We start from the raw sequence: 71,470 nt of genomic DNA, 5'->3' as shown, positions 1-71,470 counted from the left end.
AGGATGGAGCCTCTGGCTGCCAGCCCATCGGCTCTCAATAAACACTTGCTGAGGAAGGAATGGCCTGGATCTCCATTTACACTGTAGAGTGAATTTATCTCTAGAGCATTATTTCACCTCTACTTGTGAAGTGAAAGGCACATGTTCCACTTAAACTGCACAGTAAGAGACGCCTGTGAGGCTGGCTGGTCTCAGCCATACGAGTGTCTCCACCCGGGGCTGCAGAACACTCTGGTCTAATGCAGCACTGAGAACACAGAAGGTGTCAGTCTTGGGCAGATGAATCCACCTGCCTTGGACACTGTGACTGCACTTCAGGCTGGAGGGGAGCCAGCAGCTTCCTGGGGGCAGCCCCCCTCTTTGCAGACAAGGTGACTCCAGAGCTGGGGCCATTCACCCCTGCTTTATTTGCTGTCTTCTGGAATGCTTGGGAGGTATTGCTAGTCCATTTCTCACACAAGCCACCTGAGGACCCAGGAGCCGGGGAGGTCAGGGGAGGAGCCCTCAGCCCTCTGGACCTTCCCCTCAGCAGTACAGGCCATGGGGGCTTCTGCTGGTCAGTCCTAGGCCTGAACATGGCCCCACCCGTCATCCACTCTGTGAGCTGTGGGCCGCCTGTGTCCCTTCTCTCACTGTCCAGAGCCCTCAGCCCACACAGAGCAAGGACCCAAACCTCCATCCCAGGGAAATGGGCACCGGATGATTAACTCAGGTGTGCCAGGACAGGCATCTTAGAAAGAAGCTCTCAGGCTGGAAGCCCCAACCAGAAGACAGCACCTCCCATTCACTTGCTGGGAAACAGCGAGGGTGTCACTTAATACCTGCCACCTCTACTCATGACCAGGGAGAAATGTCTCTGTGAGGGCTTACATCCCATGAAGTTCTAGAGAATGTTGGCTATTATCATAATTACTGATATAAATTACTAATTTATTACTAACATGAAAGGTGTAATCCTCCTTATATGTGTGTCATGATGTGGAATCCAAAACGCTGGTGTTTAGTTCTTAGAGAACTCAAAGTCCACAGATTGTCGAGGACACAAGGCCCCCAGGAGGCTCTGGTCACCTCCCTGAGTGCCCACCCTCTGCTCGGGAGGCCAGGGTGGCCAGTGTAGGCACAAGGGCCTGCCATCCCTGTCTGACCACCCACTTCCTCCCCAAGCTCCTCGTCCCTCAGGAGAATCATAGTCACAGCTCAGAGCTGTGAGCCCCACAGACTCCAGCCCAGCCCTTCCCCGCTCACCACCCAAGCCTGGCTGCTGTTGGCTCCTGAAACATGGCTGCTTCGAGCCTCCAGACCCTTCCTTATGCTGTTCCCCATCCTGGTTGCCCTCCCCACCCGGCTGCACCTCATCCTTTAGATCTCCAGCCGGGGCGACTCTAGGCCGGGGAAGGGTATGTGGTTGACCTTTGATCATTCTGGTAACTTTCTGGAGGTCCTGTTTTCTAGGAGGCCCTTTGTAAAACCCTCCTCTCCACTTCCAGTTGGAGTCAGTGCCCTGTCACCCTAAGACATGAGCCCTCCAGTCCCCGCCCCACCCCACTCCCAGGTTCCTGAGAGCAGAGGCCCTGCCCAGGGCAGGCACGCAGCAGACGCTCAGCAAACATGCACGCACTGGGACCAAAACCTGCGAGATGGCTGAAAGCAAACACCAGGCTACGCCCAGAAGGCACGTGCCCCTGCAGGGCTCTGACCTTGCCCGAGGATCTCAGCTTCTCTCACCCCTCTGTCTCCTGAATCCACACAAAGAAGCCTGGCTCAGAGGGACCACGGGTTTGACATGGGCCTCATGACCTGCCTCTCACTGCACAAAAGTGGCCTGGGGTCTCTCTCCTCCCTGGTCTCCTCCACCCTCCTTGTCCCCTCTCTAGGAGGAGGTAGTGACCCAGAGGGTCTTTGGGGGCATCTTTGCATGGCCCGTAGTCCATGAGAAGTAGACCGAGGCACAGAGAAAAGGCACGTGTACAGGATTGTGGGCATGAGAACACACGGGGTCGCCGCTCCTCAGATCCAGCTGCAGAATTTCAGCAACATTAGGGCCAGATAACAGGGCTGAGGCCTTAAACGCCTGCATAAATGCGTCTGTTCAGGGTCACTGGAGGGAGAGACTGGGGAGCTGGGGCAGGTCAGGGATGCCACTGGAAGCTTCTGGAAACCTGGGCATATACCAGACAGGCAGAAGCAGATTAAAGGAACAGGCTGGTTTTTAACAGTGTAACCCTGTGACCCGACATCCTCACCCTCCCTCCCTCAGCTGCCCCTGGGAGCCGCCATCGTGGCTCAGCTCCTGCCCAGCGTGTGTCCCTCTCCAGCACAGGCCCGTCACCCAGGGCCCAGGAGGCTGTGGGATTTGGTGAACATAGCTGAGCAGAAAGGGGCAGGGAGGTGGGGATGGGCAGGAAGGGCATCAGACAGAAGCCAGTTCTCCCCCTTCCAGGCAAGCAGACCTTTCCCCATGGCTTGGGCCCAGCCATCACCCACCACAATGACAAGGGATGGACAGAGGGGACTTCCCTGCAATACCCACTCCCTTCCTTCAGCTCTGACCCAACATGCAAACTGTGTGAAGGCAGTCTGTCCCTGGGCCTCAGTTTCCCCATGTATGAGGCAGTGGGCAAACCTCTAAGGGCAGGGGGCACCTCTGTGCAGCAGGGGCAGCCTTCCCTGGTGAGATCTCCAAAGACTGTGCCTGGGTCAGGCCCCTGCCCCTTCTGACCACCTGGTACCACCAGGAAGGACAGCTCCTCTGGCATCAGAGTGGAGCCCACACGCCACCCAGTGGAGTACTTGGGTAACTGCACTGAGCTCTTTCAACCAGTTCCCTGCCTCAGGCTTCCGAATGATTTTCCCTTAAGAGTAGTCTTCGCTCTGAAAGGAGAAATAGTCCCATCATCTTAAGGGCAGTGAGGTTGTCTCCTATCACTGCTGAAGGAAGGGACATTACTCCGGGGGCGCCCTCGCGCGCTCCTGCCAGGTTGGATCATACAAGTCAGTGATGCTCACACCTCACAGGCTCCCACACCCACTGCTGACCCGGCTTCACATGGACCTCGCAGCCGCCCCGACCCTAACTGCACCCTGAGATGACCTGACGTAAATGCGGCTTAACGTAACTGCGTCCTGGTATAGCTGCCCCTTCACCTCTCAGCACCTTGACAGAGCTGCCCCTGATGTCTCTAAATCTTGCACAGCTGCGTCGTGACGTAAAGGCACCGTGACGTTGCTACACCTTGGCGGAATTACACCTGAACCTGACTGTGCCTGGACCTACAGGTGCCTCTGCCAACCTCACCCTGGCATAACCCCGCCTGACACATCTCCATCGTGATGTGCCTGCACCTGGTGTTACAGGGTGGGGACACCCACGCCTCCCAGGTCATGGATAAGACATGTGTCTTGAAGTAGTGACATCCCTGCCTGAGGTCACACGGCTGCAAGAGGCAGGAGCAGCCTCCTCTGCCCTCTGCTCGCTGCCCTCCACCATCGCCCCCTCGGGCCGGGCAGGGAGCTGGGGGGAGTTGCCCCAGGGAGGCGGACCTGCCCTCCCTTCTTCCTGGAGTGGGATGTGGGTCTCCACGTACAGAAACAAAGGCAGCAGGAAGGAGGGGCCTAAAAAGAGCTGCCACAGCTGCCTGCCTCCTCCACACGGAGAGTGACGAGGACCCTGCCCAGTTGCACTAGGAGGCCACCGTGGCCCCTCCTGGCCCCAAATCCACACGCCTCTCAGGTTGGGCCCTGACGTCGTGGAGGCCTGGTTTCAGCAGCTCCCTCAGGAGAGCTCCCTGACACGCGGGCCCTCGGGGCTCCCGGGACGCTTAGTGCCTGTTTATTAGCCCTGCTCCGTGCTGGCCCAGGGCCAGGGGCGGACTGGGGAGCGAGCGTCAGCCCAGGGAGCTCCAGCCATCCATGTGCTGCCCGCAGCAGGGCCCCGCAAGGCCCCCAGAGCTGCACTGGACCTGGGTGTGGCCGCTGGGCCCTTCCTCATCCTAGATGAGGTTCTGGGGTGACAGGGGCTGAACTGCTATGGGGAAGTCCAGGAAGAAAAGGAACGGGGCAGACAACAGCCCTGTGTCCCTGGGATGTCAGACCGTGGGATGGAGCTGAGGACCTGGAGGGCTCAGGAGTCACCTCTGCGATTTCCCTGCAGGCTGGCTGTGGCCTTTGCAAGTCCCCATCCCTGTCACCGGTGCTGGGACAGAGCACTCAGAGCTGAGGTTGGCGGGGCCCAGCCAGGGAGGGTGGGGAAGGGCAAAGACGATAAAAACATCCAAGAGCCAGACCCCTGCCCTTGACACCTCCTGGTCTAGCGGGGAGACCCCATAGCACACGGGGCAGCGCAGGGGACAGCGGCACATGCCCCAGGGGCAGAGGCCACCCGAGGAGGCAGGATTAACTCCAGGGGATGAGAGAGACATCCTGCGAGATAAAGCGGAGTTTTCATGTAGACAGGGTCAGGGCCTTCCTGTTCCTGGGAGGAGGGAGTGGAATGTCACCACATGCAGGGACACAGCAGCAGGCTGAGCTACCCCAGCAGCCTTCCTGACACACAGGGCTGGGGGAGGGCAGGGTGGGGCAGGGCAGGGTGGAGCTGGACAAGGGGCTGGGGTCAGACCTGCATTCAGGGCCTGGGGGCCACTTCCCAAGGGGATTGGACTTTGTCTGAGGGCAGGATTTGGGGCCAGGGAGGGACAGAATCTGATCCGTGGCTGGGGGACTGGGCAGGTCTTCCTGGAGGCGGTGCCTGACTCTGGGGACGCAGGTCCTGGGATTCCCAGTGATGGGGGCCTGGGAGGCAGTAGGGAGCAGACGGATTCCAGATCCTTCAGGAGGTAGAGTCTCTGGGGTCAGGCCTGAGGGAGGCCAGGCTTTGGAGGGGGAGGGGAAGGTGGGAGAGAGTCCACTTCTCAGGAAGCAGTGTCTTCAGCTGCTGCGTCAGCGAGTTGACCATGAGGGATTGCACAGACAGTCGTCTTTCTCACATAAGGAGAAGTCCGAGGAGAGAGGGGGCTGGTGTTGGTCCAACAGGCATCGGTGTCCGGCCGGCCTTGCCATCTCCTTGGCAGTAGCCCCGGCCATGACGTCCTTGTTCAAGGCAGCAAGAGGAGGTGGCAGTGTAGCGTGTGTGGTGGGGCCTGCCCAGGTCACCTCTTCAGGCTGTTGGGCCCCCAGCTGCTGGGGAGAGCAGTCAGCACTGACACATTATGCCCCCACCCTGGAATCAATGACGGCTGCTGTGGGGGACACAGGCTCTGCCCTCTTGACTCAGGCAGGGACACTCTGCAGGGGCGGTCAGCTCATAGGCCAGGGCCTCTGCTGCCACCTCACCGTGGGCCAGCTCCCCCCTCTGCCCAGTCCTGCCTCCTCGTCTGTCCCAGGTGCATCTTCCACGAGCCCTCCCCAGTAAGCCTGCACACACAGCCTCAGTCTCAGAGTCCGTGTCCAGGAAACGCCATCTAAGACAGCCAGTTCTGTCTGAGCCCTTTATCAGGAAAGCAACAGGTTTCCCAGACCCCCCACCCCGCCCTCCCCTGGAGCAGGTCTCTGCTCCTCTCTCAGTGGCCAGAATTGAGCCTGAGCTGGGAGGAAGCCTGGATACATTGCTGCTCTCGGGAGCAGCAGGATCCTGTTAGCAAAGGAGAAGCCAGAAATGGGTGTCAGGGCCGTGACTGTGACACTCGCTTAATTCATCAACCTGCAGCTGATGTGAAAGTGGGAAAAGAGCCTGGCTCAGGGCTAGTTAACGTTCCTGGGACACATTCTGTGTGTTGCGATAATCTGGGCCACATTTTTCTGTTTCCTATCCTTTGAAAACTCCTTATGGCTAAGGGTCAAGACAAGGAAGAAAATGTGGAGAAACACCAGGGTTGACAGTTAAGAGGCCTTGATCTGTGACTTGAATGTGCAGCGTTCTGGATGTGAAATCGGGGATGTTTTCCTCTTCTGTAGGGTGAGGATGAGGTGCCTCTGAGTGGGCTGAGACAGGGAGCAGGGCCTGGTGGAGAGGCCTGGGGAGCAGGGATGGAGCTCCATGGGGACGTGGCAGGGTGGGGTAAGAGGAGTCAGAGATGCCCCTCCTGCTCCAATCCCCTGTGAGATGCGGCCACAGGCTCTGGAGCAAAGGTGGAAGGTCGGGGGACTTGGGTCAATGTGACACTGTGTGTGGGCAGAAACCAGTGTGCTTCCTGGACGCCCCTGGCAGGTGCGTTAGAATAAAAGAAGCATCAAGGTGGGACTTGACTCACCCCAGGGGCTTAATCGCTAAACCCAACGTTCCTTGTCTGAGCACAGGCACACACGTGGGAGATGGAGGGGCTTACAGTCCGGTTCCAGACTCGCACACAGAGATAAACCTCAATGCAGTGAGGCCCTGGTCCATTGAGTCAGTAAAAGTTCCTGGGAGTTAACCCTCTGGGTGGTCCAGCGTCACCATGGAAACCTCACCCCACCCCCAGCTGTGCACTGCTGAGAGGTGATAGGCCAGCTGCTGTGTGATGCTCAGGCTTGGAGAGAGGGTTGACACGCAGCCTTGGAGATGGGTGACAGAGGGACAGGTGTGTGGGGAGCACGGGGACTTGTCATCCTCTGGGGTCCCAGGAAGGACCAGATGCAGCAGAGGGAGAATCCAGCAGCAGAACACGGGACTTGAGCTCTGCAGATCTGGGGGAGTCGGCGCTGCTCCCTCACCGCCCATCACGTTGATCTCGAGCCTGCACGTGGCCTCCACGGTCAGCGTCCAGTTCTCACTGAGACGCGCTCCCCTTCCAATTCCTCACTCGAGGGGCAGGGGCAGATTCGGGGCAGGAGGAGGGGACCAACACCCCGTCAGCTGAGGGATTTTCCAGTCCCGCTGTGGCCGACCCTAGAGGTGAGGACGGTGTTTGATTTTCAAATTTTAACATTTTATTATTTTTTCCTATTTTTTAAAAAGATCATAGCCTGGTTATTGGCCGAAGCAGAACATCTGGGTGTCCTGGACAAAGCCACAGACCAAACCTGCCACCGGCTTGCTCAGCGTGGGGCACGGAGTGTGGCTTGTGGTCCATGTGTCCCAACTCCCTGGGACCCCAGGGCCCAGCACATGCTCGGTGCTCAGGATATGACTGTGAGATGTCTTAGTCTGAGTCCCCCGAAGGCCGACTCTGAGACAAGGACTTGGGTGCAGGGGCCCAGGAGCCCATGGGGAGTGGGGTGCAGATGAGGTAAAGGAGAAGAGCCGGTAAAGCCTGAGCCCCGGCCCAGGGGGGTGCACCCCTGCTGGGGCCTCTGAGGACCATGTGGCCCCTCGGGTCTCCCTGCAGAAGACGGGAGCCTGGGGAGGCCCTGGACAGAGAGGGGAGCCGCCCCCAAGCGGGAAGGGGGCGGTGAGCTGGAAACTGCAGCAGCTGCAGGTGAACTGGGGGCCCGGGCTCAGGGCTTGTCCACAGTGTCCTACAGTGGGTGGGGGTTTGCAGTGTGGGGAGAGCAGGACAGCGCCCCATGCAGAGGAGCAGGAACAGGAGGCAGAGGCCGGCAAGGAGCCCAGTCCCCGCCTACTGAGGCCTCCTCACCTCCCAGGCCTGGGCAGTGCATCCCCAACTTTTCCTAAGCTGCGTGGGTTTGCTTTCTGGAACTTTCACCCAAATGGTCCTTACTGAGTGACACCACAAGCCCTGAGCCCTGGGGACACACTAGGCCTCCCTGTGCGGCTGTCCCACAAGCAAGGCAGGTGGGCTGGGCCTTCCAATCCTCCACGGGGGGCTGTGGTGGAGTTGCTGTCAGGACCTATGACCTGGTGGCCAGTTCCAGCTGTGCCGTCACAAAAGCACCAACTCAATACTTTCTACTGTCTAAATACCTTTCTTTGGATGTGGCTACTCAGTAAATCTTGAACAGGGATCCTCCCAGATGGCTGCCAGGCAATAAGGTGAAAGATAAACGGTGGCTTTTCAAGATCTCGGGGCGATTAGACGGTGAGCCATCAAGGACAGAGGCTAGAGTTTCTCTTCGGTGACGCCTGTGCCCCTCCCCCGCCAGGAGCAGGAAACAGCTGTCACACAACTGTAAGCCCCAGAGCCGGTGAGACAATTCCCTTCCACGTAACAATTCATTTCATTTCAATACGACAGCAGGCACGTGCGGTCACGGGGCTGTGCCCGACTCGCCTGGGCAGGAGCCCCAGCACAGACACCGGGGACAAGAGGCTGGAGCCCCCGCAGGTGGAGAAACGCCAGAGCACAGCTTTCTGTTGAAAAACATTTACTTTGAAACCAAGCGCCTCGATGCTGCGTTTCCCTGTGCGCAACGCCAGCCTTTTCCCTGAGAATGGCCCCACAGTGCAGACGCCTTTGCGTGTCCAGGTCCGTGTGAGCCCTTCAGGCATGAGGCCCCTGAGTGGTCCAGGCCCCCAGCCGACACCACTCAGGGGATGGAGGGGAGTGGGTACACACACAAGAGCACGGACCCTGGGGCGGGGTCCTTTCCGGCCTCCTGAGATGTCCCACTGGTGTGACAGGAGCCCAGAGGAGAATCCTTGCACGTAACGTGCTGCCGCCTTCCCTGATGGTCTTTTCTGAGGGACAAGGAGCCTCCACTCCTTACGGGGTGGGGACTTGGAGGCCTGACACAGGCGTCCAGCAGCCCCGCAGTTTTCTGAGAGGCCTGACTTGTGGAGAAGCGGGTTACACCCTCCCTCCCTGGACCCTCCTCCCTCCCCAGGTCTTCCTGTCTGACAATTTTGTAGAGTCAATCACTTATTTTCCCCACAAATCTACACTCAAAGTTGATTTTACGCAGATTTACTTTGGATCCCACAGCCGGGGAGGGAAGGGAAGGAAGTGGAACGGGGGGCGGGCAGTGTGCTCGTCCCTGTCAGCCTCCCCGGGAGGGGGAGCGGGTCTGGACCACTCTCCAGAGCAGAGGCGGAACCGCGGAGCAGGAACAAGGTCTGTGGATCTTTTTTGGATCTGGAGGCGTTGACGGCACCATTTTGATTTAAGAAAACGAGACTGAATGTTCCCATAAACCTGCTATAGGGAATCTCACTGCTGAGGAGGAATCCCCAGAGAGGCCAGATGGTGGGAGGTCTGGGATTCTCAACGGTGAGGGCTTCGGATATTAGTTTTCTAGAAGATAGAGTTTCATTGTCAGATAATTCCAACAGACAGTTACTTTTCCAGGCAAAAAACAAACAAACCCCAAACCCAACAAACCCCAAAACACAAGTTTTTCATGTTCATCATAATGAATTAAAATGTCCAAACAGACATGCCAGAGTGTGACTTCATCGCTCAGTCTGAAAAGATGGTCTGATAATCCCGTTGGTATTTTTGTTGATCTTCTGTTTACCATCCAGATGGCGAATGTTGATCACTGCTTTTGGGAGCCAATAATCCGGGTTTTATGGAGCCTCTCTCGCGTCGGCGCGGCTCCCCGCCTCTTCAGTGGTAGTAGTTGCTGAAGGCGTGGAGGATGTACAGCAGGGTGGTGATAAAGGCGAGGAACTGGGAGAGGACGGGAGAAGGACCGTGTTAGAGACGCCGCCACCTGCGCCCCCCCCCCCCGGGCCCTCAGCACCCCCCCCACCTCCTCCTCCCCACCCGCCACGGCCAGAGCCCCCCAGAGTCGCCTGATCGTCCTGCCTGACCGTCTCCCGGTGTGTCCACCTCTCCCTCGTCTCAGCCGCCCTCGTCCCTCGCCAGGACTCCTCGTGGCCTCGGCCTGTCCTCTTCTGCCCTCCGCCCCCTCAATCCACCGCAGAGGACACGTGCGCTCGTGGCCGCATCATGCAGTAAAACCCTGTGATGCCTCCCGCCTCTCAGGGCAGAGGCCATCGCCCCAACACGCCTTCCGGCCCGGCTGCCCGCTCGAGCCTCACTCTGCCCCGCTGCCCACTCACACTGTGATCTCATTCATTCATTCACTCATTCATTCAACAAATAAATATCTTTTAGGTCAGGGATGGGCTCACACCCATCCTGCACATGAGAGTGCTTCCTGGGAAGTTTTCAAGGTGGGATTAAGGAGGAGGGTTAGGCTGCTCCAGAGGAGGAATCTTCTGGCTCTGAGCTCCCTGCCACGTGAGGGTGCCGTTCCACAAACAGAAAAGAGGCTGCTGGGCAGAGCCTGGAAAGGGGAGGCAGAGCTGGCCTTGAGTCTCCGGTCCCAGGGGGCCTGAGGTCTCGGCGTCCTGCTCCTCCCACGATTCGTCTGGACCACCTGCCTTGGGTCCATCAGCCACCACCGTCCTCCTGTGGACTTCTGTCAACACAGGACATGCAGTTCACCACGCTGAGGACTTTGGGCTCCATGCCACAAGCAGTGGGAGCCATCGAAGATCTTCAGTAGGAGAGAGAGACTGTTCCGATTTGTGTTTTGGAAAAAAATATCCTGAGGGCAGTGTAGTGGATGGAAGAGGGCGCAAAGCTGAGGTGGGAAAACAGAAGATGAGAGTGTCCCCTGAACTTGGGCTTGGTGCTCCGTGAGCTGGGCACACCTGTTTACACACGCACAGACACACTCACACACACATCCCTCCTCTGTCCTCCAGGCTCCCTCAGCCTGAGGGTCAGGCTGTCTGTTCACATGAGACAGAATTCAGCCTCAGGCGATGCCCTCCCTCCATGGTGGTTGTGTTGTCCAGCGCTCACGGAGGCTGTGGTGTTGATGTAGTAATTGCTTAGGTTCTGGGTCTCAGAGACGATCGTGGCGTGCACCTGTAAGACGGCCGCACTCATGTACAGGATGGCAGTGGTCCCGTGGCACAGGCTGTCCTGGAATGGCAGAGCAGAGGCCTCGTCACGTGGTGCATAGACAGGTGAGCACTTCCCACTCTGACTATATAGCCGAGAAGACTGAGAAAAAGAGACAAGCCAGCTCCCGAAACTCCTGCTTTTTTTTCTGGGCAATGTTTCTAATGAAATATCTATGTAGCAAACAATAGTAGATTAATATTTAGCAATAATAATATTAACACCTGCCAACACTGATTGGATGCTTACTCCGTGCCAGGCTCTATGCTAAGCCCTTCTCTCATTTATCTCATTTAACCTTATCAATTTTGAGGAAATGGAAGCTCAGGGTTAAGGTCTATGAATAAATGGGTGAGCCAGCATTTGAACCCAGGCCACATTAACTGCAATGCTCTTAACCATGAGCCTTGTGAAGACCTACCGTGTGCTGGCACTGTCCTCACAGTGTACACATGTTGTCTCATTTCATTTCCACAGCTAGTTTCGTAAGGCTGCTACTATCATTACCTCCAATTCACAGATGAGGAAACTGAGGCTTAGCTAACACGTGGAAGAGCTGACTCAGTCAGGTTCATCTAACCCTAGATTTCCATTTCTGAGTTTCTGTGTTAACTCTCAGCAGTGTTCTTCATTCAACAAGAATGTCATGTGGTCATTAAAATGGTTATTAGGGTGCTGGTCCGGTAGCGTAGCAGTTAAGTTCCCGCGCTCCGCTGCGGCGGCCCAGGGTTCGCAGGTTCAGATCCCAAACACACACCAGACACTGCTTGTCAAGCCATGCTGTGGTGGCATCCCATATAAAGTGGAGGAAGATGGGCTCAGATGTTAGCCCAGGGCCAGTCTTGCCCGGGCTTGGCCCCCATAGAACCAAGACTTTTTATTTTAATGTGTTTACTATTAAACTGGAATGAAAGCATTCCTCTCCAGAGTAAATCTTCCGTTGTAGTCCCCTCCATTGCCTTCCTTTTCAGGAATACACATACTCTGTATGTTTCTGTTTCAGTCCCTGGTCTCTGTTTCTCCCTCCCCTCCCAGAAGGTCCTCACATCACCCAGGACATCAGTCTGGGAGGATCCCGAGGGCCTGGGCCACCCTCGCTGATTTGTACCAGGACTTTCCAGGACTCGTATCTTTTGTAAAATCCAAGCAAGTAAGACAACAGGAACATGAAGGAGATGAGGAACGAGGTGAGTGAGACGTACATCACCCATCCTTGCAGCAACGGGTTTGCTACCTGGGTGGCGGCCACCAGTAGCCAGACCCAGCACCCAAACACCTGTAAGAGAAAACCATGAACAAGGGGCTTCATTTGCTTGTGCCCGACACTTTTCCCTGTGCAGGGCATCTGTCTTCTCCTCTCTCTCTGGTTAAAAGCTCTTCGGATGAAGTTAGGTGGGAATTGAGAGAATAGGGAGGGAAGGCTGGCCCCCTGAATCACAGTAATCTCAGGTCCTATCGGTAGAAAATTCAAGGGGCTTCGCAGAGGTTGCCAAGGGAAGGACTTGGCCAAATTTGGCCTATGGACCTGTCTTCTTGGCCCAAATGGTGTTGGCATACACAGTTGTTTAAACATTTCTGAATAAGTTGTCAAGATTTAAAACAGGATATTTCACATGAAAAATCAAGATTTCGGATATTTCTTGAAAAATCCATAGTTGTGGCCACAGTGAACCTGTTTCCCAGGCCAGAGTAGCCTGAAATGAGTTGAGACTGTCTCTTTAAAAAGGATCTGGAGTCCTCAGTGGACCACATCGCCCTCTCCTCCAATCCTATGCCATTGTATGGCATGTTCCCTGTTGCTCACTGTCACTGTGGAATATTTCTCTCCTTCTCCTGGCTCCTTTCACCCACTGACAGTGCCTGCCTGGCCCAGTGGGCATTTGGTTTGGGGCATCCAGGGTTATAGTATCTGACACCCTAGGGTCAGTTACCAGCTGGGTGATTCAGTTCCAGTTTAATCACCTCTCAGTTCTGTCCAGACATTGATTACCCCCTTGGTGGAGAAGCCACACCTTTGTCCTGTCTTCTTGGGCTCTGCCTGTGTTTGCTTTGGGGCTGGGCTTGCACCCACATTGGTGAGCCCAAGGGAGGAAGTAAATGTCCACCCTATGGCGTGTTTAGTTAGAGGCCTGGAGAGAAGATGGACACAAGCACCAAGTGTTTTGTTGTTAGTTTGTCTCAGATGTTCTGAGCTCCTCTCCCTCTTGGGCCTCCTTAGGATGTCACTGGAGCCTCCTCAGTTCTCCTCTCCTCACTTCTGTTACATCTGTGTGTTTAGGCACCACAAAGGCTGGCAATCCCGGGAACCCCCCTCAGCCCATTTCTCTCTGTGGCCTTCAGCTCCACACGTCCACTTGCCCACAGGACGTCTCCACTTGGACGTCCCTCTATAGGGTCAACTCTGCACTTGCATGACCCTGAGAGAGGGTGCCTCAGTACATTGTGAACCCAGGAACCTCATGTGCCTCCCCCCAGTCCTGGTCTTGCCCCTCAAGCTCCACAAATCCAAAAGGTAGAAAATCTGAGCTCACTGGCACTCCCAAATTCCACCAAACCCATCCACCTCAGCACCTGCTAGGAGAGAATATGGGATTGGGAATGAGGGTACAGAGGCCTCCAAAGATCATGATGATGATGTTCTAATTCTTACACCACATAGGGGGTATAGTGGGTACACAGGAGTTTGTTTATCTCTTATAAAGTAATAAAATAATTTTGAAAAAGGAAAAGAACTTGTTGGACTATGAGACCACTGGAGATTTGTGGTGATGGGAAGGGGAGCCAAGGCTGGCTCCTGTGTTTGTGGTTTGGAGGAATCACACTACCAGATGTCAACACTTTCTATAAAGTTACAGTAATCAAAAGTTGCCAGTGCAGGGGACTCACATTTCTGCCCATCTCAGGAGATACCTCATCCCCTTCCCTAGTTCTGTTGCCTTTTCACATAAATTTTAGAATCAGCTTGTAAATGTCAACACTATCTGTCTGGGATTTTGCTGGGATTTTGATTGGGTTAAATCTATAGATCAATTTGGGGAGAATTGACATCTTTACTATGATGAATCCTCTAATCCATGAACATGGTATATCTCTGCAATGACTAAGATGTTCTTTGACTTTTATCAATGTTTTGTAGTTTTCAGCACACAGAGGCTGTACACATTTTCTTATATTTATGCCTAGCTATTTTATTTTGGGGAAGCTATTGTGAATAGTATTGCTTTTTTAAATTTCATTTCTCAATTGTTCATTGTTAATAAATAGAAACATGATTGATTTTCTGTGTGTTGACATTGTGTCCTGCAACTTGCTAAACTCATTTAGTTCAAGAAGAGTTTTTTTGATTGTTGTTTGGTATATTCCTTGGGATTTTCTATGTATCTCATTAGATTTTAATTTTTATCGTTACTTATGAAATTGAGGCTTATTTTAATATGTTTCTTATTTCCTCTTCTGTGAAATTTTTTTATTGTTTTTTATTGGTTACAAATTTGTTGTAGGTTTGTCTTTTTCCTGTTGACTCTTTGGAATTCTTTCTGATAGTGTGGATCCCATTGACTATTATAAATATTGCAGATGTATTCTGCCAGCTCATGTCTCACACATATTATGGTGTCTTTTAATGAACTGAGTTCTTAATTTTAATGTAACTGAATATGTTAATATTTTCCTTTATAGATTGTGCTTTTTGAGTCAATTTTAAGAAATCTTTCCCTACCTTGAGTCATAAAGATATCCTTCCATCTCAGATATTCCTTTTGGGAGTATGTTTTTTATTCCTGAAGTACAACTCTTAGTAGTTTCATTAGGAAAGGTCAGTAGTAGTCAGTTTGATTTGTCAGAAAATGTCTTTATTTTTCCCCTAACAATTATTTCCTCTCAGCACTTCTAAGATATCTTCCCCCTTTATTCTACACCTTTCCACATTGTTCCACCGTAGTCTGACTCCCATTGTTGCTGCTGAGGGGTCAGCTGTCAATTGAACTGCTGCTCCTTTGTTGGACTCTGTCTTTTATCTGGCTTCTTTTAGATTCTTCTCTTCGTCTTTGGTGTTCTGCAGTTTATGTGATAGTGATATAATGTGTTGAGTTGTGGTATCTTTTTTATTAATTTTGCTTGGTATTCATTTTATATTCAATATCTGATAATTCCATTATTTCACTCTTGATAGCATGATTGTGCAGTTTGTGGTTTCTGTTAACTTTCATTCCTGTTCATTTTTTCCCTCCTACACTTAAGTGAATTTTGATTGTGAGCTCATGACTGTGGGGGTAGCTCAGTTCTGAATGATGCTGTTAGAGACCTTCTGGAGTAAACAACTCCACTCACTCCTGTCTAGCTCAGATGAAAGATATGCAAGTTTTAGGTTCTGCTTTTCATAACACCTCCCGGGCTTTCTGGGTCAGGCGTGTCTCATCCCACAAAGAAATAATACGTAGACATAGACATGTCACCCCATCCCTGATGAGGCTGCCACTGCTGCCGTCCTGGGGAGGAAAAGCACTTTTGAATTTATGGAGAACTCATGGGCTCTTAAGGAGAGAAAGGGAATGGGAGGTGAGAAGCCAGAATAGACCAAGAAGTGACCACAAGGCAGAGACTCCTGGCTGTTGTAGGGCTGGGCAACACCTCCAGGATCCTGGCCCTCTCTTAAACATCAGCTCTGAGAGCACATCTCCCCAGACCTTAACAATCAAGCTCCAGGTGAATTTTGAGAGTCCTGGGGGGGTCTGGGACCACTTGTGTGTGAGTCGGGGCTGCCTTGTCCTGAGGAGGGGGTGTTGACGGAAAGAAGCTGCTGTTCAGCCTGAACTGGGCATTTAAAAAGCCAGAGAGGTTTCATTGTTTAAAAAAAAAGATTCCACTGACTGAAGAGGAAACCTGAGTCTCTCAATGGCCGTCACCCTCACCCTGTGGAACTGTCCCCTCCATTTAGACTAACTGCCTTTGTGCGTCATTTTTTGGCCCCAGCATTATTCAAACTGTCTTCTCTCATGTCCCCATATGTTTTTCATTTGTCAGAAACCATAAAGTTGTCCACATGCGTCAATCTTGGCACATTTCACATGAACACGGATGACAGTCTGTGAAAATGCACTCTAAAGAAAGCTCTCTTCCCTCATGCTGTACATTCATTGAAATGGATTCACCAGCAATATTTTCTTTCATTCAGAATGCCCCACCTCTGCTTAATGCTAAGAATAGGCTAAATGATTAAAAAAATAAAAAGGCGGAACTTAAGAACTAAAGAGTCTACAGAAAAATGACCTTTACATTGGGGAGTAACGTGGTTTCATTTCCTTCAAACAGGACTGCAGGGGCCTAAGAGGAGGCAACTCAGTGACAGAGTGGGGGAAAGTCCTGTACACACTCTTGCCATCTCCATTTGAAAAGGCAGAAGCCCTCTCCCTCTGACTAAGCAGGAGCTGGGGAGGCCAGGGTCCCAGAGAAAGGGGAGTGATCACCTGAGGAGGGGACGGGGCAGCCACATCGTGATGGGCAAATGAACGGTGTCTGGATGCTCAACTTCCCATGTCACTGAGGGCAGAGGGGAAGTAGAGGGACAGAATCTCTGGAAACCAGCTCTTGGAGATGGAGTGAAATGTCTTTTCCAAGGCCAAGTTCTCGTGTCACGTTTGTGGTGGGAACCCTTTCATACCACGTCATTTTCTGAGATGAAGGCCCAGGTTAAGTTTAGGAAGGGTTCAGGGTAAACTAACTAGGATGTAGCCCAGAAGTTTCCTAATATGATGGATCTCTAAAAATAAATGCCTCTTTTAAGGCAGCATGCTGTCAAAAAAAGTACCTCAAATGGTACTCTGATTATTTAGGTTAAACTCTTTCTAATTTGATCATGTTTTTCTTCAAACAGCCTTCTCATGTTTTATCTTCACATGTAGTTCTTAATGATTTGCACCACTGAGGGAATATCTTAGGTTGTAGGAAATGATCCATGGTATCTTACTTGGCATAGCAGCTGTTCTGCTTGCTAGCTCTGACCTTAAGCAAATTATCTAACCTGCCTGGCCTGTTTCTTCGGCAGCAACATAGAAAAACTCAATAACTACCTCCTACAGAAGTTGTGAGGATTAACCTAGTTAGTTGAGACTCAAGAAATGCCCGCTGTACTATTATTATGAGCAGTGAAGGCTTGGGACAATTTACCAGCAGTCACAAGTTCATTTGAAATGCAATAAAATCTTTGTTCTTTGACACAGGAGTGGGTTAACTCATTCCTCAAAGCCTGAAAGTTGTTTTTGTTTCTGTTTTTTTTAAAAGAGCATTTACTATAGATTTGAAAAGGCAAAATTAGATTTTGCTTTTATATATAATTAGGATGATTCACATTCAAATATTAGACTGAATTATGTAATTAATAACACAACTTTCTCAAACAGATTACTCTGATTTTCCCTTCATTTCACAACATAAATTTTATTAGCAATAACCATACATTTATATATTCTGGATACTCGACTCTTATCAGATATATGATTTGCACATATCTTCTTCCAACATGTGGATTGTATTTTCCCTTTCTTAAATAATCATAAATTTAGCTTTTGATAAAATCTTGCTTTTATACAAATCTATAGATACAGTCGACTTAAATTTGTTGCTTGGTTTCTGAAAAAAATTCTCTTTAAATTTAGATATATAGTATTCCTTATAAAAATTGTTTTATTATATTAAAACATGTTCAAATTATCAGCTAAATATTTCTTGCAGAATGTGGTCTGTACAAAAAAGAGTAAAGCCTAAGTTACAATGTGACAGATACTTTTGGTTCTGTCATTTTATTCAAGCCATGATGGAGGGTCTGTCAGGGCCACCACTGTCAGGCTGCAGTCTTCCTTATTTCACCCAAGAAGTCATAGGTCTGCTCTGAAATGTCAAAAGGTTCATGGACTCCATCTGGGGACAGCAGAGCTTGGAGGGTGCTCTCATTTTCTCAGTTGCTTAAGGAAGTCAGCGATCGCTTTCCACCGGGCAGCTTCAGTCTCTTCTGCCCTCCTCAATGGCGGCAGGAGAGCAGAATGGAGAAGAGGGACCACACAGTCATGGTGAACCAGAAAAAACATGGCCTTCAGGAACTCTTTGTCTCTCTGGGAAACACCAGCACCACAAATAACTATGAGTGGATCTGCATCATTATTTTTTCAGGGCTAAATTCTATGGACTCTGTTAACTAAAGCCATCTAAGGGGTAGGATGGAGGGGCCATTAGTGCCTGGCAGGTGATGGCTCTGAACCAGCTACTTAGTCAGGAAGCAGCTCTCTCTGAAGGGGAAGAAGCAAGAGTCACCATGGAGTACAGACAAGCACTCCTCCCCGAGAGTCTGGGAGCTGCTCCTTGAGACCAGGGGGTCTCCTAAGCTCCACTGAGGGTGTCCGACACATTCCATCAAGGAAAATGGGGGCTGGAATCTAATTCTGGGGACAAGGATGTGGCTCCAGGTAAACATAACTCAGACACAATGTGAAGTCAGCTGTATCCACTTAATTCGATTACAGCACATCCGAGATCATTGTCGAGTTGTTGTAAGAGAAGGGGAGCAAGCGCTCCGCATGAAATCCAGAGAAAGGAGACCCAGGGAGTAAGGATTTGTGGTGAGACCCTCCCCGGAAAACACGAGGACTGCAGTATCAGCACAGTCAGTCAGCCCCTGACACTGACAGGCGGGGCTGGATCTCAGAGAGCACAGCGGTCTGAGGGTGGAGGTGTCTGTACTCAGCAGAGTCTGCACACAGACATCACCTCTCCACGCACAGCACGTGTGTAGGGGCAATTTCTACAGGCCTGAGGCCCAGCCCCTCATCCACTACTGTACCAGAATAGCAATAAACCTGACAATTTCAGCAAAGGTCAAGTGCGGTCGGTACTGCTCAAATGGAAGCTCAAATAAGGATACAATGTGAATACATTTTCTTTCCAATTTTATCGATTTTAGTTTGTTTGTTCTCCCATGTTACTTGTAGATAATTAACATTTTAGATTAGAAGTCAAAAAACCATGGACCATGAGTCAAATGTGACCCACCGCCTCTTTTTATAAATAAAGTTTTATAGAAACACAGCTGTGCTCAGATGTTTACATTTTGTCAGTAGCTGCTTTTGTGTTACAATGGCAGAGTTGAGTGACAGAGACCACATGGCCCACAAAGCCAAAAATATTTACTGTCAGGTTCTTTACAGGGCAAGTTTGTTGAATTCTGGGTTAGAGCAGTCAAGCCACTACTCGCTGACTAATGCAAGTTCCGTGTGGTGATGAGCAGACCTCTATGGCACTGTAGGCATGATCCATGAACTTTTTCAATTTTTGATACAGCTTAGCCCAATTTTCTTTTTCCTTCTCCTTTCTGATACGGACTTTGAGAGCTGGAGGAATTTTTTAAAAACAAGAGAATTTTGATAACCAACTGGGAGACTTTGGTTTAGAAACCGTCCCTCAATTAAATAAAACTCAGTGATCTGAAACGACTGTCTTGCTCCAGTGTTTCTTTTCACATTGGGAGTCAATCACCCATACCCCTCTTGCAAAGTGTCTTTGCAACTGTAATGACACAGTGGAACTGAGTAAGAGGGATTATGACTCTGGCTACTTTAGCTAAAACAGAGGCATTATTAGAACGTGCAAGCAAACAGTGAGCACAGCAAATATCAAGTTCAGCCTGGAAAATCACATTACCTTCTCTGATCTCTTTAATGTGCTTTCTTTCTAGCCCATGAACTCTAAAAGGCAAATAGAAATACGATATTAATCTGAGTATTCACAAGTCTTTGTCACACTTCTGCAATCTAAGTGTAATTAAACTTATGGACAGGGTTAAAAACACTGTGGAGAACCTACACATGTAAGAATTGAATCTGTGGCATCTACTCTAATGATCCAGAACCAGGCTGACCAGGCAGTGAAAGACACCTCAGAGCCCATGATTCTTACAAGTCAAAACTAATTTAAGAACAGAATCAGTGAAAATCCAACACATCCATGCAAACACAGCATCTGAACAATAAGATACGAGTAAGTTTTCAGGTAAGACACTAATGAAAATAGAAAACTATGCCAAATAGCATACTTCTCTACAATTCTCTCTGCCATGATGATGACAATGGTCGGGGTGAGATAAATTGAAGGACAGCTTTGGAAATATTCTCAATCTATCCACAAGGCTTCGCAAAAGCTTCTTTAAGAAAAAAAGAACCAAGAGTTCAATTAAAACCACAGATGTGTGAATTGAAGACGTTCACAGTGCCAGTTCTGGGCAAACTATGAGCATGGGGGGAGTGTGCCCAGTCTCCCAGCTGCTCCTTCCAGGGCCTGGGTTTTGTGCCTGTTTGCAGGTGTCCTCCTGCTGGAGCCTGATTTCATGGGTTACATGAAAGCATCAGCCCTTTTTCAGGAGGGAGGCCCTGGGGTGAATATGACATATGGCACCAAGAAAGAGATTCTCCGTGAAATAAAGAAGTTTCCCACCAGGAGACCATAGGCTGTGCCCTCATGAGCTGCGTCTTGGAATGGTCGTAGTTATTACTGTGAAAGACTTGTCTTATGGGATTGTGGTCCTCTACCCTCTTGACTACTCTGCCTGTGGGTCCTGGAGAGTTTGAAGAGGACCCTTAGAGAGCCAGAGTGTTTTACTAAACAGGCCAGGTGCCATTATTATAATTAAAATACCAACAACAAACTGAACTTACCTAAGTTAACACAAGGAGGCTCACACACTTCATAATGTAAACTTTGAAATGCATCTGCTTAACGTGAGTATCACTACCCAACTTTAGACTTATTGTCTGGTAAAATTAACCTATTGTTTGTTAGTTAACCATCAAGGTCCAACCTCATTTGCACTGAGTCCCAGCAAGCAGTAGGATGTTTCACTTGCAGTAACTCAAGGGGGAACAGCAAACATGTGGGGGAGTCACTGCTATGCACCAAGATCCTCTTCTCCCTTCCTTCTGGAGCAAACAGAGGACTAGGCCTCCCGGCTCCCTGAAGTTAAGTGGGGCCACGTGACTGGTTCTGGCCAATGAACTCTGAGCAGAGGCGCCCATGCTGCCTGGGGGCAAAGGCAGAGGAGAGTCCAAGGACAGTTCTCCATTCCCTCTTCTCCTGGAGGGGCAGCTGGCAGCAGAGAAGCCTCTCCTTCAGATGATGCTGTAAGAAAGGGGAGCCTCCACCAGCCTGTGCCCTGGGGTGACCATGGAGCAGGGTCTTCCATTGACCCATTCTGGAAGATACCATGAGTGAGAAATAAAACTGTGTAGCTACCACCACACAGCCTGGCTTATCCTAAGTCACACAGGATGCCATGAAGAGAAGGCTCAAGAGGGCAGGAACAAACCACTCTTTTTTATTTCTGTCATTCATTATACAAATAATTCACTGTGGAAAAATTAAGAAAATACAGATCAACACAATAACCAATGATCCAGAGGTAATCATTGCTACCTTCCTGGGGTATGTTCTTCCAGACCTTTTCACAGTCAGATATATAAATATAAATACATATGTTTAAATATACTATTATAACTCAAATGTTTTTGTTTCATTTCACAATATCTGTGAACGACTTTACCCACAAGGCTTCTCTCGAGGAGCCTGTGGCGGATCTGGACACCCAGAGCTGACCTGCAGCGACAGCCCTGGCCTGGCCACTGCTGGGCTCCACAGCCGCCAGGTCTCTGCACTTCTCTGAGCCACCTGCTCATCAGGAAATGCAGAATTTAGAAATGATCAGCCTTAAGGTTCCTCCTGACACCAAAGTCCAGATTCTGTGACTGTTCCACTTCTAGAGAAATATTCCAGACCTGGCACAGGGCCTTAGCCATAGTGGGTTCTCCTGAAATATTTGGTGAGTGAATCAATTTGTATATTCTCTATACAATAGAACCCCATCCACTTCCCCCATATCTCTAACTCCTCTCTCAGGTCTTATCTTAAATATTACTTGCCCAGGAAAGGCTTCCCTCATCCTACACATTAATTCAGGTCTTCCTACTGTATGCTTTCATTGTGTATTTTCCTTCAGATCACTTATTTCAAAAGGTGAAAAGGATTACTCCTGTAATTTTATGTTTGAGGTCTGTTGCTCTGCTGGGGTAGGGATGACCATGCTTGTCTCATTCATCACTGGGGCCAGCGCAATGCCTGGCATACAGTAGGCACTCAGTACCTATCTGCTTACTGATTTATTGAATTCAAAGAATAGCTGATAAAGTTAAGTGTTTTTTATGGAGGCCATTCTTATAACACATGCATTCCTCTTTGCAAGTTCAGTCATATGTGAGAACTCATTGACTTTTTAAGATTATTTTTAACATTTTACTTGGAAAAAATTTCAAGCTCACAAAAAAGTTGCAAGAATAAAAATAGTACATAGAACTGAATATCTCACCTGGATTCACCAATTTTAACTAATGTACTGATCCTTAAAATTTGTGCATTAAGAACCAGTTATTTTGGGTGATTTCAGTCTCTTCCCAAAAAGATGATGTGCATACCAAACACATGACAAAAACAGATTATTCAGAGATACTAAGGGAAAATATGATTATATGTGAGTTTTAGGATCTCAAATCTCCAAAATTTGAAATAGGAAAGTATGAATATTGTAAAGAATTGAATATGTAATGAGCTCACACAGAATACACACTGCATATAATGTTTTGTATCTGAAGTAAGTTATTGATCTTGATACTATTCTGAATATTTTATTTCAAATGTCACCATCAGAAGCAGAAGATATGGTTGGCATAGGTTACATTTACTCAAAGTATGACGCATTATTGAACATAAGGAAATTGCAAAGACCCCTTACCAGCACTTTGCATGCTTTTCCTGCCTTTCAAAAGTACATCTCCAAGAATTTGGTGATAAAATATCAACAAATGAATGGAGCACATACTTCCAATTAATGTTTCTGGCAGTAGACTATTAAAGAAGAAAAAATACTATTCATTAAACAACCCCTACAATCCAACACGCAATGTTTTTAAATGTATGTTTTTACTTAAGGAACAGTTCCAAGTTTTGCTTCATTATTGGAAAATATGGCAACAATTTTAAGGAAAATTTCCACTATAAGTTGGCCACATTAAATCTCAGATAATTTCTATTTTTATGTGTACACTTTCAAGTCTCAACTCCGTGTTGCCTTTCCTGTGCTTCCATTTTAGCATACCCACCCATGTTAAATGTCAAATAAAAAAAAAGTCATCAATTACGTGTTTTGGATAGAAAGGGACTAGTCAGCTACAAGTTTTAACAAAGCCATGTGGCCACCCCTCTTGATGTGATGAATGTGGAGGAAACATGAGTTCAGACTGTTCATGATGCTGGGTGGAACATGGGAGGGTGTGGCAGACCTGGACTGAATTCTGACTTTGCTACTTCCTAGCTATGAGACTTTGGGTTAATTAATTATTTTCCTTGTATTTCGGTTTTCTCATTTGTAGGATGCAGATAGTAACACCTGCCTTTCAGAAGGTTACTAAAAGCATTAAAGTAAGGTAAATGTGGAGTGCTTAATGCAATGCCTGGGACACAGTAAGGGCTCAAAACAGAAAAGCATTTCAATATTGAAGTTAAGGTAGTATCAGTTTAAAATAGATTGTTATCAATTTAGACAGTTATATGTAATCCCCATGGTAACCACAAGGAAAAAATCTATAGAATATACACAAAAGGAAATGAAAAGTGAATCCAAATGTGTTACTACAAAAAAAATCAATTAAACACAAAGGAAGGCAGTAAGGGAGGAAATGAGAGACAAAAAATCTATAAGACATACAGAAAACAAACAAACAAAAATGGCAATAGAAGGTCCTTCCCTATCAGTAATTACTTTAAATGTAAATGGATTAAACTCCTCAGTCAAAAGAAATAGATGAGGGGGCCGGCCCCATGGCTTAGCAGTTAAGTGCATGCGCTCCGCTACTGGCAGCCAAGGTTCAGATCCCGGGCGCGCATCAACACACTGCTTGTCCAGCCATGCTGAGGTGACTTCTCACATACAGCAACTAGAAGGATGTGCAACCATGACATACAACTATGTACTGGGGCTTCGGGGAGAAAAAGGGAAAAAAAGGAGGAGGATTGGCAATAGATGTTAGCTCAGGGCCCGTCTTCCTCAGCAAAAAGAGGAGGATTGGCATGGATGTTAGCCTAGGGCTGATCTTCCTCACAACAAAAAAAAGAAACAGATGAGCATAATGGATGACAGGATCCAACTATGCTCTACCAACAAGAGACTCAATTTAGATCTAAGGACACTCACAGGTTGAAAATGAAAGGATGGACACAGATATTCCATGCAAACAGTAAAGAAAAGAGAGCAGAGGTGGCTATAATAATATCAGACAAAATAGACTTTAAGCCAAAAAAACTGTTACAAGAGACAAAGAAGGGTATTATATATTGATAAAAGAGTCAATTCACCAAGAAGATATAACAATTATAAATATATATATGCACCAAACATTAGAGCTCCTAAATACATGAAGCAAACATTGACAAAATTGAAGAAATACAGAGATCTACAATAATAGTAGGAGATTTCAATACTGCATGTTCAATAAGAGACAGAACATCCAGAAAGAAGATCAATAAGGAAATAGAGGATTTTAACAACACTGTAGATCAATTGTAATTAGCAGACATGTACAGAAGACTCTGCCCAACAATAACACAATACACATTTTTCTCAAGTGCACATGGAACATTCTCCAGGATAGACCATATGTTAGGCCAGAAAACAAGTCTTAGTAAAGTTGAAAGACAAATCATACAAAATATCTTTCCTGATCACAATGGAATGAAACTAGAAATCAATAGCAGAAGGAAAACTGGAAAATTCACAAATACATGGAGATAAACAACACACTCTTTAAAAACCAATGGATCAAAGAAGAAATCACAAGGTAAATTAGAAAATACTGAGATGAATGACAAAGAAAACACAGCATGCCAAAAATTATGGGACTAAGTGAAAGTGGTGTTAAGGGGGAAATGTACAGCTATAAAGGTTTACATTAAAAAATAAGAAAGATCTAAAATCAATAACCTAACTTTACAACTTAAGGAACTAGAAAAAGAAGAACAAACTAAACCCAAAGCCAGCAGAAGGAAGGAAATAATAAAGATTACAAAAGAGATTGAAAAAATAGAGGCTAGAAAAACAATAGAAAAGATGAATTAAACCAAAAGTTGCTCCTTGGAAAAGATCACCAAATTGACAAACCTTTACCTAGACGAACTAAAAGGATAGAAGACCCAAATTACTAAAATCAGAACCGAAAATGAGGATATTACTTCTGATTCTACAGAAATAAAAAGGATTATAAGAGAGTACTATGAACAACTGTAAACAAAAGATTGAATAATCTAGATAAAACAGACAAATTCCTACAAACACAAAACCAACCAAGAGTACATCATGAAGAAATAGAAAATCTGAATAGCCTGATAACTAGTAATGAGTATGAATCAGAAATAAAAAAAATCTACCAACAAAGAAAAGCCCTGGACTTGATGGCTTTACTGGGGGATTCTACTAAACATTTAAAGAAGAGGTAATATCAATCCTTCTCACACTTTTCCAAAAAGTTGAATAGGAGGGAACACTTCCTAAGTCATTCTAAGACACCAGCATTACCCTGATACCAAAGCCAGACAAAGACACTACAAAAAAAGAAAACTACAGGCCAATATCCCTGATGAATATTGATACAAAAATCTCCAACAAAATACTAGCAAACAGAATTCAACAGCACATTGAAAGGTTTATACACCAAGCGGTATTTATTCCTGGAATGGAAGAATGGTTCAACATGAGAAAATCAATCAGTATCACACACTACATTAACATAACAAAGGAAGAAAGCTACTTGATCTTCTCAGTTGATGCCAAAAAAGCATTTGACAAAATTCAACACCTTTTCATAATAGAAACACTCAACAAACTAGGAATAGAAGGAAACTACCTCAATATAATAAAGGTTATATATGAAAATCCCACAGCTAACATCATATTTGATGGTGAAAGATCAAAAGCTTTCCCTCTAAGATAAGGAACAAGAAAAGGATGCCTGCTTTCACCACTTTTATTCAACATGTTACTGGAAGTCCCAGCCAGAGCAATCAGGCAAGAAAAAATAAATAAGTCATCCACATTGGAAAGGAGGAAGTAAAATTTTCTCTGTTCACAGAATATTTGATCTTATATGTAGAAAACCTAAAGATTCCACAAAAAAACTGTTAGAACTATTAAATTTAGAAAACTTTCAGGATATAAAATCAACCTACAAAAATCAGTCATGTTTCTATACACTGACAATGAACAATTTGAAAAGGAAATTAAAACAATTCCATTTACAATACTGTTAAAAGAAGAAAATACTTGGGAATTAAAAAAATACAAACAAAATTTCAATATTGAGATTTCAAAATAACAAGCTTGAAATATGACAAGTGAGTACTTTAAAATCCTGACACATGACGCACGCTAAATGTTTACTAGGAATATATTGGCCACAAGAGTCAACTTTAGAAGACGCCCCTGTGTGGCATCTGCTGTGACAGTCCCTGCCCTGAAAGAGCTTATGATTCAGTGACAGAAGATGGAATAAATGGAGAGTTGGCAAACTTTCTCTGCAAAGGGCCAGAGAGTAAATATTTTCAGCTTTGTGAGCACATGGTCTCTGTTACAACTATTCAGCTCTGCCATTGGGGCACAAAAACAGTCATAGACGATACTCAATTGAATGGGCATAGCTGTGTTCCAATAAAACTTTATTTACAAAAACAAGTGGTGGGCTGGATTTGGCCCATGGCCTTTAGTTTGCCAACCCCTGAAACATATGATTGTTTATACATGTGTATTTTGAAGAATAAAAATATAGCGTACTTGAATCGACATTTTGTACTGTGGTTGCTAACAAATTATCTGTGATAGAACCAACCTTCCGGACATAAAGCCAACACCTCTCACTGCACTTCTAGCTGTTGTATGTTCCCTGGATGTTCTTCTCTAGGACTTACCTTGTGTCTTATTTTATTTTTTAACATTTTTTAAAATCATAACCATCATATATGTATTCCTTCTCAGTAAAATTTCAGACTATAGATGAACCTAAAAGCCCTCTTGATGCCCTTTCTCTCTCCTCCAATCCCAGGTGCCACCCTCAAGGAAACCACTGATCTTGTTTTGGTATCTTTCTTTATGACATTTTTTAATGCTTTTATATACATAAATACCCTAAAAGAAATATATAATTTCTTCTTTTTAGAAATAATTAAATTATATCACATAGTACATACTGTCCTATAATTTACTTTTTCACTCAATAATAGGTCTTGGAAACTGTTCCACATCAGAACCTATAGAGCTACCTCATTCTTTCAATTTGGTGCAGAATATTCCATAGGCGGATATGCCATATTTCATTTAACTATCCCAATACTGTTGGTCATTTAGATTGTTTTCATTTTTTGCTTTACAAATAATGCTTCAGTGGACATCCTTGTCCAAGCACACATGTGCCTTGCACCTGTATAGGAGTGTTTCTCTAGGTAATACCATGATGTGGAATTACCAGCTGTTAGGGTGGGTACTTTTACAATTGTAATAGACAGTGCCAAGTGGCCTGCCAAGTGACTTACATTAGGTTAAGCTCTCACCAGCACTATCATTATCTGTACACCCATTGCCTGGCATTTTAATATTTAAGATGTGAATATTTTTTAAAAATTCTTATTTACGTGTGTTTTTAAACCTTCAGGGCATCATGGCCTTCTATGGCCTGGTCTGGATATCTCTGTTATGAGTAATGGAGCTGTGCAGACCATTGCCCAGAGAAGCAAGGAAGAGCAGGAGAAGGTGGAGGCTGATATGGTCCAGCAGAGACAGGAGTGGGACCAGAAGAGGAAGATGAAGGTTAAATGGGAGCGAGGATGGAGTGGAAACACGTGGGGAGGTGTCAGTCTCAGTGCCCCAGACCCTGGTCCCAATGGAGGTAGCAGAGCCCTGGTGTTGCTTACCTTTGTGACAGAGAGATTACTTGTAATTCTAGAATTCCTTATTATGATTTTATTTACTTGTCTGGTTAGATCACGTTTTCCCAAAAGAGGATTTGAGCATCATTGCAATAACTTCACATTATTATCCAAACGTATTTTAGGAACACATGAGGCCCATAACCAAAAATATTCCACAAACAAGATGAAAAGCACTGGGTTCTGGCATCTTGATTGTGTAGCTTCTCAGAGCCTTAATGTGGTGGTGTGCATTGTGGATCTATACAAGCCACCTACAGGGTGCAGTTTCTAAACACAGTTGGTCAGGGGGTGTCTATGGAGCAGCATAGCTTGGGAGTGCTGTCTCCATAACAGAAGATAAACCAACTGGATAGTTGTCATTAAGCCCCATAAAAACACACATGAAATAAAAATTGATGATACTTATCAGGCCAAATTAGAAAACCAAGTCCTCCCCCCACTCCAAGTACATAAAGAAGTAAAAATCATCTGAATAAAATCTATTCTTGTCAATGAATAGGAGATGAGGAGATAGAGAAGAGTTTGGCTGCTGCCTTAAGTTTGGCTTAAAGAGGAGAGGAGACGCTGAGATGGAAAGACTTATGCAACATGGTTAGAACTGATCAAAATGCTTCCACTGGGAGGATAAAGATACAGGAGGGAGAGAAAAACCGGACAAACTCTGTCCCTAATGAGGGCTCTGATCTAGAGTGTAGATAAATGGATTAACTCCTGACAGAAGAAAGGGCAGGGTACAGACTCAGGTGAGCCTGTGTTGTTGGTAGTGGACGTGTGTGTGGGGGCGGGGCATGTGGGTGGTATCTATCTGGTGACCTCATTTAGTCCATAAGGAGGAGGTGGGGTCATCTGCTGAAAGTAGGATGACGGCATTGATGAACATGGACAACAGAATATTTTGACAAAAAGGTAGGGTATCTGGACTGGCTTCAAAATTATCCAGGGGAGTGGAAATTGGACAGAGTTTGGAGGAAAGAAGATTTATATGGGTTGATAATTGTCAAAGTTGGCTAAAGGGTACACGCTTTAATTTTGCTGTTCTCTCCATTTTTGTACATGATTGAAATTTTATATAGTAAACAGTTAATAAAAATAAAAGAACACAGAGAGTGTTTGAAATGGCTGCTGAGGTGAGTGGAGAGAGACCTGACTAAAGGACATGAAAGGCCAACACGCAGCAGGGAGGACTTGATTCAGTTGGAGACCATGGATTTTTAGTGGCCCAAGTGTGTACTCTGCTTTGACTTCTCTCCAGCAGCACCTAGCAGGCCAGGTGTGGCAGACAGCTGCATGGATTCAGGCCTGGACGGTGTGGTGGAGAGAGAAAAGGGGGAGGGCGTTGAGGACATTCACAAGATCTGGTGGAGGTGATGGACTGTGGTGTCCTGGCTGAGTGGGAGAGGCTGTGAAGAGCAGAGGGCGTGAGAGATAAGGGGAAAACAATGGTCAAGAGTCTGGAGGTGCTGGGGAGCTCCAAGAACCATTGTCTTGGGAGTCATTGAGTGAGAGAGCCGGGGGGTTGGGAGGATGCAGTGAGGGAGATGGTGGCTGAGCTGGTGAATTCAGTGGTGGAGCAGTCTCTGGTGATGGTGGAGGACCAGGGCGTGGCCTTGGGAGCAGCACCAAAAGATCTGAGATTCTTTCTCACTTAAAAGTCGGTGATGGAGCCTGTGTTGAAAAGTGCTTTCACACACTAACTGTACAGACACATTTACCTGTATGCCTGTTTCTTCTCTCCCTGCAGAAACATATGACGATTTTAATGCCAGGATTCTTGAGGTAGGCATGCTGCATTAAATACCCAGTTAAGCCTTGGAGAAGTTGGGGTGGGTGGAGTGGGGATAGGGCAAGAGGAACTATGAGGGAAAGCTTTGATGTCTGACTTTTTCTGAGACACAGAGCTGATTTGAGTAAGTAAATAATGGAACTTGAATGTCAGTGATTTGATATTGGCTTTCCTGACTGCCGCCCTTTGTGGGGGCTACCAGTTGAGGTCCCAGGATAAGGCAATTTCGGTGGTATTGTCAGTAACAGAATTTGGAGATTAAGTTTCCTCCTTCCTAAAGCTAAGGTAGCATTAGCAATCTGTCCTTGAATTATACACCAGCTGTATGTGGCACTCAATGCAGGGAGCAGAGCCTGAGAGGAGCCGTGGGGTGGGGGTGGGAAGCTTGGAGTTGCTGTGAATGTCCAGCTCTTGATGGGAAATGACCTGCTGGGCTGCTTGTAGGCACAGGAATGTGGTGAATTCAGTCACTCTCTCCAGAGCATTCCCTAAAAGAGTCGACTTCCCTTTGAGCTAGTGCTGCACACTGGGTGTTAAATACCATAAGGAATGACCATTTATTGAGTTCGTGATTGAGTATGTATATTGTTTCTTCAATGTCAGTTGCATCATAGAATTTAACATCCGGTCACCAGTGTTTTCTGTCTTTGGTCCCAGTTTGTACCTTTTGGAAGTTAATTCCTTTGAAGCATCCTGTGTGTGTGGTGGTTTCCTGTCAGGTCGTCCACAGGGTGGACGGGAGCTCCCGTTTCCTTGAACCCATTTTATGGGAAAGGGGCTGCCGGGTGAGCAGTTTAGTTCACAGTTTCATCATTCCTGCCTTTTTAAATATGCCCTAAAATTGCATATTTTCCTGTAGTTCATAATAAGCAGTTGTTTCCAGATTTTCTATTCTCAATTGAGCCTAGTCCTAAGCATAGGGATCCAGTCCTATGCTAATTCTTTCTGTAGGCTGCATTTTATCATTTCTAAGATGCACTTTTTTTTCATATTTTAACACCTCTGATATTGAGTATGTCTTATAGTCAATCAGTTATAAACCATGTCAAAGTATAATAAGCAACTATTTTTCTTTCTTGTGGTACATTCATTAAAATAGGGTATGTTGACTTGTACAGTTTCAGATCCCTTTAAAAGTTACCTCAGGGGCCGGCCCAGTGGCACAGCGGTTAAGCGCGTGCGCTCCGCTGCGGCGGCCCGGGGTTCGCCAGTTCTGATCCCAGGCGCACACCGACGCACCACTTGGCAAGCCATGCTGTGGCGCCGTCCCATATAAAGTGGAGGAAGATGGGCATGGATGTTAGCCCAGGGCCAGTCTTCCTCAGCAAAAAGAGGAGGATTGGCAGATGTTAGCTCAGGGCCGATCTTCCTTACAAACAAAAAAAAAAAAGAAAAGAAAAGTTACCTCAGTTAAATCTTCTAACAACCCTATGAAATAGGAGGAGAAAGTCTTAATTCCATTTTGCTCTTGAGGAAACAGTCCCGAGAGAGGTTTCCTTTGGAGAAAGTTTGCGTTTGTGCTCGTGGACTTGGAGGATGATGTACGATTCACCACGTGTGCGTTGTGTGTAAGGAGATCACCCCAGTTCCAACTCCAGAATGTTATTAAGGTGTAATATTTATGAAACATTTTGACTTTTAGGTCAGAAATGTTTCAATATGACAGCAAAAGAGGGAAGGAAGAAATTGGTCTGTGTCCTGGTTGCTGTGGGGAACGGCAGAGGAGCCGCAGGTGAATGGGGTATGATGGTACAGGTGGTGCTGGTGGTGGTGGCAGAGGACAGGCGTGGCCGGGCTCGGCTGTGGGGTCTGCGCGTTCACGCTGCAGCCAGCCGTTTCCTCCTAATTAAACCTGTTAGTGGTTTGGGCTCACAAGCCTTGTGGTAAACCCGGGAAATCCCTTAGAGGGGAAAGAAAGACTAGATCTTCCTACATCTGCCCTTTCCTATGAGGACAATGGATACTTAAAAAGACTTAAGACACTAAGGTATTACGTTTAATAGTGAAAAATTAGGGAGGAAAAACACCAAATATTCAACCATAGGGACATAGTTACAGAGGGAGTATAGACACACATTGTAATGTTTGGTGGCCATTAAAGAATTAAGGAAAAACACCTACAAAATACTGCTAATTAAAAAAGAAACTTCATATAAGACTGTATAATATAATCCCAATTTTTTTTAAAAGTATCTTTACATGCAAAGAAAAGACTGGAGAGATATGCAATGAAAAGATTAATAATGTTTAGTAGGTTTGCCAATTGTTTAAATTTTCTTCTTTCTACTTTTCTGTAAAGTTTTCATAGTGAACATCTGTTTTTGAAATGTATACATGAATGTGTAAGGGAGAGAAAACTGGGAAACTATGTATTCAAACCATACTGACACTTTGAAAACAAGTACTAGATCTAGATAGTATTTGCCAAAGGAAACGACTGTGGGTGGATTGTGGGGGAGGAAGGGTGGTCTGGGTGAAGGGAAAGCAAGATGAACAGAAGGCATATTTTGAGGCTGCCCGTCCCAGTAACATCCAAGACAGGACGCAAATCAAATGCCAAATGAAACTGCAAATTTCACAATGACTCGGGATGGGAGGAAGGAGAGTCACGTCAGAGCATCATCTGCAAAGCCTTGGACTATTAAGGGTTTATCCTTAGACCAATTTGCAACTGAAAAAGAGAAAATAGAGAATGACCATATCAAAACTCCTTTCAAGAGAATTATCAAATTTTTGAAACATGGAGAAACACTAGGGAAATCCAACTAACCCTTTCGTTTCTTTTCTTTTCTTTTTTTTTTTTTGGTGAGGAAGATTGGCCCTGAGCTAACAGCTATTGCCAATCTTCCTCTTTTTGCTGAGGAAGATTGGCTCTGAGCTAACATCTGTGCCCATCTTCCTCCATTTTGTATGTGGGACGCTGCCACAGCATGGCTTGATGAGCAGTGTGTCAGTCTACATCCAGGATCCGAACCTGCAAACCCCAGCCTGCGAAAATGGAGTGTGTAAACTTAACCACTACGCCACTCGGCCGGCGCCTGTTTTTTTTTTTTTTTTTCCGATGAGGGTCAACAATGTGCCTCTGATGGCATCATGGTGTGGCTTCTCAGATTGCAATCAGGCAGTTTTGTTGAAAAAAATGAGACTTCCCTCGATCAACGCTTGATTGCACATTTTGTTAAACATGTGACAAACTTCCTATCATTTCTTAATTTGTACTTTAATTTTTCAAGATAAAGCTCCAATTAAACCTTTGCTTCTAATTTACTACGAGGTTTTTTACTTAAATTATGTTTTAAGTAGACTCATTAAAAGTGGCCCTTTACTGGTATAATTATCCTGGGATAACAAAGGACTTCCTGGAGACACCACTGAGACCCAAGTTAGTCATGGGTCCCCAAGGTGGATGGGAAGGAAAATGTCACACAGTGAAAGCTCTGCCTGAGGCTTGAAGCTTTGTCCTCATGGTCACTCCCCAGAGGTCAGCCAGCCCCTGCCCGTCCGCCTGCACGCCTGGGGGCTGAAGGTTTCTGAGGCCCCTGTTCTAGTGTCCAGCTCTGGAATGTCACGGGTTCTTTGAGGGAAGGATGAAGGAGCACTTGATACCAGGGGCTGACTTTCAGGGTTCCTGACTGAGCGCCCCTCCCTATCACCTCCTCTCCTTTCACCTGGACATCTCACTCCGAAACGTGGCCTCATCACTGCCACCTCACTTCCTGTCACTCTGTAGTTTGGTCTCCTTCCTCTCCTCTGGAGTGGCACAAGGAAATTCTAAAAACAGTTTATTATCCACATCACTAACTGGAACAGAACACACAGCCCACCGCCCAGATTATATCTGATCAGCTTCACAGAGTGAGAAGAAACTTCTGCACCTTGTTTTCTTGTGGCTTGAGGACTCTCTAGTTGAGCACAGACCCCTTTGTCTTGTAGGAAAAAGAAGGGGACTCCCAGGCCGGTACTTGGCAAGTTTCCAGAGAGGGTGAAGCCATCTGACGCCCCTGGTAGCTGGGAGGGTGGGAGACCGAGCGCTGGGCTCCCTGAGTGCAGTGGCCGAGGACACACAGCTGTCATCTGAACTGCCATTTGATGCTGCCTCTAGAGATTCCGTCTAAGCCAAAGGATTCCCCAGAAAGAAACTGAAATGACGGTGTTCCTGATACTGCAGAATTAACAAAACCCAAAAAACACCCTACAAAAGTATTGAACACAAAGGCACTTTATAAAGTAGTTCAAAGGTTTGTCATCTTCGACCACGGACATCTGCAAATATTTGTGGGGGAGGTTTACTCCTTATGACACGTAGAATATCCATGAAGACTTAGAAACATGCCACTAGATTGGTGCTCAAAAGAGCCTGTGGAAAATTCCAGTAGAGACTTCTCAAGATCCAGTCCAGGGGTCAGCAGGGGATCTTTGTTTCCTGGTCTCTCAGATCACAGTCCCCACTTCCCACCACACTGCTCCCTGTCACAAATAGGAAACGACCCTGAAAGACGGCTCAGCAGTTGGAGGTTAAATGCAGCAAATGCCCAACCCTGACATGAAGCGACATGGGAGAGTCAACATAACCGCCACAAGATGCAGAGTGTTGCTCTTCTTTTGGTTTCTTTTTTCCACCATCGAGAACATTTCTGCATTCTAAAGAGTTATGCTGGAAGGCAGGCCGATCAGCTAACACCGTCTGGGTTTTCAGCTAATGGTCTTCAGCTGTCGTCTAGCAAAGGCCACTTCCATCTGACTACAGAAAACACTGCATGGACCACGTACAGCAGCGTTGCTATGTATGAAAACATCTGAAACCAAGATAAGTGACCGTTAATGGGCATGCGTGGGTAGAAGGTAAAGCATGGGGTGTCCACACTGGGCTGACCACTCCCATGGCACTGGGGATGATGGAGCTGAAGTGTGTGGACCGCCGCTGCTTCCCATCTCTCAGGCAGACATCCTCTCTTGCTGAGCCCAGATGTGGCCCCAGAATGCTTTCCGCATGGAGCTCCAGGTGCCCTAATGATCCACTGGATGTGGCGTGCAAGGTCAACTATCTGTCACCTCACACCAACATGTGGGTGCCATCCAACTGGAAATGGGAGACTTCAGGGGCCCCTCAAATGATACAGGTGAGTAGCAACTGCTCTCCATGGGAAATTGTCTTCCTCACACCAGTAAGACTGGAGTCCACCAGCTGTGATCCCAGCAGCCTCGGTGAGGAGAATATGAACACACGGGTTTGCTGGCTCTGGTTAAGGTCTCCATGCTGCCTGGACATTCTCAGACCCCTCTCAGAATTTTGTTCTGGATTCTTAATTTCTCAGGCACGGGCAAGGGAGCCAGGCTCACAGGACTGAGGGACAGGGACAGGGAGGAGGATTTTGAGCTTTTGCAGAAAGGAGCGGGCTGACTGAGAAAGCTGCTGGGAAGATCCAGTCAGCTGTTTTTGGTGCTGGGAAGAAAGACCCTGGAAATGTGGCAAATGGTCACTCTGTGGTCTGTCAAGCCCCTGACGTGTTGTGTCACGTGGGCACCATCTATTCAAAAGGCTTGCCTGCCCCCAAGTCCAATATCTGCACCTGGTTCTGTGACCTTGGGCATAGGGTCAAGAGTTTTCAGCCCAGGCACAGCATTTAGGGGCTGCACTTCTGTGACCCTTGAAAATGCCCATGAACACCAGCCGTCCCCGCGCCTGCTCTCTCCCTGCCCCACACAGGGGCGAACCCTGCACCCTCATTGACCAGAGGCAATGAGTAAGCCCAGTTATTTAATAACAAATTTAAGAGAACTCATCCGGGAACTCGGAAGTACCCTGGCTGAAAGGAGCAGTCACACGTGTGAGCAGCCCACAGAAACACCTCTCCCCATCAGGTGGGAGCAGTTTACTGTCTGAGCTGTTCCAGACCCAGTGAGAACCCTTGGGAGACGCACCTCAGAAGTCCCCACGGGAACAGGTAACAGGCTTATTTTCCAAGTGAGGGCAAGAAATGGCACCTTGGGGACATTGACAGCCAGGGACATGAAGGGTCATCCTTAGGGTTTCAGAAACCCCTCTCCCTAAATAGCTGCCATTATTGCCCACCACTGTTAAGATCCAGAAACCTCCAGCTTTCTGCAGAAATTTGCAGCTACCCTGAGTCAGCTCCCACCAATCCCAGGGGTCCCTTCAGTGCAGACTCTGTGCTGCCAGCAAAGGAGGGAGAAGCTCAGCTTTTGAGGCAGGTCCCCATCAGGAACCACAGAGGGCAGGAGAAGGCCAGATGCTTCCAAAAGCCAGGGGTGTGTGGAAGAAGGTCTTGAGACGCCTAGACCTTTGGGAAGGGCATATGATGGTTGGGCGGGGTCTGGGGTTAAATCCTCAGTAATCATGACTCCTCCTCCCCTGTGCACTGACACAATTGATATTGTGAATAGAAAAGTGAGACTTCACAGTGAACCGGGCTCATATTTCACCTTGGTGGTTTCAGCCCAGCGCCCCTGCCTGCCGAGAACATCGTGATTCTTGATTCTGGCACTCCTGGCTGTGCCTGGGCATGCTCATGTTTCTCCAACTCAACTAACAAACGGGGGGACGCGATCAATGGTGGACTGGATAAAGAGACGCTGGTGTAGTCATGAATGGAATACTCCATAGTAATGAGAATAAACACTGTACATCTCAACAGTGGGGCTGAGCCTCACACACCTACGGTGGAGAGAAAGAAGCCAGACATAAAAGAATACACATTGTATAATTCCATTCACGTGAAGTTCACTAGCAGGCAAAATTAAACAAAGCAGCTAGAAATCAGGACCGTGGTTCTCCTTGGTGTGGGTGCACAGTGATGGGGGCAGGACAAGAAGGGGATTTCTGGGAGCTGTGTATGATGTTCTATTTCTTAATCTGGATGCTTGTTACACGGAGGATTTCACTTTATGGAAACCCATCAAGCTGTGCACTTGCATCCTGCTCACTTCTCTGGATGTGTGTTGCAGTTCAATAAAAAAGTAAAAGAGAAGTCAGAATGCGGTGGAGCCCAGAGGTTCTCAGCTAGAGATCTGTCCAGTGGGCAAGGGCACTAATTCACCCCATCTGGGTTGTTCCATCAAGTGCTGACCCACTAGCCACATTCCATCTACATTTTAGTACCGTGGTCAGCAATAATTTTATGGAACTTGTTGTCAAATGCCTTGCTGATGTCTGTTTGGAGAGAAGGCTTGTGGGGTTGGGATGGGGGAGTATAAGGCTCTCTAGGTGAGGGGGAGATGAAACAGAGTCATTTGAAGAAATAATGGAGGAGGCAAATGACCAGCCTCCCAAGGGGTGGGAGAGCCAGCTAGGGGCTGCCTGGCTGTCCTACTGTTTAGAAACCAACCATCTTGGGAGATGAGCCAATACGGGAGACATTGCCACACTGAGGGACATTTGAGCGGGGTGCAGGGACCATGAGGTGGCCATGTTATGGACCTGGGGAGTACGCTGGCAGCTTAAAAGGAGCTTGTGGCTTCCCCAGGGCAGAGGACGGGCCCACAGGGACCAGCCGACAAGGCTTTGAGGAACTTTCCCCCAGAGCCCAACAGTGCCCACCCTGTGGGTTTTCTCTCAGCCTCTGCTCTGTCCTTTCCAAAATGGGGGGAGGGCACAGCTTTGGCTCCTGGAGCTGACATCCTGTGATCCGTCATTACGTTTGACCTCAGGCTTTCTGTAATTCATAGGTTGACCACTAGAATTCTGAGGAGTGCTACTTCCAGAAATTCTTCTTTATTTCTTAAACAATACCCATGGTTAGAAATAATTTTGATATGGTGCGTTAGCACACTGGTGCAAGCCCACCCATGCACGGCTCTGGAAAAAAGTTTTAGGAAACAATACATTCTCTCCCTCCTGTCATTCCAACCCATTCCATTAAAAAGAAAATCCAGGTCATGACCTCACATGACCTCACCCACCGATGGGTCTGGCCCCTCAGTTGGAGAACGTTCCTATTAGAGCTCACAGACCTGCAGGCAACGTGCCCCCCAGTGACACACAGTTGGCACCCCCATTTGTTCTGCTGATGGGGTGAATGAGGTTCAAGCCCCTGTTCCACCCAGTGCTCCCTGTGAGGCCTCGGGAGGAAGCTGTTTAATATCTCTGCAGTCCTCGAGGGAAACGGGCAGGAATTACCGTCTCATTTCATAGACGAGCAGCCGAGGCCCAGAGAGCACCAGGGACCTGCACAGGGAATTGGTGGAGACGTGACCTCCAGCCCCTCCTCCTCCCACAGGTTCTCAGAGCTGTGGGGCAGAAGACACCGTCATGAAGAGCTGAGGGCCTAATCGCAGCAGCAAACACCCTCAGCTGGGGGTCTGCACATACTGGGCCCAGAAGGGCCTCCCCACAGCCCCAGCCCCAGAGCCAGGGCCTGGGGAGACACTGGTCACTCGATTTTCCAGCCCAGGCCTCAGTGCTCCCTACCCCACTGTGTGCTTCCACGGAAGACCACTCAGGGAGAGCCAGGAGACCCAAGTGGCCAGACTCACTGCTCCAAACTGGTGCTGAGTGTGGGTGACAGAGCACCTGGCCGGGACACCAGCCCCACCAATTCCTGATGATCTGGAGCAGGTTACCCATGCTCTTGGTGCCCTGGTTCTCCACCTATGAAATGGGGGTGATAACAGCGCCTACATCCCAGGGCTGTTGTGAGGGTTCAATACGATTGTTCACGGAGAGCTCAGGCAGTGCCGGGCACTCAGCGCTCATGTCTCCTCACACATCGGCCCCCACAAAGCCCACCCAGACACGGACCCCCGGCCAGCCCCGGCCTGGGTGAGGCACGGACCCCCGGCCAGCCCCGGCCTGGGCAGCGCAGCACTGACTGGATGATGAAGGGAGTCTTGGGCACTTCCCTTCCCTTCTCTGGGGTTTGTTTCTTCAGAAATGAGGGGGAAGTTTATCTCACTCAAAAGTTAGTGAACTAAAATGGGGGGTAGGCAAAGGGGTAAAGCAGCACATTTATATGGTGACTGATATATAATAATATACACCTGAAATTTCACAATGTTATAAACTATTATGACCTGAATAGAAAAAAAAAGTTTTCATCACAGGAAAAAAAAGTTTGTAACTATGAATGGTGATGAATGTTAACTAGACTTATTGTGGTGATCATTTCATAATATGTAGAAATATTGAATCAAAAGAAAATCTAAATGCCAAAAAAATCCATTGTGAACAAAATATCCAAATTTTAAAGATGGGATGAGTAAAAAAATATTTAGTGAACTAAAAAAAGAGGGGAGGCGTTGGGCAGCCTTCCTCTCAGCCCCTCTGTCAGTGGGCGATGGGAGCTGTGAACACGGGCAGGACGACTCACCGCAGCAGAGATGTTTTCAAGGTACTGTTCGTAGGTGACACTATCTTCCATGGAGATGGTGGCCAAAGCTTCCAGGAAGGAGGTGCTGAGGTAAAACAGGGCGGCGATACAGTGGTAGGCTGTGTCCTGCAGGGTCAGAAAGGGCCATCAGAGAGATCAGGAGACTAGACGTGGAGACGTGGTGCATCTGTGGTCCCAGCAGGGCCCCTCCACCCCACCTGTCCCCTCTCAGCATGCTCAGGTCCCTTGGACATCCTATGCTACTTCCTTTGACTCCCCCCACCCCATCCACTATCACCATATCCTCCAACCCCCTCCTCCCAGAGGTCATCTGCCCCCCTGAGTTTATTCTTGCTGGTTTGGGGGCGACAGTAAGAACTTCAATGGAGAAGGGACACTGCTTTCTCTCAGGGGCGATCAAGTGAGGGGGGGCAACTTGGGATTGAATAGGTAGAAATTGGTTCTGGGCCTGAGGAGTGTCATCCATGGTCACAGTCCTGGTTCAGATGTGGCCTCGGTGACCAGCGCATGTGAGAGAGGCCCAGGACATTTCCACTGTTGTTTTGTTGCTGCTGGTTTTTTTTTGGGGGGGGGGTGGTTGGGGGCTGCAGACATGTTTACAAGCAAAAAAGTACTAGAATGGGGTTTTGAGTAGCTGAAATGTGGAGGTGATTTCACAAGTCTGAGGAGGAGACCTTTGGAGAGTGAGAGGCCCGGTCAAATGGCCCCCCACCCCCTTCCAGGGGACATAAGGGGAAGGGGTCCATGTGTAAGTTTCACCCTCTTCATGGGCCTCAAGAATTTATGCAGAACAGAGACCCCAGGCCATCTCTCTCCCCCACCAAGCCCCTCTCTGGTGAGCCGGCTTTAGAAGGCTGTGACGGGGAGCTGGGCAGTAAGCAGGGCCTCACACGGGCAGCCAAGGCCAGTCCCCAGGACCCTGCTCCCCCGAGATGGAACCCAGCCCTCCTGGACGACAGGAGGTGCCGACAGGCCCTGGCAGGTGCAGGCGGGATGGTAGGGGGGTTGGGCTGCTGGTTATCCATGAAAAGGCCGTCCTGCAGGAGGAGGCAGAGCAGCCCCAACGGGATCAGACAGCGACAGCCACCCTCTGCCCTCACCTCCTCCTGACCTTGCTGCAGGAGCCCTGGGCTGCTGTGCACACTCGGAGCTGAAGGCCTGGCCAGCCCAGCCTTGGAACACGGGTGGGAGACGTCTACAGGGCAGCCTCACCCAGCGCTGGAGAAGCCAGCCTCCCAGGGCAGAGGGTCCAATACTACCCACTCCCTCAAACATCCAGGAATGCGACTTACCAGGTCAACCCAGGGAATATTCCCTTTATTGGCACCAGTTAGGTAGAGGAAGAGCAGGGCTGTGGTGCCTATGAAACAGGACACAGACACGAACATCACCCAGCCCTGGAACAGGGGGAGGGGCACCTGGGACAAGGCGATCAGGATCCACACCGGGGCCCCCAAGACCTGTAGAGGAAAGGAGGACAGGGGTGAGCATCGGACCAGGAGAGCCCACGCCCAGGAAGGGCCAGACCCAGAGGTCACGCTGGGGCACGAGGGGCAGAAAACAGGAAGGAGGCAGAGAACAGCAATGGGCATTTTCCTCACCAAAAATGACTCTTTCATCCCCCAAGGCTCTAGCCTGGATCTCCAATCTCAGTCTTTCCCAATCCTCTGCTTGCCTGCTTTTATTCCCTATTTAAATACAATTTAATTTTTTTATTTAAGGAGCACGATCACATTTATATGCCAGGCACTGACCTAAGCACTTTACAAATATTAACTCAGGGAATCCTCACACAATCTTATGAGGAAGTTACTGGCTCATTTGTCAGATGGGGAAATTGAGGCATGTGGAAGTTAAGTAATTCATCATCCCAAGAAAGGACTTATGCCATCCAGTATTATCATTAGGAAGGCTAATTCTGAAATTACATACTTCCTAGTATTTTTTATATAAACATATCCTTTCTTTTATGAAATGGTAGTGAACAGAAGATTCTTTTGGTCTTTATTGGCAAAATAAATTACCCAAACTATGTCACTAGTGTGTTCTTATAAAAGAATTGACCCCTTAAGTCCCCAAGTCCAGGACATGCTCTGAGCGCTAGAGTTGGAGCTGGAGAAAGGGCCCAGGTCAGCCCGGTCTCCTCGGGTGGCCGAGGATGGGCATGAGAGAAGCACTCCCCCGTCATTACCCAGAAGACACCCCAGTTGATGCTCACAGGGTCAGTGAGTCCCAATCAAAGGGGAGAGTAGGGACAGACGTGGGGTCATGACACCCCTCAGTGCCACAGTCCTGCTCCCCCTGTGGACAAGCACACCCGAAGCTGGGATTCTCTGCACTTCTCTCCCTTCTCCTTGTCCCTCTTCATCCCAGTGACATCAGCTCAGCCTCATCCACTGTCCCCACCCAGACAAGGACTGTGCTGGGAGTGGGCTGGGACACGGGTGGAGATGGCTTTGCAGTCAGAGGTTCCAAGGTACTGTGACCCTTGGCACCATCCTCCCGAGCATCTGGGGGCTGAGGACGGGCTGCCCCCCAGTCCTACATCCCCTGTGGTGTGAATTCAAGTGGTACCTTGTCCTTGTCTCCTGTACCTGCTGCTCACCTGCTGGGTGAGGGGTCCACTGTCCTCACAGGTGTTCTCCGAGCCTCTTAGCTGAGAAGCATCAGGAGAGAATCACATCTGGGTAGAAAAAGTCAGTGCAATGAAGAATCTGGAGTTATCAAAACTGAGTGGGGCCTCATGAATCAGATCTGGGCATCTCTATGACCAGAAGACTTCCTCTACTGCTGAATCTGAGATTGCCTGAAGGAAGGCACGTGACAGAGTCAGTGGGACGCTATTTTATACCTTATAGTAATTGGAGCTAAATCAGTTAATACTAATTAAACACAAATTTAAATACAAAATCCTGCCATGGAGTAAGCTGTGTGTGTCGATCTCATCCATAGCTGCCTTTAAGATCAAACATGTTACTTGGCCTTTTCCATAACGGGCACTGACAAGGGACATGAGTGTGCTGATGGATGAGATGGACTTGGATTTAGGAGGCAGAAGAGTGTGGCATGGAACAGAGGGAGGATCGGGCATGCCCATGTCGAGGGCAGAAGCAAGGGCCTGGGACACACTACTCCTGAGCATCCTTTGCCTAGTCAACCGGTGACCATCCAAAGAGGACCAATCTGAGTTAGGTCCCCGTTCACATGCTCTCAGGGAGCCCTGCATTCTCCTTTGCAACATTCAGCACAAGACAGTGTATCTGGTTAGTTACAAAATGGTACTGCCCCTGACCAGGTGAGGGAGAGGGTGAGGGTCCCCCTGCTCACGGCTGATCTGGGGCAGGGACACAGGGAAGGCCTGTCCAGCATGTGTCAGCGTCCGAGTTGGTTACCTGGCCCTCAGGGTCTCCTGTGAGAGGGCTGTGCCTGAACACGTGACTGATGGACCAAATCCCAAAGGAACAACTTATGTTGCACGTGGCGGGGAGAGCCCTCCCACATGGGACCCAGCGGGCTGGGGATGCTTGTATGTGGCCAATGGACATGGCATTGAGGGACACTGAATACCACATCAGGAAAATGGTTCTCTTTGTCACTGTCTTCAGTTTTTCTGACTAAGGAAAGGAAAGGGGCTCAAGGTGGAGCCCAGTGTCTGGACTCCCCTAGAACAGGAGCTCCTAGAACGAGCAGGCAAAGGTGATCTGGAGAAGGGCAGTGTTTTTATTTTTGAGGCAGTGATAGAGTTATTTTAGAAAAAAAATTAACTGTAGAATACACAGGAGGTAAATGAATGCACAGGTGGTGCCTGGAAATGCTAAAATCTGAGAAGGCGGCTCTCAGAGCCTGGTCTGCAGACTCAGCTCACTGCACCTCCTTCAGCTCGATTCCTCCCGTGTGGCTCGGTCAGGAACCAAAGGCAGGAAAAGTGAGAGGAAGTGAGAGCGCAGTCACCACACTGAGTGTCGCCACAGAGTCCTGAGTGTGCACTAGCGAGTGTGGCCCCAGCTCTGGGCTGAGCTTCCAGCACCCAGTGCAGAGGGAAGCTTCCAGGTCAATCCTGCCTCTCCACCTGCTGTGGGCGTGTGCTCTCACAGTGTGATGAAGACTGTGTGGCAGCTCCCTAGGAATGCTCTCTCTCTCACAACCACACACACCCTCTTATGCAACTTCCCAGGGTCTATGGAAGAATCTCTGTCCACAGGAGCAAAGCCCCCCTGTGCCCCATCCCAGCCCTGCCCCCTGGTACCTCAGGACCCTGTCCCTGCTCTGGATGGACCACCTTGCAAAGGGCCTTATAAAATCATGGTGATTTTTTTCTTTGTATGGTTTATCTATAGCACTAAGTTTCATAGTAAGATAGTGGGGAGAAATTCTCTCTCTCTTTTAGACAGCTTTAATGAAAGATAAGTCACATAATATTCAGCTTACAGTGACAGTTCAATGGTTTTAGGATAGTCACAGATATGTGTAACCATCATCTCCAGAGCCAATTTAGGACATTCTCATCACCTCAAAAGAAACCCTGTGCCCTTTAGCTATGGGTCCCCTTCCCTTTCATCCCTAAGCACCACTAATCTGCTTCCTGTCTCTATAGATCCCCCTGTTCTCAACTTTCACATGAGTTGAATCATATAATAAAAGGCGGACTTTTGTGACGGGCTTCTTTCATTTAGTATGACATCTTTCAAGGTGAGAAATTCTCCCTCAGGGGGACTGTTACAAAATATCTCTTCCCTCACAGCACACCCCACTGGCCATTCTGACCCTCCATCTGGGGACAGTGAGTGATTGTGTCTCATCTCTCTGGAGCCTCCAACAGGAAAGAGCTGAGGAACCTCTGATGTCGGGGAGATTCTCACAGGAAACATGCCACCAGGCCCCTTCTGTTCCAGAAACATATTTTAAGTGACACATCAAGTGAAGGGAATGTCCTCAGCACAGATGAAATGATTAAACCCGGGGGTTTTGCTCCCAGGAGATGGGCAGTGGGCCTGCCCTCTACCCCTCACAGCCCTGCCCAGCAGGTGCCCAGGGGAGAAATGCAGGGCGACCTGCACAGGGGACCATCTAGGAGCGGGGCTAAGGTGGGTGCAGAACAACCCTGAGAGAGGATGCGGCAGTAAGGAAAAAAGACGAGGCTGAGAATAGAGAGAGTCTGTTCCCCGCTAGACATCTGTGACAGTGCCCTGGACACAGGCCCCGCTGCTGTGAGAATTCCAGTGCAGATGCGTGTTGGAAGGGGTAACGGCTGTGACGGCTGTGCACGTGTGCAGGCTCCACTCCTCCCGGCACATGCCAGCTCCCGCAGCACCTGCACCACACAGCGTCTGCACGGGCCGGGGGTGCACATGAGCCCTTGAGAGGGGCTCTCCACCGAATGTGCTGGAGGAGGCCGAAGCACGTGACTCGGCCTCCTGGGCCTCAGCTCCCTCATCTGTAAATGGCAATTTGCAGCTGTCTCCCCACATCGCGGGCTGGTGCAAACTGGCTGAAACTGTGGATGTGAGTGTCAAGCTTCTGGCACCGTGCCCAGCACCACCCGACACCTGGGGTGAGACACTGCCCACCCAGGAGCTGACAGCCCGGTGGAGACAGACGCAGAGGCAGCCACTTACAGTGCTGGATGATCTCCAGCCCCGAGGGGGCAAAGCAGCATGGACTGGGGCACGGCCCCATCGGGTCTTGAAGGGAGAGGTGGCCATAGCTGGTTGACCTGGCCAAAGGGTCAGGAAGGAGCTCTCCAGGGGAGGAGAGAGTGCACGCCGCGTCCAGAGGAGCTGAAGCACAGTGAGGGCTCAGAAGGCCGGGGAGCCGCGCACGAGGTGGGGGACAAGGAGTGGCAGGAGACCGGGCTCGAGGGAGGGAGAGCTGGAGACAGCACTGGCCGCGGGGCCGGTGTGAAGGCCTCCGAGGCCCCGCTCAGGGGAAAGCCGGGACTCAGCGTGAATCGTGGACACAGCCCGTGCCTGCCGCGCTCCCCCACTCAGTGTGCAGAGAGCAGCAGAGCGTGGGCGCTGCGCCCACCCCCAGGAGAGAAGGCATCCTGGGCAGGGAGCAGTCCACCCACCCTGGCCTCAGGACACCACGGGCCAAATATTGTCAGGAGCAAAGGGGTAGGTGAGGGTCAAGCATTTCCCTTCCTACAGAAAACTCTAAGCGGCTCCAGTTTCCAGGTGACAGATGCTCAGAGGCGACCATCTTGACAACGTCAGGCACACAAGTGGAGGCACTGCCTCAGTTTCCCTTCATCTCTGTCTACTTTACAGGCCGGACTTCCCTCCACCCCCGCCTGCACCTGGGTCACCGTTCTCCACACCAGAGAGGGTGCGGCTGGCTAGGGTGGTCTCTGACAAAGGTCTCTAAGTCGGGTGGACCGACAGTCCCCTGGGGTTGAGCTCTCTCTCTGGGCCCCAGGTCCTCAGGCTAGGAAATCTGGGTGGCGCCTGGGCTAACGCTCTGTGGTTCTCCACCCTCGGTCTACACTAGGATCACCCGAGACACCTGGAAAAACACCAGTGCCCAGGTCTCGGGCCCAGGGTCTGACTAGACTGGAGAGAAGCAGAGTCACAGGACAAGGGACAGACAGGCCGGGCTCTTTCCCAAAGGCCTGGGAATGTGTTTCCACAACACAAGCCTGTGGATGATGTTCTGGTAACTCCCAGAAAACAGAAGAAGAAACGCCTGCTGTCACCATGCCCTGCCCTGCTCTCCAGCAACGCTGCCCAGATGCCTCTCCAGGTCCTGCCTGGATCTGGATGCAAAGTTTCCTCTCCTCTCCTCTCCTCTCCTCTCCTCTCCTCTCCTCTCCTCTCCTCTCCTCTCCTCTCCTCTCCTCTCCTCTCCTCTCCTCTCCTCTCCTCTCCTCTCCCTAAGCTTCAATCCCTGTCTTACCTTGAACGTGAGACTCGCTCAACCTTGGCTGTCCTCTAGACGCCAGGTCACAGCCTCAGTGTCTGTGAACAGTGGGGAGCTGGGGATCTGAGGCCCCACCCACCCTAGTGTTTCAGGGTGGGTCTTTAATTCAGTCCAGTTTTGGACACTGAGCAGAGCTGAAGTCCTCTAAGAACCAAGGATAATGTACAAAAGGAAACAAAACATTTCCAAATCCTTAAAAGAGTTTACATCTGTGGTCTACATCATCAAATGATTTCTATGACAAAAATTTCCTCAGGAGATAGTATTGGAGAGGTGTCGTGTAAAGTCAGAGAAGGTTCTCTCTTTTTCTTTCTGGATTAATCCACAGGAGGCTGGAGAGGGTGGTTAAGGGTGGACACTTTAGAGCCACAGTTACCGAGTTTGAATCAGCTCTTCCACTTACTAGCTGGGTGGCCTGTTGTCCCTGGGCAAGTTACTTAACCTCTCTGTGCTCTACCTGAAATATACTGATAACAACAGTGCTCACCTCATGGCATTGGGCCTGAGTGCCTGGCACATGGGGAGCACTCTAAGTGCTCACTGTCACAACTGCCATGTGAGGAGTCAAAGCCTCACCTATAACTCCACTCGAAACCTTGGTGGGACTCAGAATTTAAAAATAACTTCAAAAGCATCAAAAAGAGAAAAACCTGTGACCTCCCAGAAATGAAAAGTTGTGGAAAATGTGTGTGCCTCTGCAGAAGGAAACACAAAGAACGTAAAAATAGGAGAAAGTCTTCCTTCAAACAATGAGCCTTGGTCACAAAGGGGGAAAGGAATCCTCCAGCACATTCTTGATATTCCTACGGTGGTCCCATTGCTTGTGTGGGGCTGAAGGAGCTCCGCATCCATAGATGTCCAGTGTTTTTGCTGTAGGACTTGGATAACTGAGGTCAGTGCAGAGGAATTGCCCAAATTGTCTGGAATTTCTCTGGGGCTCCATTTGCTCTGTCAGGGTCTCCACAAGCAGACTCTCTTCCAGTAACAAGTCAAGATGTGACCCACAGAGGACTTCCCACACACACATCTGGTAGTGCGGCCCCTCAGAGCCCAGCGTCAGATTCCCACAGCTCCGAGGGAACGGCGTGAGCTCTGAAGGCGCGTGTGACAGGACTTTGAGCCTTGAACTCTTGAGAAGTAAAGGACTCTGGCCACAGACACAGGCTGTGCACCCAACACTCAGCCGTCCTGCCACTTAGGTCAGGTGGGCAAAATCATCTCTCCAGGGAGGAAAAGAAAAGATGGCCACACCGGATGAGACTCGTCCCAGCTGTCGTGAGCTTGGAGCCCTCTGGTGCTCTCCCAAGGTCACCAGGACTGCAACCCCGGTTCATGCTCCTGAAAGTGTTTACACCCGCTGACCTCTTCCAGCAGTCAGGGGTCACTGCCATGTCAGGAGGGCGTGTGCTGTAGGGACTGACCAGCGTAGCAACTGTGTGCTCAGGGAGGGGCTCAGCACTCCAGCTCTAAGGGTGTGTGTGTGTATGTGCGCGCGCTCATGTGTGTGCAGAGGCGGGTTGAGGATGAGCTACTGCAGAGAAGGGAAACACTGTCAAGGTGAAATCAAGGAGACATAAGCACCAGGGGCCAGGAGGATGCACAGAGAGGGATGTCAGAGGAGAAAGACCAAGACCTCAACACACTGAAGCCTCCCGGAGACCCCAGAGAACGGGGCTGAGAGGGAGGCGGGGGACTGAGAGGCAGGGGTAGCAGGAGGCAAGCACGGAGGGGCTTCTGCCAGCTCCTCTAGTTCCTGTGTGAGCCCCATCCCTTGTACGGAAGAACCTAGCACCCAGCAAGTCAGAGGAGAGGCATCCTTCACTTGCTCACTCACTCACCCACTCATTCATTCATTCATTCATTCACGCATCTAACAGATGCTGAGAGTGACCATGACCACGGCCAGCACTGAGGCAGGAACATCCAGGGAGACAGACTTTATCCAAAGACACACACTAATAAATGGAGCCCCTCTCTCCCTTCCTGTCTCTCTCTTCCTGTCCCGCCACCAGGCCCCCCTGGAGCAGATCTGGGTCCACCAAGGGCAGCGTCAGGTCCTGGTGAAAGTGCCGGGGCCCAGCGAGGGTGAACACAAGCTCACACCTCTGCCCAGGACAGGGAGCCCGGAAATCTGCACAGGATCCTCCACTCTGACCCCATGGGGAAGTGTCGGGGGGAGAGTCAGAAGATTTCTGTGTGGGGACCCCCTCCCCTTCTCCCAATTATTGGGAGTCTGAGATCTGAGGTGACTCCCAAGGTGAACACTGGGAGAGATATTAAGGCCACCTGACTCAGTTTACCTATGCCTGTTGCTCTGCCCTCCCAGCCCTTCATCAGCAGGCTCCTTCCTTCCAGGGGACCTATCGTGCCATCATCCCTCCCAAGGCCAGCTTAGATAGTGTCCTTTCATTTACACTGAAGGCAAGACCAGGACTCAGCGGGCCTGGAGTCTGTTTGTAAAGAGGGGATGGTGAGTTGGGATTCAAAGAGAGAGGAGGGGAGTTCAGGTCTGTAGTTGATATTACCAGGGCGAGTGTGGACTGGGAAAGGCCCTGTTCAGGCCTGCACCCCACTTCCCTGAAGTCCCAGGGCGATCTTCTCTCCATAGTACCCACTACGCCTCTGCTCCCCAGCACTGGCTGTGAGCATGATGAACGATCTCTGACCAGTATCGCCCTCCCGCACGAGGCAGAGGACGGTCACTGGTTCCTGAGTGGAGGAAAGCTCCTCCAGATTCACAAAGCTGGGAGGTCTCACACAGGCTTGTCTTGGCCTGGATGGAAATTTTTCCTACCACACATGTACCCCCTGGCTTTACCCAGCAGGATAAACAGAAACAAGGAGGTTCTGTGAAAAATACGGGTAAGCCACCTCTAAGAGACAAAATCCATGGAAATGTAGACCAGATGGGAGAGGCTTCGGTGCAAGAAAAACAAAAGGTATTGATGGGGGTCACCAAATAGGTCACTAATGTCATCAGCCAACAAAACAGGTGTGCGCCTGCCAACTGTGAGAAGAAACCCCCATCAATGGCCTGGCGCTTCTCCGAGGGTCCCAGGGGTCTCCCTGGGGAATTGGTGGTGACTGTCAGTTTCACCCTCTGTCTACCCTTGAGGTCAAGGACTCTCTTGTGATTCACAAACATCAGCCAGCTGGGAGATGAGACCCAGCCCCTGTCCTACCACTGCCCGCTGAGGACAAATGTGTCAGAGGGCACTGTCTGTGCAGGGACATGGGCAGACTCTGGGTCCAGACGGGAGATAGACCACAAGCAGGGGCCTGCAGGACAGGAAAGGGGTGCCCGCAGGGTGGGCTTCCAGGTGGAGGTGTTGGGTAAGCCAGGCCTGAAGGACAGAGGACTGCAACAAAGGAGTACCACAAATGGAGAGCAGCAAGGACTCTGGGGCTGGTTCTGGAAAGAGTGCTAAGACATAAAAGCTGAGTGCTTCCTTCCTGCCAGACCCCTGAATCCACCTCTGCCTGGCTTATCACCAAGGAGCTGTAGGGCAGCATGGATGCTGGGGGAGGTGGGGCACAATTTTGTGCAGAGGCTGCCCTCTCCCTGCACCAGTGCCCGCCCAGACGGTGAAGCACTTACAATGAAGACAGATCACTTCTGAAAGGTTTAATCCTGGGCCCTCTGGTGACTGGCTCCTTCGCCTTCGGGCAGATGCAGCACTTTGCTCTGCACTCAGGATTCACAGAGCTTTCCCCACCCATCCTGGCACCAGGCTGGCAGGGCGGTGCAGGAGAGGCTCAGGAAGTCCCCACCCCCAAGGCAGAAGGCAGCACAGACAGCCCCTCTTCCCCTTGGCCACCCCATCGGGCTGACCAGGGGTAGCTCCGAGCAGAGAAGCCAATAGGAATGCCTACAGAGGGTGCTGTCTGTGCAGTACTTCTGGAGACCGCAGGGACAAGTCACATAGCCCCTCCACAGCCCTGCCCACCCCCAAATCTCACTCTCCGCTGCCTCATGCACCCTGCCCGGGAAGGGCATCTAAGGTCATAGGTGGTGAGGGATCGCCTCACAGAACCTCCTGCAGTTGCCCCCTTATAGCACGGATTGGCCAGTGGATCTCGGGGCAGGTGTTTGACTTATTAGTAAATTAATGGTAATTTGCACCTAATACCTTTGAGCAGGAGTGTGTGCACCACGTTCTTTGAAGACCTTTGTGTACATTACACTCACTCACCCCTCACAGCAAGCCTTAAGGTGGGTGCTATTACAGCCCCATTTCATTGATGCAGAAACTGTGGTGCAGTGGCCTGCTCACATTCCACAGCTGCTGAGGGCCGGCTCTGACAGGCTGCCCATGGAGCCAGGTCAGGACATCCCTGCATGTGGCAGGTACCCAAGGAGACCCACAGGCTGTTCACCATGAAATCTCCCCGAGTAGGGTAGGCTTTGGAAAGGGCCATGAGAATAGTAACATGGGGGGAGAGGAGACTAGCCCCTTAGCCGTCATCCTGCTCCCAGCCGCCCTGGGTCTAGAGGAGAAGAGATCACAGAGGAGGAGATGATGGGAGGCAGGCTCCCCTCCCCGCCCTCCACTGGCTCAACAGGCTCTGTTCCTTCAGAGGAAAGAACACCAGGGTTTGTGTTTAAGACCAAAACACAAGAAAAGATCAGAACCCTGAAGGACACGGCTCCCTCTTCAGCAGACACGGTCCCGTGGTCCTCATCCCCGGGACCATCAACATGACCTTGTCACCCCCACCCCGACCCCTACTAACAGGGTAGGGATGTGAGCTTCACCTTCCGTCCTTCCTCCTTTGCTCTTTTCCTGGAGTGACCCCCCCACCCAAAGCCTGTACCCTGGGCCCTCTAAGGGCCTCCTTCAAAGTTGGACCCAGGAGTTTCAGGGGTCCTCCCCCTCCTCCTCCTCTCCTGCCCCCTCCCCTCACAGCCCAGCTGCCTTCTAACAGGAGTGGGGCTCTGGTGTGGTTTCAGGTCAGCTGAGACTGGCTGGGTGGCCCTGGGCCTTCCTCCTCCCCCTGCCTGTGCCTCTCAGTGTGTGACGGCTGCTGACAAGGCTTTCCTTTAGTTCCTACACAGTTTCTCAGGCCCTAGGGCCTTGGGGCATTGAAGCGATTCAACACAGGCTTGTTTGCTCCAGTGTGGGCAGAACAGTAGCTATTACTGAGCTGGGACTGGTGAGAGCCTGGAGCGGAGAATCAAGGCCAGTAGGTCACTCTAGGAAGTCATTATGCTGCTGGCGCCCAGCAGGAGCCAACTAGGAACCAAACCTTCCACCAGAATCTAGAAGACAAGTCAGGGCCCCCTGATGCAGAGAATCCAGGGAGCTGCTCCGTGCTCCCGGGAACAGTCTGAAACCTGTGAGGAGTTGGCCTGCACCTCCCCATGGCATTAGTGCTTCAGGGACGAGGGGGCCCTCACCCACTGTCCCCATCCATCAGCACCGAGGAGAACCCCTGCTGGGCTATCCCATCAGTCCTGCCCTTGACGGCCTTTGGTCCAAAACACTATTTCCAGGGCCTGGTACTTGAGAGGCCAGGAGGGAGCCCCAGGGACTGTTTCACAGGTGGAAGCCAGGGCTCAGCTCTGAATCCATCAGGAGTCAGCCCCCAGCCCCCAGCCCGTCTAGATTGGCTGGCCCATCCCACCTCAAGGCAGGCCCCAGGGGGCCCAGTCCCCACCCCAGCCAATCCCTCAGAGAAGGTGGCTGAGCCTAGAGCAAAGCCAAGCCCTTCCTGAGGCTGCAGAAGTGGCCTCGGCCAGCAGCCCAGTGTGCTCTCCTCTCTCCGTGTGCCTGCAGGTGCCAACAGTCAGCCTTTGTCCCTGGCCCCACCTGAGCATGAGCTCTCCCCTGCCATGGCATCTGGGGTCCTCCTGCTCTCTTCTGGAAGCACGGGGACAGAGAGGGGTCCTCGTACCACCCCCACATTACGCCACCTGTGTCATATGGAGGAGTGACTCATGGAAAGCTTAAGAGCAATCTTTCTCAGTGGAGCCTGGTTGTGCTGACATATGCATGACTCCCCAGAGCTGAGCCCCATCACCACACTTAGCAGCTTCCAGAGAACAGCTCAGTCACTGACTGCTGATCAGAGCAGGCCTCTGGTTCTAGAAAAACCGGAAAAGTCACTTCTCAACTCCAAGAACAAACCTCTGAGAGTCCTCTACCTGTAAGTCCCCCCCTCCCTTTAGAGAGGGGGAAAGGAGAAAACCCGGCAGTATCCTTAGCCCCTTCTAAACAGCTGCAGAGAGGGGCCCCCAACACAAGAAGATGACACAGGGCCAGGGGTCAGTGGGCACAGCCAGGGAAGGCCTGCCTCAGCCCCTGTCCTGAACTGGCCATAAGGGCAGCCCCCACTCTCTGGTGACTGTTTGAGGGGTCCCGGCCTGAGGCAGTGCAGAGAGGGTGCCTGCTCTGGACCCAGGAGAACCTCAGGGCACGTAGATCCCTGCCCTAGCTTCTCACTGAGAACTGTCCTCACATCCTGTCCCCCCATAAAAACGTCGAGAGGGTGGGCTGGCCGACCCTTGACCACTCCAAACCTCACTGAATCAATGGAGGCTGTGCAGTAAAGTGCAGATTCCTGGGCCCTCCCTGGACCTAGTGACCCAGAAACTCCAGGGTGTGTTTTTGACAAGGAAGCCCAGGGTAGTGTGAGCTCCCCAGTGGCTCAGAGCTGTCCCTTCACTCCCTGGAGGGAGAGAAGGGAACCAAGCCTTGCCCAGGGCTCCCAGGTGGGCAGGGCACCTATTCATGATCCTTCTGCTAAGGGCAGAAGTTCATCCCCGGTGTCTGGGCGAGTGCAGAGACCTGGACGTGATCTGCTGTCACTGTAAGAAGCACCACCCTGGAGACTGAGGGGCAAGCTGCCCCCCTCTGAGCCTCAGTTTTCTCCCAGTGCTGGAAAATCAGGTTTCTGATTCTACATGTCTCATCTCCTAGGAGTCCTCATGGGTCCTTCTCAATGGAGCAGAATGTGGACCTCCCACCAGAAAGCTGCTCCATCATCCTGCCCGCCCACCCCACTGCCCAATCCTGGCTCTGGGGCCCCTGTTCCCCAGACAGGTGAACATCTAGGGCAGGTCCCAGGACTTGTTTCGTCACCTCAAATAATAAAAACTCCCCAGTCACAGACACAGGCTCATTTTAGTAACTACTATGTCCAATTCACTGTAAGAATGGAAACTGCAAACCGACTCCAGGTGGCTCCTCCACCCAACCCCCACCCCAAAAAGTGCACCCTACAAGCATCGACTCCCACCCGTTGACCCTAGTCCTCTGAGTCCCCAAGATCCTGCGAGGTAGGGCCGGCCCTGTGGCTTAGCGGTTAAGTGCACACGCTCCGCTACTGGCGGCCCAGGTTCAGATCCCGGGCGCGCACCGACACACCGCTTCTCCGGCCATGCTCAGTCAGCGTCCCACATACAGCAACTAGAAGGATGTGCAACTATAAGATACAACTATCTACTGGGGCTTTGGGGAAAAAAAGGAGGAGGTTGGCAATAGATGTTAGCTCAGAGCCGGTCTTCCTCAGCAAAAAGAGGAGGATTAGCATGGATGTTAGCTCAGGGCTGATCTTCCTCACACACACACAAAAAATAAAGATCCTGAGAGGTACATGCAATGAGGAGACGCCAGCCCCTGGATAGGTGGGTGGCATTCCTAGCAGGATCTTTCCAAAGAAATGTCTTCTCTGAATTCCCAGCCATTCTTTCAGTCAATCCACTCCTTTTATCGGCTGGGGAGGAGGCAGCTGGGTTAATGATTTCATAGCCCCTTTCCAGGCATTTCCTTCCCAAATTCTGAAAGTGAGGGTGTGTATCCTGGTGCTTTGTGAGAGAAGTTTCCTCTTTGGGCCGCGGCCAGAGTTGAGACAAAAAGTGGCCTATGATAACATCTTGTTCTGTCAATGGTGGCTGGAGTGTCATGATGCTCCAGATTAGAAAGGAGGAGGAAAAAGAAACAGAGACTGTGGTTCTAAAAGGAATGGTCCCCTTGGGGGGGGATGGGAGAACAGGCCAGAAGCAGAGCCCTGGGTGGAGTTGTTGTGGACACTCCACCGGGGCCTGTATGTGGGTGCACCTGTGACCCCACTGCCTGCAACAGCAGCATGGCCTCTGGGGCTCTGGGGATGCTCAGATTGCAGGGTCACATCCCCTGGTTGGGCTGCCTTCCACTTCCTGTGGGGACTCTGCAGCTTTCAGGGGTCAGGAACTCTGGGGTAGGGGTTGCTGGGCCAGGTAAGGTTACCATGCCCCACCCTGAGCCATGACCCTTTCCTGCTCCTGTGGGCAGTGTCCCTACCTTGAGAGGGCAGTAGAGCTCCACCCTGTGGGCCCTGGAGGTCAAAGCTTTGACAGCTGCCCCTCCCAGTCTATGGTGAGCTCTGGCATGAAATAGGAACTCTGAGTCATCAACTCACTGGAAGATAGATTTAAAAAACAATCAAGCATTTCACACCCATTGGACTAGCATAAAATTACAAAATCTGATGCTGCCAAGTGTGGCAAGGATGAGGAACAACGGAGACTTTCATCCACTGCTGGTGGGAATTGGGAAGGTCCAGGTTTAGCCTGAAGCTTATACAATTTGGGGACCTTCTTTATAAAAGAATAAAAAATGAGTCTGGGTAGGGAATGTCAGCAACGTGGTGGAGTGAGCTGTTCCCTGTGTCTCTCCCCCTTCCAACTACAACTAAAAGGACATTCATTGATCAGCGGAGGATACCCACACAGCACACCAGGATGCCTGAGAGACCTGAGCAACTATACATCTGAAGGTGGATGGATTAGCCACCCCCCACCCAGGAGGTGGTGGAGATAGGTGAGCACCCTCTGGACCCCAGGCAGCCCAGTGCACGTGTGTGACTACTTTCCCGGCTGGAGCGATCATAGCACTGCTGTGGCCCCCAAGGGTGGGAGCATGCCTCAGCATGACTGTGAAAACAGGTGACAGCAGCCCTGAGCCCCCCGTGTGATCCCTTCCCCGTCTACTTGGGGAGCCCTCAGGGCCACGCAGCCCACAAAGAGTGGCACAGGCTTGGACCCAGTGGGGAAGCCCCACCTGCCAAGCACAAAGGTCGGTGCTACCTAGGAGCAGAGGGCGGTTGAGCTGCAGCTCAGGTGAACAAGGTCCCAGCTGCAGTGAACACCCATAGTACTGCTGCAACTCGGAAGGGGGAAGTGTGTCTCGGTGGGATTGTGGGAGCTGGCAGCAGTAGCCCTGAGCCCTCGTGTGATCATTCTCTTGTCTGGTGGGAGAATCCACAATCCCACCCAGTCCCAGGGAGTGGCTGGCTCGGTCCCAGACGGGAGCTTGTGCCCACCAAGCACAACGGCTGGTGTGACCTAGGAGCAGAGGGTGGCTGAGATCCCAGTCAGGTCGAACAAGCTCCTGGCCGCTGTGAATGCCCACAGTATCACTGCAGCCCTGAAGCAGGGAGCACAACTCCGTGGGTCTGTGGGAGCAGGCAGTAGTAGCCCTGAGCCCCCATGTGACCACACTCTCATCTGGTGGGAGAATCCACAATGCCACCCAGTCCCAGGGAGTGGCTTTGGCTCGGTCCCAGATGGGAAGTCACGCCCACCAAGCACAATGGCTGGTGCGACCTAGGACCAGAGGGCGGCTGAGATTTTAGTCCGGGCAAACAAGCTCCCAGCTGCCATGAACACCCATAGTACTGCTGTGGCCCCAAAGCAGGGAGCACAGCTCTGTGGGTCTGTGGGAGCAGACAGCAGTAGCCCTTAGCCCCCACATGACTACTTCCCCACTCGGTGGGAGACCCCACAGGGCTGCTGCGATTCCAAGGAGTGACCCAGGCTTGGACAGGCACAGCTGACAGGGATCACGACAGTGGGCTCAGACTACACAGCTCCTGTCCCCCACCAAGTGGCAGCAGGTAGAACCTGCGTCCAGAAACTATCACTATGCACTGGCACAAATACATTCCATTAAATGGTATAAAGAAATATATTAATACTCCAGACCAGAAGGAAAAAGACAAGCACCCAGAAACCAATCCTGAAGGCATGGAAATCTACCATCTAAATGACAAAGACTTCAAGACAGCCATCATAAGAAAACTCAATGAGCTACAAGAGAATTCTGAAAGACATTTCAATGAAATCAGGAACCAAATTACTGAACAGAGGGAATTCTTCACAAAAGAGATTGAAACTATAAAGAAAAACCAAACAGAATTATTAGAGATGAAAAACAAAATGGATGAGATAAAGAAAATTCTGGAGTCCTTAAACAAATGGCTGATAATATGGAGGACAGAATTAGCAATCTGGAGGATAGGAACACAGAAATGCTTCAGATGGAGGAGGAGAGAGAACTTAGACTAAAAAGAAATGAAGAAAGTCTCCAAGAAATATCTGACTCAAATAGGAAATGCACCATAAGGATTATAGGTATTCCAGAGGAAGAAGACAGGGAAAAAGGAGCAGAGAACTTGTTCAAAGAAATAATAACTGAGAACTTCCTAAACATGAAGACGGAGCTGGAATTACATGTAAAAGAAGTCAACAGGACTCCTAATTACATCAATGTAAAAAGACCTTCTCCAAGGCATATATAAGTAAAGCTGGCAAAAGTCAACGATAAAGAAAAAAATATTAAGGGCAGCAAGACAGAAGAGAATAACCTATAAAGGAAACCCTATCAGACTTTCAATGGATTTTTCAGCAGAAACCTAACAGGCTAGGAGAGAGTGGAATGATATATTCAAAATTTTGAAACACAAAAACTTTCAGCCAAGCATACTATATGCAGCGAAAGTATCCTTCAGAAATGATGGAGAAATAAAAACTTTCCCAGATAAACAAAAGCTGAGGGAGTTCATTGCCACAAGACCCCCCCTACAAGATTTGATCAAGAAAGCCCCCACACCTGAAAAAAAAAAGAAGAGAGGGTTGACAAAGCCTTGAGCAAGCAGAAAAATAGGCAGACAAAATCCGAAATTGCAACTCTCTATCAGAACAGATTAACAAACACTTAACCATAACTCTAAAGATAAAGGAAAAGAAAACATCAAAAATAAATATTATCACTTCATTTTAACCACAAATTTACAACACATAACAGAATAAATTGTGGCAACAACTTAGAAGGGGAAGAGGAAAGGGATGAAACCTGCTTAGACTAAGGGAACAAGAGGCTATCAGGGAATGGACTACCTCATCTACGAGATCTTTTATACAAACCACATGGTAATCATGGAACAAAAAATCAGAACAAAGACACAAATGATAAATAAAGAGAAAACTGAGAAAACCATCATAAAGTGCCACCAAACTGAATTAGCAGTTCAAAATACACAGGACGAGAAACAAGGGAAATACACAACAACTGAAAAACAAGAGATAAAATGGCAGCATTAAGCCCTCATATATCAATAATCACTCTAAATGTAAATGGATTGAATTCCCCAATCAAAAGACACAGAGTGGCTGGATGGTTTAAAAAACAAGACCCAACAATTTGCCACCTCCAGGAAACACAACTCAGCTCTAAAGACAAACACAGGCTCAGAGTGAAGGGATGGAAGATGACATTTCAAGCTAATGGCAAACAAAAGAAAGCAGGTGTTGCCATACCTGTATCAGACAAAGCAGATTTCAAGATAAAAAAGGTAATGAGAGACAAAGAGGGACAATATATAATGATAAAAGGGACACTCCACCAAGAGGACATAACACTTATAAATATATATGCACCCAACACAGGATCACCAAAGTACATAAAGCAGCTATTAACAAACCTAAAAGGAGATATCAACAACAACACAATAATAGTAGGGGACCTTAACACCCCACTTACATCAATGGATAGATTATCCAGACAGAAAGTCAATAAGGAAATAGGGGACTTACATGAAAAACTAAACCAGATGGACTTAATAGATATATGTAGAGCACTCCATCCAAAAAGAACAGATTACACATTCTTCTCAAGCACACATGGAACATTCTCAAGGACAGACCATATGTTGGGAAACAAGGCAAACCTCTATAAATTTAAGATTGAAATCATAACAAGCATCTTTTCTGACCATAATGCTATGAAACTAGTAATCAACTAGAAGAAAAAAGCTGGGAAAGTGACAAGGATGTGGAGACTAAACAACATGCTACTGAACAACTAATGGATCATTGAAGAGATTAAAGGAGAAATCAAAGAATATCTGGTGACAAATGAAAATGAAAATACACTATACCAAATCATATGGGATGCAGCAAAAGCGGTCCTGAAAGGGAAATTCATAGCAATACAGGCCCACCTTAACAAACAAGAAAAATCCCAAATAAGAAATCTTAAACTACACCTAACAGAATTAGAAAAAGAAGAACAAACAAGGCCCAAAGTCAGCAGAAGGAGGGAAATAATAAAAATTAGAGCAGAAATAAACAAAATTGAAACAAAAAAAAAAAAACCAAAAAAACAGTAGAAAGGATGAATGAAACAAAAAGCTGGTTCTTTGAGAAGATAAACAAAATTGACAAACCCTTAGCCAGACTCACCAAGAAAAAAAGAGAGAAGGCTCAAATAAATAAAATTAGAAATGAAAGAGGAGAAATCACAATGGATACCACAGAAATACAAAGGATTATAAGATAATACTATGAAAAACTATATTCCAACAAATTGGACAATCTAGAAGAAATGGATAAATTCTTAGACTCACACAACCTCCCAAAACTCATTCAAGAAGAAATAGAGAACCTGAATAGACCCATCACAAGTAAAGAGGCTGAAACAGTAATCAAAAACCTCTCAAAAAATAAAAGTCTAGGACCAGATGGCTTCTCTGGAGAATTTTACCAAACGTTCAAAGAAGATGTAATACCTATCCTTCTCAAACTATTCCAAATAGAGGAGGATGGAGCACTTACTAACACATTCTACAAGGCCAACATCACCCTGATACCAAAGCCAGAGAATGACAATACAAAGAAGGAAAATTACAAGCCAATACTGCTGATGAACATAGATGAAAAAATCCTCAACAAAATATTGGCAAACTGAATACAGCAATATATTAGAAAGATCATACACCATGATCAAGTGGGATTTATACCAGGGACGCAAGGAGGGTTAGACACCCACAAATCAATCAATGTGATACACCACATTAAGAAAATGAGGAATAAAAACCACATGATCATCTCAATAGATGCAGAGAAAGCATTTGACAAGATCCAACATCCATTTATGATAAAAACTCTCACTCACTGCTACTGGGAATGCAAACTGGTGCAGCCTCTATGGAAAATAGTATGGAGATCCCTCAAAAAATTAAAAATAGAAATACCTTATGATCCAGGTATCCCACTTCTGGGTATTTATCCAAAGAACTTGAAATCAACAATCCAAAGAGGCTTATGCACTCCTATGTTCATTGCAGCATTATTCACTATAGTCAAGACATGGAAGCAACCCGCGTCCATCAACAGATGATTGGATAAAGAAGATGTGGCATGTGTATACAACGGAATACTACTCAGCCATAAAAAAAGACAAAATCGTCCCATCTGCAACAACATGGATGGACCTACAGGGTATTATGTTAAGTGAAATATGCCAGACAGAGAAAGACAGACACCGTATGACCTCTCTCATATGTGGAATATAAACTAACTCACGGACAGAGAGAACAGTTTGGTAGTTACCAGGGGGAAGGGAGTTGTGGGGTGGGCACAAGGGGTGAAGGGGCATATTTATATGGTGACTGACAAATAATAATGTACAACTGGAATCTCACAATGTTATAAACTATTATGACATCAATAAAAATTTTTAAAAAATGAGTCTGAGTCTTGGAAGCAAGTGAGGGTCCTGAGCTTAATTAAGCTTCACAGAGAGGTGTCAAGATGGCAGTGTAGGCGACTCTGGACTCATCTCCTCCCATAGACAAAGCAAATTTACAACTACTCTTGGAAAAATTACCTGAGTGAGAATTGAAAACTGGATAATAAGAACGCTTGCAACAAGGGACAGTCCTAACTGAGGTGGAAGAGGCAGAAATTCCTTTCTGGAGAGGAAAAAAGCCACCTTTTAGCTGTGGCACTTCATGGCTGGCTGGGATCAATTCTAAGGTACACAGCCTTCCCTGGAGGAGTGGGGGACCTGAGCAGGGGAGCATTACTACTATAAGCATCTTTTGGACTCATCACAATGAAGATGAGTGTCATAATATCTAGCTTTTCTGGCTTTCAACTACAACAGAGAACACCCCCAGAAAAGCTATTGGATATAAGGGGAAAAAAGTCTGCTCTTGAAGGGCCCATGTACAAATTCACGCATTTAGAAAAGCAACCTAAAATCACCACAAAGACAGGTGCACAGTTCTTTGGTGAAAAGACTCACCTGATAGGCTTTGGGTGCATCTCTCCAGGGACTGAAACATTGGTGGCAGCCCTTATTGTGACCTAGTACAGGCATGCTGGCACAGAGGCTGGCAGATGCCTTTGGAGTTCTTCCACTGGTCTGTTAGCCCAGGGTCTGCCCCACCCACTAGAGCACTGATTTAATCCAGCTCAGCCAGGGCAGGCAGCCCACCCTAGGGACTGGTCCCACCCAACAGCAAGCCCTGGGGCAACTTGTATGCCTGCATAGGTTGGATGTCTGGATCTTCTGCAGCCAGGTGAGTGGGTCCACCTCTGCAGGGCAGGGCAAGCATGAGGAGCGGGTAAAGTGTGTGGGGCATTGGAGGAATGTGTGGAGCCTCTGCAGTGGGGCAACTGAGTCCACTTCAGGTGGTCAGGGTGTATGCATGGGGCAGGACTGTGTTGATGGGGTGTGTGGCCCTATGGGCAGTGGGGCTTGTCAGCTACAGAAGACTTGTGCTTCTCAAACAGCCACATAGAGGATTGGCCCCACCTTCTAAAGCCTGAAACAACTGGGAGCTCCCATGCCTGGGGCCAGCCACACCTAGTTTCAATCCTGAGAGAGCTGACAAGAGCCTTGCAGGCCAGAGGCCTACAGCAATTGTAAGTCCCTGAGCCTAGCAACCAGCCACACTGAGGGCCTACTCATTTAATAGAAAAACTACAACAGGAAAGTGCTATTAGAATTTGCAGCCAACTGTGCTGGGGCACCCCAGGCCCAATAAAGTGACTGAAGGGTCCATAGCAGCCAAGACAGCTGAGCATTACAACCAGCTGGCCAAGGGGACAGCCTAGCCTCCTCCCTAGCCCACACAGGGGTCACTCCTGAAACATTTGGAACTTGTGATGAGATGGAAGCACATTGCTGGGCCTCATAAGGTATCTCTAACATAACACCACCTCTCCAAGATCAGGAGATGTAGCTGATCTACCTAATACATAGATATAAGCGCAGAGAAAGAGGCAAAATTAAGAAGCAAAGGAATACTTTCCAAGTAAGGGAACAGGATTAAACCCCAGAAAAAGAACTAAATGAAACAGAAATAAACAATCTATCTGGCAAAGAGTTCAAACAAAAAGTCATAAGGATGCTCACTGATCCTGGGATAAGAAGGGATGAACTCAGTGAGAACATCGATAAAGAATTGGAAAATATAAAAAAGAACCAAGCAGAGATGAAGAATACAATACTGGAAATGAAAAATTCACTAGACGGACTCCACAGCAGAGTAGATGATATAGAAGAACAGATCAGCAAGCTGGACAAAAGACTAGAGGAAATCAACAAGCCAAATAGATAAAAGAAAAAAGAATTTAAAAGAACGAGAACAGTCTAAGCGACCTCTGGGACAACATCGAGCACACTAATGTTCGTATTATAGGTGTCCCAGAAGGAGCAGAGAGAGACAAAGGGGCAGAAAATCTATTTGAAGAAATAGTAGCTGAAAACTTTCCTAACCAAAGGAAGGAAACAGACATCCAGGTACAGGAAGCACAGAGAGCACCAAACAAGATAAACCCAAAGAGGCCCACACCAAGACACATTATAATTAAAATGCCAAGAATTAAAGATAAAGAGAGAAGCCTAAAAGCTGCAAGAAAAAGGCAACAAGTTACATACAAAGGAAACCCCATAAAGCTATCAGTTGACTTCTCAGCAGAAACCTTAGGCTAGAAGAGAGTAGGCTAGAAGGGAACGGCGCAACATATTTAAAGTGCTGAAAGGAAAAAACCTACTGCCAAGAATACTCTACCTGGCAAGGTTATTATTCAGAATGGAAGGAGAGATAAAGAGTTTCCCAGACAAGCAAAAATTAAAGGAATTTATCACCAAGAAACCGGCTGTACAAGAAAGGCTAAAGGGACTTATTTAAGTGGGAAAGAGAAGACCGCAAAGTGGAATAAGAAAATTATTCAAAAAAAGCAACAAAATCACTGGTAAAGGCAAAAATACAGTAAAGGTAGCATATCAACAACCTATGAAGCTAATATGAAGGTAAAAAAACAGAAGTACTAAAATTACCTATTTCGATGATAAGAGGGTAACAGATACACACACAAAAAGAGGTTAGATATGATATCAAAAACATAAAATGTGGGTGGAGGGGAGTAAAAGAGTAGGGCTTTTAGAAAGAGGTCAAACTAAAGAGACCATCAACTTAATATAGATTGCTATATATGTAGGCTATTATATATGAACTTCATGGTAATCAAAAACCAGCAAACTATAATAATTTTTTTACAAAAAAAATAAGAGAAAGGAATCCAAACTTAATATAAAGAAAGCCATCAAACTACAAGGAAAGAGAGCAAGAGAAGAAGAAAGGAACAGAGAAGAACTAGTAAAACACTCAGTAAAAAAGTGATAAAATGGCAAGAAGCACATACTTATCAATAGCTACTTTAAATGTCAATGGACTAAATGCTCCAATCAAAAGGCTTAAGGTGGCTGATTGGATAAAAAACCAGACCCATATATATGCTGCATACAAGAAACACACTTCAGACCTAAAGACACTCACAAACTGAAAGTGAAGGGATGGAGAAAGGGATGCAAATGGCAATGAAAAGAAAGCTGGGATAGCCATACTTATATCAGATAAAATAGACTTTAAAACAAAAACTGTAACAAGAGACAAAGAAGGACACTACATAATGATAAAGGGAACAATCCAACAAGAGGATATAACACTTGTAAATATCTATGCACCCAACATAGGAGCACCTAAATATATAAAGCAATTATTAATAGACATAAAAGGAGAAATAGACAGTAACACAATAATAGTATGGGACTTTAACACTCCACTTACACCAATGGATAGATTATCCAAACAAAAGATCAATAAGGAAACATTGGCCTTAAATGACACATTAGACCAGATGGACTTAGTAGATATATACAGAACATTCCATCCAAAAACCACAGAATACATGTTCTTTTCAAATGCACATGGAACATTCTCCAGGATTGATCACATACTAGGCCACAAAACAAGCCTCAATAAATTTAATAAGACTGAAATAATACCAAGCATCTTTTCTGACCACAACGGCATGAAACTAGAAATCAACTATAGGAAGAAAATCAGAAAAGCCACAAATATGTGGAGATTAAACAAAATGCTACTGAACAATGATTGGGTCAATGAAGAAACCAAAGGAGAAATCAAAAAATACCTGGAGACAAATGAAAATGAAAATGAAAATGCAACATGCCAGAATTTATGGGATACAGCAAAAATGGCTCTAAGAGGGAAGTTTATAGCAATACAGGCCTATCTCAACAAACAAGAAAAATCTCAAATAAACAATCTAACAGTGCACCTAAAGGAACTGAAAAAAGAAGAACAAACAAAGCCCAAAATCAGTAGAAGGAAGCAAATAATAAAAAACCAGAGCAGAAATAAATGAAATAGATATTAAAAAAAAAAATAGAAAAAAATCAATGAAACCAAGAGCTGGTTCTTTGAAAAGATAAAGAAAATTGACAAACCTTTAGCTAGACTCACCAAGAAAAAATAGAGAAAGCTCAAATAAGTAAAATCAGAAATGAAAGAGGAGAAACAACAACGGACACCTCAGAAATGCAAAAGATTTTAAGAGAATACTACAAAAAGCTATACAACAACAAATTGGATAATCTAGAAGAAATGTCTAAATTCTTAGAATCATAAAATCTTCACAAAACTGAATCAAGAAGAAATAGAGAATTTGAATAGACCAATAATCAGTAAGGAGATTGAAATAGTAATCAAAAACCTCCCCAAATATAAAAGTCCAGGCCCAGATGGCTTCCTTGGTGAATTCTACCAAACATTCAAAGAAAATTTAACACCTATCCTTCTCAAGCTCTTCCAAAAAATTGAAGAGGAGAGGAAGCTTCCTAACTCATTCTATAAAGCCAACATTACCTTGATACCAAAACCAGACAAGGATAACATAAAAAAAGAAATTTATAGACCAATATCACTGATGAACATCGATTCAAAAATCCTGAACAAAACACTAGCAAATTGAATACAACAATGCATTAAAAAGATCATACACCATGATCAAGTGGGATTTATTCCAGGGATGCAGGGATGGTTCAACATCTGCAAATCAATCAATGTGATACACCACATTAACAGAATGAAGAATAAAAATCACATGATCATCTCAATAGATGCAGAGAAAGCATTTGACAAGATACAGCATCCATTTATGATAAAAACTCTGAATAAAATGGATATAGAAGGAAAGTCCCTCAACATAATAAAGGCCAGATATGACAAACCCACAGCTAATATCATTTTAAATGGAGAAAAACTGAAAGCTATCTCTCTAATAACAGGAACCAGACAATGATGTCCACTTTCACCGCTCCTATTTAACATAATGTTGGAAGTCCTAGCCAGAGCAATCAGGCAAGAAAAAGAAACAAAAGGCATCCAAATTGGAAAGGAAGAAGTGAAACTGTCGCTATTTGCTGATGACATGATTTTATATATAGAAAACCATAAAGAATCCACCAAAAAGTGCTGGCCCCGTGGCTTAGCAGTTAAGTGCGTGTGCTCCGCTACTAGGGGCCCAGGTTCAGATCCGGGTGCTCACCGACGCACCGCTTCTCCTGCCATGCTGAGGCCGCGTGACACATACAGCAACTGGAAGGATGTGCAACTATGACATGCAACTATCTACTGGGGCTTTGGGGAAAACAAAAAAGGGGGGAGAAGGATAGGCAATAGATGTTAGCTCAGAGCCCGTCTTCCTCAGCAAAAAAACGAGGAGGATTAGCACGGATGTTAGCTCAGGGCTGATCTTCCTCAAAAAAAAAAAAAAAGAATTCATCAAAAAACTTGTAGAAATAATAAACGAATACGGTAAATTTGCAGGATACAAAATCAACATACAAAAATCAGTTGTGTTTCTATACGCTAACAATGAAGTAGCAGAAAGAGAAATTAAGAAAACAATCCCATTTACAATTGCAGCAAAAAGAATAAAATGCCTAGGAATAAACTTAACCAAAGAGGTGAAAGAGCTGTACACCGAAAACTATAAAACATTTCTGAAAGAAATTGAAGAAGACACAAAGAAATGGAAAGATATTCCGTGCTCTTGGATTGGAAGAACTAACGTAGTTAAAATGTCCATACTTCATAAAGCCATCTATAGATTCAATGCATTCCCTATCAAATTTCCAACATTTTTCACAGAAATAGAACAAAGAATCCTAAAATTTAGATGGAACAACAAAAGACTCCAAATAGCCAAAGGAATCCTGAGAAAAAGAACAAAGCTGCAGGTGTCACACTCCCTGACTTCAAAATATACTGCAAAGCTATAATAACCAACACAGCATGGCACTGGCACAAAAGCAGACACACAGATCAATGGAACAGAATTGAGAGCCCAGAAATAAACCCACACATCTATGGACAGCTAATCTTCAACAATGGAGCCAAGAACATACAATGGAGAAAGGAAAGTCTCTTCAATAAATGGGGTTGGGAAAACTGGACAGCCACATGCAAAAGAATGAAGGTAGACCATTATCTTACACCATATACAAAAATTAATTGAAAGTAGATTAAAGACTTGAACGTAAGACCTGAAACCATGAAACTTTTAGAAAAAAACATGGGCAGGACGCTCTTCAGCATCGGTCTTAGCAGCATATTTTCAAGTACCATGTCTGACCGGGCAAGAGAAACAACAGAAAAAATAAAGAAATGAGACTATATCAAACTAAAAACTTTCTGCACAGCAAAGGAAACCATCAACAAAACGAAAAGACAACCTAACAATTGGGAGAAGATATTTGCAAACCATATATCTGATAAGAGGTTAATATCCAAAATATATAAAGAATTCATACATCTCAACAACAAAAAACTAACAACCCAATCAAAAAATGGGCAAAAGATCTGAACAGACATTTCTCCAGAGAAGATATACAGATGGCCAACAGACACATGAAAAGATGTTAAATACCACTAATTATCAGGGAAATGCAAATCAAAACGACAATGAGATATCACCTTAAGCCTGTCAGAATGGCTATAATTAACAAGATAGGAAACAAGTGTTGGAGAGGATGTGGAGAAAAGGGAACACTCATACACTGCTGATGGGAGTACAAACTGGTGCAGCCACTATGGAAAACAGTATGGAGATTCCTCAAAAATTAAGGATAGAACTACCATACGATCCAGCTATTCCACTGCTGGGTATTTATCCAACGAACACGAAAACACAAATGCGTAAAGATACATGAACCCCTATGTTCATTGCAGCATTATTCACAATAGCCAAGACTTGGAAGCAACCTAAGTGCCCATCAAGGGACGAATGGATAAAGAAGATGTGGTATATATACACAATGGAATACTACTCAGCCATAAGAAACCATGAAATCCGGCCATTTGTGACAACATGGATAGACTTTGAGGGTATTATGCTAAGTGAAGTAAGTCAAAGAGAGAAAGTCATATACCATGTGATCTCACTCATAAGTAGAAGATAAAAACAATAACAAACAATCGCATAGAGACAGAGATTGGATTGGTGGTTACCAGAGGGGAAGGGGGAGGGAGGAGGGCAAAGGGGGTGATTAGGGACATGTGTGTGGTGATGTATGGTAATTAGTCTTTGGGTGATGAACCTGATGTAACTACACAGAAACCAAAATATAATAATGCACACCTGAAATTTATATAATGTTATAAACCAATGTTTACAATAAAAACAATTAAACTTCATAAGCTTCCCAGTAACTCCACATCTGGGCTGTGTAAATTGGAATAACCCTTTTGGACAGCAATGTGGTAGCATCAGGGAAAATGAAGATATGCATTTCCTATGACCCAGCAGGTCAAATCCTCTGTGTATTCCTCCAAGAAATTCCCAACATGTAACCAAAAAGGCAAATACAAGAATGTTCTCTGGCAATGCTGTCTGCAATAGCAAAAAGCCACCAATTGGAAATAGCCAAAATGCCCATTAACAGAAGAATGGATAAACAGCATCAACATGTATAAACCTCAAAACAATGTTGCATGGAAAGCATGTTGCAGAAGGATACGTACAGGAAGATACTATTTCCATAAAGTATGAAAACAAAACAGTGCCCTGTGTAGTGCATATGCAGTCAGGTGTGCAGGGAAGGTCTAAACCCTGCTTGGGAGTCATGAACATCAGATTCAGCCTGGGGGGCATCCTGAGGATGGAAGGAGGAGAATAAGACAGCTGAATATTGAGGGGCTTAGATGCCTCTTGAAAGGCTTATTTCCTTAATACTGAAAGTAAATAAAGCAAAATACTAAGATTTGACAAAGTTGAGTCATAATTACGTGGGTGCCTATTAAAGTATTATATATACTTTTCCGTAATATTTGAAATATTTCTTAATTTTTGTTTTTGAAAAATTGAATTTTGCATAACATAAAACTAACCATTTTAACTTGACCAGTTCAATGGTATTTAATACATTCACGATGTTGTGCACCAACCACCTCTACCTAATTCCAAAACATTTTCATTGCCCCAAAAGGAAACCTCGTACCCTTTAAGCAGTTGCTCCCTGTTTCCCCCTCCTCTCAGCCCCGCGCTAACCACCAGTTTGTGTCCTGTCTCTACGGATTTACCTATTCTGGATGTTTTATATAAATAGAACCATAAAATATGGGACCTTTATGTGTTGTTTCTTTTACTCAGCACAGTGTTTTCAACTTTGTGGTCTGTCTCCATACTTCATCCCTTTCTACGGCTGAATAATACTCCACTGTGTGAATATATCACAATTTGTTTGTCCATTCCTCCGTTGATGGGACATTTCGGCTGTCCCACCTGTTGGTAATTGTGAACAGTGCTGCTATGAACATGCGTGTACACGTACCTATTCAGGTCCCTGCCTTCAATTCTTTTGGTTATAAACCCAGGTGTGGAATTGCTAAGTCATATGATAATTTTTTTTGAGGAACCACCAAACTGTTTTCAACGGCAGAGAACCATTTTACATTCCCACCAGCATGTATGAAGCCCCAAATTTCTTCACATCCTGGCCCATACTTGCTATTTTCCAGTTTTTTGATAATAGTCATACTAGTTTCATGTGAAATGGTACCACATTGTGGTTTTAATTTCATTTTCCTCCTGACTAATGATCTGAGCATCTTTTCACATGCTTATTGGTCATTCATACATCTTCCTTAGAGAAATGTCTATTCAAGTCCTTCACCAATTTTCTAAGTGGCTTGTTTATCTTTTTGTTGTTGTGTTGTAATAGTCCATAATTCAAAAAAACTCTCCCAGGGTGGCCAGTGCCTCCTCGGGCCCTTCAAGTCTCTGCTCTTTCACACACCAAAGCACATCCAGCTTCCTGTGTACAAAGTGTGCCGAGGAAAACTTAAGGATTGGTGTCTGCTTTCTTTCCTGTTCTCCCAGGCACCCTGGGACCCATCCTCAATCTAGAGAGGAAGAAAGAGGTTGGAGGTGACAACTGAGGCACCCAGAGCCTCTCAGGAAGTGGGAGGGGGGTTGGCTTTGGGGGAGAGGGGCTGAGCGGGAGGAGAAAAAACAACTTCTAAGACAGCTGAGAGGGAAGTGGTCTGGGCAAGGGAGAATTATTTCCTCTAGAAGCCCCTACTATCACAGGTCACCAAACCGCCCTGGAGGAGTAAGTTTCCACTACTCCATAGCTCTGAGATTTCCTACACCCCTGCTCTCTCCTTTCACTTGGTAGGATGGGGTGATCCTCCTATCCTCCTCACCACAGATCACCCTGCCAGCCTGGGCTGTTTCTACCCCCAGGGGCACTCCTTCCCCTAGGCTGGGGTACCAAGAGGAGTCAGTGGGCACTGGGAGGCTGTCCCCTCTGTGAAGCCAAGTCCCCCACACCTGCCACCACCTGCCGCCACCTGAGCCAGCTCTTGTGAGGGCAGGAGAAGGAGGTGCCCCTGAGTCTTTTGCATGAAGCCCAGCTAACACCCTCTCTCGTGATTCTTGTCACAATGCTCCCCGAAAAGCTACAAAGGCAGAGGAAGCCACTCATTAGGGCAACTGAAGAGACACTAGGAAGACCTTTTGTTGCTTCAAAATCTCTCTGCCCCATCACACCTCACCATCAGCCATCATCTCTTTTGGTCATGAAACTCTGCCTTTGTAAATACAGTGGCATCTGAAGGAACACCCACTACTTATTCCCGGGTCATGGGCACTGTGTGCTCATCTTCAGAAATCAGCCTTGGACAAGCACAGGCCAAGTGCTGAATAGACGCACCCAGAGGAGCCATTTGGGGAAAGAATGTCGCAGTGGGTGTAAGACCCTCCCCACTCTGGGCCTGGCTGTCCCTATCTAGAAATGGTGGTGGGCATAGTGGTGTCCAAGGTTTCTTCTAGATGTCACTTCCTTGATTCTGACTAGCCCCAGGATTTGAAGTCACTCTGGATACATACAGGTGTGAGCTCAACTCAACGCTCACAAATGCAGTGATAAGGTGCCACCAGGCAACCTGGGTCCCCTTAGCCCTTTGCCCCAACCCCTCCACGGGTGGCAGAACCTGCTCCCTCAGCTGTTCACACCCTCCTGCCACCGTCAGGCAGTAAGAAGCTGGGGTCCTGATTTTAAACAGTCAGGTTTGGACATACTCTTTTCCAACCACAGAATACACACGGCATGCCCCCTCCCAGGTAAGGGCCTGTGGCCCCTGGAGGGTTTATGCTGAGGGTAGTCTGAAGCTTCAGGACAAGGTGAGCACTTTACCAAGAGCCCAGGGTAGGAAGTACTTTCCTGCAGCCACCAGTGGAGCTTTGGGGCTCCAGCCTCAGGAGGGGCCAACCACAGATACAGAGGCCTTGGGACTGCTCAAGACCAGCCAAGGCACAGGACCCCTGGCGCAAGACCCCTCCCTCCCCTCCCCCTACTCCACACACAGGGCAGAATGACTATGGCAGAGCAAAAGATGGCCTGTTTTATTATTTCCAGATCAAAGCTGTCGCAAATACATTCTCTCACCAGAAACTTTAAAAGGCCAGAAGAGAATTCTCTGGAGTCAGTTCCTCCTACACCAACCATATCCCCAAACCTCGGTTGGTAATACTGAGGTTACTTTGGCTGATTTTTGTAAACGAAATCCTACCCCTGGACAGAGCTGGGCACCTCTTGAAGCACATCGCTCTCTATAAGAGCTTCCTCTGCGTGGCCCATGGGAAGCGGGTCGGAGCGCAGCTTTGGAACCAGCGCAACAGATGGACCCTGACCCGCTTCCAACATCTGACCCATGCTGCGTATTTGGTTCTTCCACTGAGTTCTGGAGACTGTTTCCCTCATTGTCGTTGGTCTAGAAGGGGCCAAACGACTGGGGTGGCGAGGAGACTTTCCGCTTTCCTCTCGTGGCCCCGCTATCCCGATGCCCCCGGGACCCGCGCAACTTGTGGATCTGGTCGCATCAGCTGTGCGGAGCCGGGTGACAGCGCGCAGCACAGCGCATCCCGCCCCCGCCCCGGCTCAGCGCGCCAGCCACTCACAAGCTCCCAGATGAAGAGTAGTTCAGGGCAGGTAGTGAAGACTTCGAGGCCGCTGGGCAGGGGGCTGTCGTCCATGGCAGCATGCTGGAGTCGGCCTCAGGACAGGACGGGAGCGGCTCAAGGTCCGCGCTGACCGCTCGCTTGCTCAGCGGAGCCCAGTGGCCCCGGCGCTCACCCGCGGGCGGGTTAAGAGCGGAGCCGCCGGGGGCCCAGAAGGGAGGAGCCCGGGACACCGCCCGCCCCGCCCTGACCGGGGCAGCCTGGCGCGCCCAAGGGACCCAGCCGGAGCGCCTCGGGCGCCGCCCTGAGCCACCAGAGGGCACACAACCGGCGTGCCGGGCTGGGGGCGGAGGCCTGACTCCTGCGTCCCACCTCCGGGTGCCATCTCCGTGGAGAGCAAAACAAAGCCTCTTTGACAAAAGCGGCTTCCTATGCTGTGAACTCTTCGCAGGGGATCACCATCCCTTAAAAACGATACCATATCGGGGCAAGCCCGGTGGCGGCGAGCGGTTAAGTTTGCTCTCTGCGCTTTAGCGGCCCCGGGGTTCGCAAGTTCGGGTCCTGGGCGCCAACCTGCGCGCCACTTAACAAGCCATGCTATGGCGGTGTCCCATATAAAGACCAGGAAGATGAGCATGGATGTTAGCCCAGGGCCAATCTTCCTCAGCAAAAAGAAGAAGATTGGCAACAGATGTTAGTTCAGGGCTAACCTTCCTCACACACACACACACACACACACACACACGCACACACACAC

The 71,470-nt window shown here is 48.0% G+C and overlaps 2 protein-coding genes across 2 annotated transcripts; both read right to left on the bottom strand.

The window, feature by feature from the left end:
* Positions 1-9,337: 9,337 nt before the first annotated feature.
* Positions 9,338-21,562, bottom strand: LOC131399975 (MAL-like protein). Its single transcript, XM_058534645.1, has 5 exons — positions 21,542-21,562; positions 20,957-20,998; positions 11,839-12,006; positions 10,629-10,751; positions 9,338-9,482 (listed from the first exon to the last, which is right to left on the bottom strand). The coding sequence occupies exons 1-5, from the start codon at positions 21,560-21,562 to the stop codon at positions 9,420-9,422; spliced, it is 417 nt and encodes a 138-aa protein (XP_058390628.1). The 3' UTR covers positions 9,338-9,419.
* Positions 21,563-34,277: 12,715 nt separating this feature from the next.
* On the bottom strand, positions 34,278-70,788 carry LOC131399974 (myelin and lymphocyte protein-like). Its single transcript, XM_058534644.1, has 5 exons — positions 70,714-70,788; positions 41,524-41,574; positions 40,211-40,378; positions 38,898-39,023; positions 34,278-34,367 (listed from the first exon to the last, which is right to left on the bottom strand). Exons 1-5 carry the CDS (start codon positions 70,786-70,788, stop codon positions 34,278-34,280), a joined length of 510 nt encoding a protein of 169 aa, XP_058390627.1.
* Positions 70,789-71,470: the final 682 nt, after the last annotated feature.

The sequence above is a fragment of the Diceros bicornis genome, chromosome 40 (genome assembly GCF_020826845.1).
Source record: "Diceros bicornis minor isolate mBicDic1 chromosome 40, mDicBic1.mat.cur, whole genome shotgun sequence".
Classification (NCBI taxonomy): Eukaryota; Metazoa; Chordata; class Mammalia; order Perissodactyla; family Rhinocerotidae; genus Diceros; species Diceros bicornis.
The sequence above is the reverse complement of the archived record's forward strand: the minus strand, read 5'-3'. Positions and strand labels throughout refer to the sequence as shown.

What these genes read in the sequence shown, in the direction of transcription:
- LOC131399974 (XM_058534644.1), bottom strand. Translation starts at nt 70,788, where the DNA reads ATGGACGACAGCCCCCTGCCCAGCGGCCTCGAAGTCTTCACTACCTGC. An exon ending in ATATTCCCTGGGTTGACCTG is followed by an intron (nt 39,024 to 40,210) that starts GTAAGTCGCATT and finishes CTGACCCTGCAG; the next exon opens with GACACAGCCTACCACTGTAT. An exon ending in TTGAAAACATCTCTGCTGCG is followed by an intron (nt 34,368 to 38,897) that starts GTGAGTCGTCCT and finishes TCTTGGTTTCAG; the next exon opens with ATGTTTTCATACATAGCAAC.
- LOC131399975 (XM_058534645.1), bottom strand. Translation starts at nt 21,562, where the DNA reads ATGGCTAAGGCCCTGTGCCAG. An exon ending in CATGGTATCTTCCAGAATGG is followed by an intron (nt 12,007 to 20,956) that starts GTCAATGGAAGA and finishes TTTCTCTTACAG; the next exon opens with GTGTTTGGGTGCTGGGTCTG. An exon ending in ACGAGTCCTGGAAAGTCCTG is followed by an intron (nt 10,752 to 11,838) that starts GTACAAATCAGC and finishes CTGCCATTCCAG; the next exon opens with GACAGCCTGTGCCACGGGAC.